The sequence below is a fragment of the Mustela nivalis genome (assembly GCF_964662115.1).
Source record: "Mustela nivalis genome assembly, chromosome: 17".
Taxonomy (NCBI): Eukaryota; Metazoa; Chordata; class Mammalia; order Carnivora; family Mustelidae; genus Mustela; species Mustela nivalis.
In genome coordinates, this window is record NC_139036.1 from 16,517,493 (window position 1) to 16,589,581 (window position 72,089).

At 37.9% G+C, this 72,089-nt stretch overlaps 2 protein-coding genes and 1 pseudogene across 3 annotated transcripts; all 3 read left to right on the plus strand.

Moving 5' to 3' along the window:
• Positions 1-23,681: 23,681 nt before the first annotated feature.
• On the plus strand, positions 23,682-24,610 carry LOC309852226 (olfactory receptor 1A1-like; annotated as a pseudogene). The gene has a single exon. The product of its transcript is annotated as an olfactory receptor 1A1-like (transcript).
• Positions 24,611-47,186: 22,576 nt separating this feature from the next.
• On the plus strand, positions 47,187-48,116 carry LOC309851637 (olfactory receptor 1A1; the record flags this gene model as incomplete). Its single annotated transcript, XM_082707224.1, has 1 exon — positions 47,187-48,116. The coding sequence occupies one exon, from the start codon at positions 47,187-47,189 to the stop codon at positions 48,114-48,116; it is 930 nt and encodes a 309-aa protein (XP_082563350.1).
• Positions 48,117-59,703: 11,587 nt separating this feature from the next.
• Positions 59,704-60,762, plus strand: LOC309852227 (olfactory receptor 1G1; the record flags this gene model as incomplete). The annotated part of the gene is made up of 1 exon (XM_082708525.1): positions 59,704-60,762. The coding sequence occupies one exon, from the start codon at positions 59,704-59,706 to the stop codon at positions 60,760-60,762; it is 1,059 nt and encodes a 352-aa protein (XP_082564651.1).
• Positions 60,763-72,089: the final 11,327 nt, after the last annotated feature.

Below are 72,089 nucleotides of genomic sequence, written 5' to 3' on the forward strand. Positions count from 1 at the left end.
CCTAGATGTCCATCCACAGATGAATGGATCAAGAAGATGTGGTATATATACACAATGGAATACTATGCAGCCATCAAAAGAAATGAAATCTTGCCATTTGCAACAACATGGATGGAACTAGAGCGAATCATGCTTAGCGAAATAAGTCAAGCAGAGAAAGACAACTATCATATGATCTCCCTGATATGAGGAAGTGGTGATGCAACATGGAGGCTTAAGTGGGTAGGAGAAGAATAAATGAAACAAGATGGGATTGGGAGGGAGACAAACCATAAGTGACTCTTAATCTCACAAAACAAACTGAGGGTTGCTGGGGGGAGGGGGTTTGGGAGAAGAGGGTGGGATTATGGACATTGGGGAGGGTATGTGCTTTGGTGAGTGCTGTGAAGTGTGTAAACCTGGTGATTCACAGACCTGTACCCCTGGGGATAAAAATATATGTTTATAAAAAATAAAAATTAAAAAAAAAAAAAGAAAGAAATATCTGTTCGTGTCTTCTGTCCATTTCTTGATCAGATTATTTGTTCTTTGGGTGTTGAGTTTGATAAGTTCTTTATAGTTTTTGGATACTAGTCCTTTATCTGTTATGTTGTTTGCAAATATCTTCTCCCATTTTGTCAGTTGTCTTTTGATTTTGTTAACTGTTTCCTTTGCTGTGCAAAACTTTTGATCTTGATGAAGTCCCAATAGTTCTTTTTTCCCTTGCTTCCCTTGCTTTTGGCAATGTTTCTAGGAAAAAGTTGCTGCAGCTATGGTCAAAATGGCTGCTGCCGGTGTTCTTCTCGAGGATTTTGATGGATTCCTTTCTCACATTGAGGTCCTTCATCCCTTTTGAGTCTATTTTAATGTGTAGTGTAAGGAAATGATCCAATTTCATTTTCCTGCATGTGGCTGTCCAATTTTCCCAACACCATTTGTTGAAGAGACTGTCTTTTTTCCATTGGATATTCTTTCCTGTTTTGTTGAAGATTACTTGACCATAGAGTTGAGGGTCCATTTCTGGGCTCTCTATTCTGTTCCATTGATCTATGTGTCTGTTTTTGTGCCAGTACCATACTGTCTTGAGGATGACAGCTTTGTAACAGAGCTTGAAGTCTGGAATTGTGATGCCACCAACTTTGGATTTCTTCCTCAAAATTCATCTGGCTATTAGAGGCCTTTTCTGGTTCCATATAAATTTTAGGGTTATTTGTTCCATTGCTTTGAAAAAAATGCATGGGATTTTGATAGGGATTGCATTAAACGTGTAGATTGCTTTACGTAGCATAGACATTTTCACAATATTTGTTCTTCCAATCCAGGAGCATGGAACATTTTTCCATTTCTTTATGTCTTCCTCAATTTCTTTCATGAGTACTTTATAGTTTTCTGAGTACAGATTCTTTGCCTCTTTGGTTAGGTTTATTCCTAAGCATCTTATGGTTTTGGGTAAATTGTAAATGGAATTAACTCCTTAATTTCTCTCTCTTCTGTCTTGTTGGTGAATAGAAATGCAACTGATTTCTATGCACTGATTTTATGTCCTGACACTTTACTGAATTCCTGTACAAGTTCTAGCAGATTTGGAGTGGAGTCTTTTGGGTTTTCCACAGGAAGTATCATATCATCTACAAAGAGTGATAGTGTGACTTCTTCTTTGCTGATTCAGATGCCTTTAATTTCTTTTTGTTGTCTGATTGCTGAGGCTAGGCCTTCTTCTACTATGTTGAATAGCAGTGGTGATAATAGCCATCCCTGCCATGTTCCTGACCTTAGGGTAAAAGCTCTCAGTTTTTCTGCATTGAGCATGATATTCGCTGTGGGTTTTTCATAGATGGCTTTGATGATATTGAGGTATGTACCCTCTATCCCTACACTTTGAAGAGTTTTGATCAAGAAAGGGTGCTGTACTTTGTCAAATGCTTTTTCAGCCTCTATTGAGAGTATCATATGGTTCTTGTTCTTTCTTTTAATAACGTATTGTATCATATTGATTGATTTTCAGAGGATGAACCAAACTTGCAGCCCTGGAATAAATCCCACTTGGTTGTGGAGAATAATTCTTTTAATGTTTTAATGATCCTATTGGCTAGTATTTTGGTGAGAATTTTCGCATCTGTGTTCATCAAGGATATTGGTCTGTAATTCTCTTTTTTGATGGGATCTTTGGTTTGGGGATCAAGGTAATGCTGACCTCACAGAACAAATTCAGATGTTTTCCTTCCATTTCTATATTTTGGAACAGTCTCAGAAGAATAGGAATTAATTATTCTTTAAACATTTTGTAGAATTCCCCTGGGAAGCCATCTGTCCCTGGGTTCTTGTTTCTTGGGAGATATTTGGTGACTGCTTCAATCTCCTTACTGGTTATGGGTCTGTTCAGGTTTTCTGTTTCTTACCAGTTCACTTTTGGTAGTTTATATGTCTCTAGGAATGCATCCATTTCTTTCAGATTGTCAAATTTGCTGGTGTATATTTGCTCATAACATGTTCTTAGAATTGTTTGTATTTTTTTTTTGGAGTTGGTTGTGATCTCTCCTTTTTCATTCATGATTTTATTAATTTGGCTCCTTTCTCTTTTCTTTTTGATAAGTTTGGCCAGGGGGTTATCAATCTTGTTAATTATTTCAAAGAAACAGCTCCTAGTTTTGTTGATTTGTTCTATTGCAGTTTTTTGGTGTTGTTGATGTTGTTGTTTTTGGCGTTTGTTTGTTTGTTTCTACCTCATTGATTTCTGCTCTGATCTTTATTATTTCTCCTCTCCTGCTGGGTTTAGGCCTTCTTTGTTGTTCTTTCTCCAGCTCCTTTAGGTGTAGGGTTAGGTTGTGTTTTTGAGACCTTTCTTGTTTCTTGAGAAAGTCTTGTATCACTATATATTTTCCTCGCAGGACTGCCTTTGCTGTGTCCCAAAGATTTTGAAACATTATGTTTTCATTATCATTTGTTTCCATGGATTTTTTTCAATTCTTTATTTCCTGGTTGACCCATTCATTCTTTAGAAGGATGCTCTTTAGCCTCCATGTATTTGGGTTCTTTCAAAACTTCCTCTTGTGATTGAGTTCTAGCTTCAGAGCATTCTGGTCTGAAAATATACAGGGAATGATCCCAATCTTTTGGTACTGGTTGAGACCTGATTTGTGACCCAGAATGTGATTTATTCTGGACAATGTTCCATGTTCACTAGTGAAGAATGTGTATTCTGTTTCTTTGGGATAGAATGTTCTGAATATATCTGCGATGTCCATCTGGCCCAGTGTGTTATTTAGGCCTTTATTTCCTTGTTGATCTTTTGCTTGGATGATCTGTCCATTTCAGTGAGGGGACTGTTAAAGTCCCCTACTATCATTGTATTATTGTTAACGTGTTTCTTGGGTTTTGTTATTAATTAATTTATATAGTTGGCTGCTCCCAGTTTAGGGGAATAGATATTTAAAATTGTTAGATCTTCTTGTTGGACAGAACTTTTGAGTATAATATAGTGTCCTTCCTCATCTCTTATAAGTCTTTGGCTTAAAATCTACTTTATCTGATATAAGGATTGCCATCCCAGCTTGCTTTTGATGTCCATTGGCATGGAAAATTGTTTTCCACCCCCTCACTTTACATCTGGAGGCATCTTTAGGTCTAAAATGAGTTTCTTATAGATGGTATATTGATAGTTTTTTTTTTTAATACATTCTGAAACCCTGTGTCTTTTGATTGGAGCATTTAGCCCATTTACTTTCAGGGTAACTATTGAGAGATATGAATTTATTGCCATTGTATTGCCTGTAAGGTGACTGTTACTGTATATGGTCTCTGTTGTTTTCTGATCTACCACTTGTAGGCTCTCTCTTTGCTTAGAGGACCCCTTTCAATATTTCCTGTAGAGCTGGTTTGGTGTTTACAAATTCTTTTAGTTTTTGTTTGCCCTGGAACGTTTTATCTCTCCTTCTGTTTTCAATGATAGCCTAGATGGATATAGTATTCTTGGCATCATATTTTTCTCATTTAGTACTCTGAATATATCTTGCCAGTTCTTTCTGGCTTGCCAGTTCTCTGTGGATAAGTCTGCTGTCAATCTAATATATATATTTTTTCAATCTAATATTTTTAACATTGCATGTTACAGACTTCTTGTCCTGGGCTGCTTTCGGGAATTTCTCTTTGTCACTAAGACTTGTAAGTTTTACTATTAGATGGTGGGGTGTCGACCTATTCTTATTTATTTTGGGGGGGGGGGTCTCTGCGCCTCCTGAATTTTGATGTTTGTTCCCTTTGCCCTATTAGGGAAATTCTCTACAATAATTTGCTCCAATATACCTTCTGCTCCCCTCTCTTTTTCTTTTTCTTCTGGAATCCCAATTATTCTAATGTCGTTTCGTCTTCTGGTATCACTTATCTTTTGAATTCTCCCCTCGTGGTCCAGTAGTTGTTTGTCTCTCTTTTGCTCAGCTTCTTTATTCTCCATCATTTGGTCTTCTATATCACTAATTCTTTGTTCTGCCTCATTCATCTTAGCAGTAAGAGCCGCCATTTTTTATTGCACCTCATTAATAGCTTTTTTAATTTCAGCTTGGTTAGATTTTAGTTCTTTATTTCTCCATAAAAGGATTTTTTTCTCCACACAGTTTTTCTCTAATATCTTCCATGCCTTTTTCAAGCCCAGCTAGCACCTTGAGAATCATCATTCTGAACTCTAGATCTGACATATTACCAAGAACCCTAGCGTTTGGTACTGCCTCTTGCTCTTTTTTTTTGTGGTGAGTTTTTCTGCCTTGTCATTTTATCCAGATAAGAATATATGAAGGAGAGAATAAAATACTAAAAGGGTGGCAAATGCCCCAGAAAAATGTGTGTTAACCAAATCAGAAGAGACCCCAAATCATGGGTGGAAGAAAGGGAGTAAAAAAAAGTTCAGTAAGTAAATAATAAATAGATAAATAAATAAATAAATAAATAAATAAGAAAAATATATATATTAGGCTGGTGAATAGAACAGAGCCACCGACTTAATTTTGGGAGTATTTTGGTCTCTTGGAGAAATTACCTCCCAAAATTTTAAATAGAGAAAATCTTTTATATATATTTTATATAACATATAAAATATATATAAATAATTTTATATATTTATATATAAATTTTATATATTTATATATAAAACACATATAAATATATATATATATAAATAAAGGTAAACACAATGAAGGGATGGAATATGACTGTAAAGATGAAATTTTTTTTAATCTAAAAAAGGAATTGATAAGATAAGTTGGTTGGGAAAAGAAAGAAAAAAAAAGTGGAGAGAATTTGCTTAGGCTGGAGACTAGAACAAAGTCTTGTGCTAGATTTAGGGTATATTTTGATCTATTAGAAGAAGTTGTATCCCAGAATTTTTTAGAAGAAAAAACCCAAGGAGGGGGGACAAGATGGCAGGGAAGTAAAATGAGGCACCTTTTCAGCCTGTATTCCAAAGTGAGCTGATTACCTACCAAAGAACTCCGATCACCCATGAAATCAGCCTGAGATCAGAATTATACATGTCTGGATCTCTACAGGGGCAGAAGATGCCAGTGGGCAGGTAAAGCAGAGTGGGAACAGCGACTGATATCGGACGATAAACAAAAGGGGGAGGGAGCCACCAGAGCGACTGCTGGAAAGTGATACCCGAATACAAGTGAGAGCGCCCTGCGACTGGGAGCATTAACTTGGAGACTGGTTGAAAGCACTCCAAAAGAGCAAAGGATTGGGGGGGGTGGAATTGTGGGAATCGGGGCGGCTAGGGACAGGGGCTTAAGTCCCTGGTCCCAGGACAGCTTCCTCTGGCGCTGAAGCAGAGAGAGTGCGGCGGAGAAACCAGCTCTTGGTCCCTAAGCCACCAGTGTGCCGAGAACGCATGGGGTCCATTTCCTGTGAGGGGATGGGAGCCACGCTGGGCAGCAGAATGCTCAAGCCCTGCTATAGAGCCTGAGATACTCCCCTGAGAGAGATACAAAGGCCCAGCTGGCGCCCTTTGATACCCGCCATTGTTTCAGACCCAGAGAGGTGCGAGGAAGGCCCAGCATGGTGCTTTCGGATCTGCGCCCCGTTCTCAGAGCCTGAGACCCACGCGCGACCCACAGTCTCCCCTGAAATTGGTGCGCACAAGCCGGGCGCTCTTAGATCCAGAAAGATCAGGCACTCCCAACCTGGGCCAGCAGGAAAATCTCAGTGTGCGATTGCTCCTTGGAACCTCTCTGGCAGTCTGGAGCTGCCCAGACAGCCACCACTGCCTTGGCTTTGAGTAGAAGCAAAAGATCCTGCATCCCCTGGGACCACGACTTGGAACCTGCTCTGCCAGAGGCCAAGGGGGAACTTATTTAGGCTCTGCAGTCAGACTGAGGCTTCTCTCTGAGAGGGAGATCAGGGTGCGGTTTGTTTTCCTCTAAAACTACAAAAACCATCAAAAGCGGACAAAGTGAAAGGGAAAAAAAAAGTGAACAAACATAAAAACTGCCAGAGAACAAAAGCCTGGAAAAAAACAGTTTCCTCAAAGCACACCCCCTTGAGGAAGGGTGGGAAGACTTAACTCAGGGAACAACATTGACTGAAAACCCACGTGGCAGGCCCCTCCCCCAGAAAACAAACCAAGAAAGAAAAAAAAAAGAGAGAAAAAAAAAAGGACTACAAGAGAACAACCATTATTTCTTAGGAAAACTTTTATTTTTCACTCGTTCCCACTATTCTGGTTCATTTTTTTTATACATAGGTAATTTTTTTAACCTATTTATCATCACAGCGAGCTGTACAGTACATCAAATTCCATAATAACCTTCCAACATGAACTTTTTGATACATACACCTATGTTTCTCTTTTGCATTTCTATTTTTTGAATTCCTTTTTTTTAATTTTAGTTTAGTTTAGTCTAGTTTATTCCTTTTTGTTTTTATCTCCTAATATTCATATAGAGTTAAACTTCAAAGTAATCCCCTTTCCCCAATCAATACCACCCCTATAGGTAAACCAATTTTTAATCCCGCTTTATCGTAGGAAAGTTAAGTCCTTTAACAAAGATATCAAAATACATCCAGGAAGAATCAAAACAACCTTCCTCGCACACACTGAGAATTATAACCACTCTCCCATCTTTTTCTTCCACCAGTGTTTCTGTGTTTTTGTGTTTGTCCTGATAGCATATAAATCTTACACTTGGGGTTCTTTTTGATGAGGTTCTTCCTTTATTTGCATATATATATATTTTTTTCTCTTGTTAAATACTTGTATCAGTCTTTTTGTTTGTCTATTTTTGTTTGTCTACTTCATAAATCTTACCTTGGGGCCCATTTGGGCTGAACCTTCTTTTTCATCTTCCCTTTCTTTCCCGTCTCTCTCTCCCTCTCTCTTTTTTTTTCTTTTTTTTTTTTCTTCTGTCTCTCTTTTGGGTGGGGAATCCTGATTGCTCAGAAGTGTTCCAGGGTGCACCTTGACTGCACCACGGTTCATACATCCAGCTACATCTGTTCAGTCATCTCCCACCGAAATGACTAGGAGAAGGAATGCTTAACAGAAGAAAAATACAGAGGACGGACCTTCTGCAACAGAGCTAACGGCTATCAACATAGACAATATGTCAGAAAGAGAATTCAGGCTAAATATTATCCAGGCAATAGCTAGGTTGGAGAAAGCCATGGATGACCAAACAGAATTGATTAGGGCCGAGCTGAAAGTGATGAGAGATGATGTTCACAATGTTAGGGCAGAGCTTTAAAGCTACCACGGAGGAGTTTCACAATGCTCTCAATGAGTTCCAATCTAATCTAAACTCTCTCAAAGCTAGGGTAACTGAGATAAAAGATAGAATTAGTGATCTGGAAGACAAACAGATAGAGAGAAAGTACTAGGAGGAAACCTGGAACAAATAGCTTAGAAACCACGAAAACAGAATCAGGGAAATAAATGATGCCATGAAGCATTCCAACGTCAGGATTATTGGAATCCCTGAAAGGGAGGAGAAAGAAGTCTAGAAGATATAGTGGAACAAGTCCTTCATGAAAATTTTCCCAATCTCACAAATGGAACCAGCATTCATGTACTAGAGGCTGAAAGTTCTCCACCCAAGATTATACACTCAAAAAAAAAAAAAAATCACGACACCTGATAGTCAAATTGAGGAATTATAATTGTAGGTATAATCTCTTGAAGGCCACTAAGGCCTCTACTTACAGAGGAAAGCCCATCAGAATAACGTCAGACCTGTCCACAGAGACCTGGCAAGCCAGAAACGGCTGGCAAGATATATTCAGCGCACTAAATGAGAATAACATGCAGCTGAGAAAACTTTATCCAGCAAGACTGACATTCAAAATGGATGGAGAGATAAAGAGTGTCCAAGACCAGCAAGGCTTAAAAGACTATGCAACCACCGAGCTGACACTGCAGGAAATATATAGGGAGGTTCTATAAAAGAGGAAAAATCCTAAGAATAGCATTGCACAATAATATAGAGACAATCTACAGAAAGAAAGACTTCAAAGGTAACTCGATGTCAATAAAAACGTATCTATCAATAATCACTCTCAATGTGAATGGCCTAAATGCGCCCATAAAATGGCACAGGGTTGCAGATTGGATAAAGTGACAGGATCTATCCATGTGTTGTCTACAAGAGACCCATTTTGAACCTAAAGATACACCCAGACTGAAAGTGAAGGGATGTCTTCAAAAATATTTAAATTTTTTAAATTTATTTTTTATTTTCAGCATAACAGTATTCATTATTTTTGCACCACACCCAGTGCTCCATGCAATCCGTGCCCTCTATAATACCCACCACCTGGTACCCCAACCTCCCACACCCCCGCCACATCAAACCCCTCAGATTGTTTTTTCAGAGTCCATAGTCTCTCATGATTCACCTCCCCTTCCAATTTACCCCAACTCCCTTCTCCTCTCTAACTCCCCATGTCCTCCATGCTTTTTGTTATGCTCCCCAAATAAGTGAAACCATATGATAATTGACTCTTCCTGCTTGACTTATTTCATTCCGCATAATCTCTTCCAGTCCCATCCATGTTGCTACAAAAGTTGGATATTCATCCTTTCTGATGGAGGCATAATACTCCATAGTATGTATGGACCACATCTTCCTTATCCATCAGTCTGATTGGCATCTTGAAGGACATCTTGGTTCTTTCCACAGTTTGGCGACCATGGCCATTGCTGCTCTAAACATTGGGGTACAGATGGCCCTTCTGTATCTTTGGGGTAAATACACAGGAGTGCAATGGCAGGGTCATAGGGTCTTATGTGTGGAGTTGGTTTGATTTGTTGTTGATTCTCCAGTTCTTCAAGGTGTAGAGGCAGCTTCTGTGTTCTGGATTTTTCCATTTTTTTGAGGGAGGCTTGGATGGCTATGTATTTCCCTTTGAGGACCCCCTTTGCTGTATCCCATAGGTTTTGGACCGAAGTGTCTTCATTCTCATTGATTTCCATGAATTGTTTCAGTTCTTCTTTGATCTCCTGGTTGATCCAAGCATTCTTAAGCAAGGTGGCCTTTAGCTTCTAAGTGTTTGAGTTCCTTTGAAACTTTTCCTTGTGATTGAGCTCCAGTTTCAAAGCATTGTGATCTGAGAATATGCAGGGAATAATCTCAGTCTTTTGGTATCGGTTGAGTGCTGATTTGTGACCCAGTATGTGGTCAATTCTGGAGAAGGTTCCATGTGCACTTGAGAAGAATGAATATTCTGTGGTTTTAGGGTGGAATGTTCTGTATATATGTATGAGGTCCATCTGGTCCAATGTGTCATTCAATGTTCTTGTTTCTTTATTGATTTTCTGCTTTGATGATCTGTCTATTTCTGAGAGGGGCATGTTAAGATCTCATACAATTAGTGTATTCATGTCAATATGACTCTTTATCTTGATTAACAGTTTTCTTAAGTAATTGGCTGCTCCCATATTGGGGGCATAGATATTTACAATTGTTAGATCATCTTGATGGATAGTCCTTTTAAGGATTATGTAGTGTCCTTCTGTATCTCTGACTACAGTCTTTAGTTTAAAATCTAATTTATCTGATATGAGAATCGCTACCCCAGCCTTTTTGAGGCCCACTGGCATTCAGCATAATCTCTTCCAGTCCCTTCCATGTTGCTACAGAAGTTGGGTATTCATCCTTTCTGATGGAGACATAATACTCCATAGTTTATATGGACCACATCTTCCTTATTCATTCGTCAATTCAAGGGCATCTTGGTTCTCTCCACAGTATGGCAACCATGGCCTTTGCTGCTATAAACATTGGGGTACAGATGGCCCTACAACATCTGTATCTTTGGGGTAAATACCCAGGAGTGCAATGGCAGGGTCATAGGAAAGTTCTAGTTTTAATTTCTTGAGGAATCTCCACACTGTTCTCCAAAGAGGCTGCACCAACTCGCATTCCCACCAACAGTGTAAGAGGGTTCCCCTTTATCCACATCCCCTCCAACACATGTTGTTTCCTGTCTTGCTAATTTTGGCCATTCTAACTGGTGTAAGGTAATATCTCAATGTGGTTTTAATTTGAATCTCCCTGAGGGCTAGTGATGATGAACATTTTTTCATGTGTCTGATAGCCATTTGTATGTCTTCATTGGAGAAGTGTCTGTTCATATCTTCTGTCCATTTTTTGATATGATTGTTTGTTTTGTGAGTGTTGAGTTTGAGGAGTTCATTATAGATCCTGGATATCAACCTTTTGTCTGTACTGTCATTTGCAAATATCTTCTCCCATTCCGTGGGTTGCCTCTTTGTTTTTTTGACTGTTTCCTTTGCTATGCAGAAGCTTTTGATTTTGATGAAGTCCCAAAAGTTTATTTTTGCTTTTGCTTCCTTTGCTTTTGGAGACATATCTTGAAAGAAGTTGCTGTGGCTGATATCGAATAGGTTAGTGCCTATGTTCTCCTCTAGGATTCTGATGGATTCCTGTCTCACGTTGAGGTCTTTCATCCATTTTGAGTTTATCTTTGTGTATGGTGTAAGAGAATGGTCGAGTTTCATTCTTCTACATACAGCTGTCCAGTTTTCCCTGCACCTTTTATTGAAGAGACTGTCTTTTTTCCACTGTATATTTTTTCCTGTTTTGTCTAAGATTAATTGACCATAGAGTTGAGGGTCCATATCTGGGCTCTCTACTCTGTTCCACTGGTCTATGTGTCTGTTTTTTTTTTTTTTAATTTTTTATTTTTTATAAACATATATTTTTATCCCCAGGGGTACAGGTCTGTGAATCACCAGGTTTACACACTTCACAGCACTCACCCAAGCACATACCCTCCCCAATGTCCATAACCCCACCCCCTTCTCCCAAATCCCCTCCTCCCAGCAACCCTCAGTTTGTTTTGTGAGATTAAGAGTCACTTATGGTTTGTCTCCCTCCCAATCCCATCTTGTTTCATTTATTCTTCTCCTACCCACTTAAGCCACCATGTTGCATCACCACTTCCTCATATCAAGAAGATCATATGATAGTTGTCTTTCTCTGCTTGACTTATTTCGCTAAACATGATACGCTCTAGTTCCATCCATGTTGTCGCAAATGGCAAGATTTCATTTCTTTTTATGTGTCTGTTTTTATGCCAGTACCATGCTGTCTTGGTGATCACAGCTTTGTAATAAAGCTTGAAATCAAGTAACATGATGCCCCCAGTTTTATTTTGGTTTTTCAACATTTCCTTAGCGATTCGGGGTCTCTTCTGATTCCATACCAATTTTTGGATTATTTGCTCCAGCTCTTTGAAGAATACTGGTGGAATTTTGATCAGAATGACGTTAAAAGTATAGATTGCTCTAGGCAGTATAGGCATTTTAACAATGTTTATTCTTCCGATCCAAGAGCATGGAATGGTCTTCCATCTTTTTGTGTCTTCTTCAATTTCTTTCATGAGTGTTCTGTAGTTCCTCGAGTACAGGTCCTTTACCTCTTTGGTTAAGTTTATTCCCAAGTATCTTATGGTTCTTGGTGCTATAGTAAATGGAATCGATTCTCTAATTTCCCTTTCTGTATTTTCATTATTAGTATATAAGAAAGCCACTGATTTCTGTACATTGACTTTGTATCCTGCCACGTTGCTGAATTGTTGTATGAGTTCTATTAGTTTGGGGGTGGAGTTTTTGGGTTTTCCATATAAAGAATCATGTCATCTGCAAAGAGAGAGAGTTTGACTTCTTCATTACCAGTTTGGATACCTTTTATTTCTCTCTGTTTTCTGATTGCTGTTGCTAGGACTTCTAATACTATGTTGAACAAGAGTGGTGAGAGTGGGCATCCTTGTTGTGTTCCTGATCTCAAAGGGAAGGATGCAAGCTTTTTCCCATTGAGGATGATATTTGCTGTGGGTCTTTCATAGATATATTTGATGAAGTTCAGGAATGTTCCCTCTATCCCTATACTTTGAAGTGTTTTAATCAGGAACGGATGCTGGATTTTTTTTTTTTTTACTTTAATTTCCAAGACATTTTGTGACTAATCATACGATCAATCCTGGAGAATTTTCCACAACCACTTGAGAAGAAAGAATGTGTATTCTGTTGCTATTGAAATGTTCTGTATATATCTGTTAGGTACACTTGGTCTAAACTGTGATTCAAGTCTAAAGTTTCTTTTTTAAATTCCAGTGTAGTTAAAAGACAGTGTTATACTGGTTTCAGGTATAAATTTTAGTGATTCAGCAATACTTTACATTACTCAGTGCTCATAATGATATGTGTACTCTTAATCCCCATCGTCTATTTAACCCATCCTCCCACTCACTTCCCCTCTTCTAACCATCACTTTGTTCTCTATAGTTAAGAGTCTGATTTTTGGTTTGTCCTTTTTTCTTTGTTTGTTTGCTTTGTTTCTTAAGTTCCACGTATGAGTGAAATCATATGGTATTTTCTTTCTGTCTCACTTATTTCACTTAGCATAATAACTTCTAGGTTCATCCATGTTTTCTCAAATGGCCCAATTTCTTCCTTTTCTGTGACTGTGTAAGATTCCATTATTATATTATGTATATGCTATATATATATATATAACATATATACATAATATATTATATATATATATATATATATATATATATATATATATATATTCTTCCTTATCCATTCATCTACAATGGACACCTGGCTTGTTTCCCTAATCTGGTTGTTGCAAATGATGATGTAATAAACATAGAGATACATATATCTTTTTTAATTTGTGTTTTTATATTCTTTCAGTAAATATTCAGTAGTGGAATTACTGGATCATATGGCATTTCTCTTTTTATTTTTTTGAGGAACCTCCATACTCTTCCAAAGTTGTTGCACTGTGTTACATTTCCACCAAAAGTGTACAAGAGTACCTTTGTCTTTGAATCCTCACCAACACTTGTTTCTTGTGTTTTTGATTTTAGCCATTCTGACAGGTGTGAGGTGATAGCCACTGTGGTTTTGATTTGCATTACCCTGATAATTAGTGATGTTGAGCATCTTTTCATGTGTCTATTGGCCATCTGTATGTCTTTTCAAGTTCAAAGTTTCTTTGTTGATTTTCTCTCTGGATGATCTCTCTGTTGTTGAAAGTGGGGTATTGAAATATCTTAATCATTAGTAAGTAGTCTATTTCTCCCTTCAGATCTGTTAGTATTTGCTTGACAAGTTTAGGAGCTTTCAAGCTGGTGCATATATATTTACATTTGCTCTATCTTTGTAAAGATCTTCCTTGTCATTATACAGTGAACTTTGTCTCTTCTTAGCATTTTTGGTTTTAAGTTTATATTTCTGTTTAAGTATAGCTACCCATGCATTTATTTGGTTTACACCTGCATAGAATATCTTTTCCATCCCTTCACTTTGAACCCATGTGTGTCCTTAAAACTGAAGTGAGTCTCTGAAGGCAGTATAAAGTTTTGTTTTGTTTTGTTTTTTTAATTTTTTAAAGATTTTATTTATTCACTTGACAGAGAGAGAGAGAGATCACAAATTGTCAGAGAGGCAGGCAGGTGGGGGGGGGGCAAGCCGACTCCCTGCTGAGCAGAGAGTCCAGTGTGGGGCTTGATCCCAGGACCCTGAGATCATGACCTGAGCCAAAGGCAGATGATTAACCCACTGAGCCACCCTGTTTTGTTTTGTTTTTAATCTTTCAATCACTCTATGCCTTTGGATTGGAGAATCCATTACCTTTAGAGTTGTTTTGATACTTAAGTATTACAAAGCCATTGTATTGACTGTATCATCACATTTCTTCTCATCTCCAAGGTCTCTGATGAGAAATCTAATAGCTTTGGGGGCATTACCTTTTATGAGGGAAATTTTTTTCCCTCTTACTTTGCTTATAAATTTAATTTTATGATATCAATCCACCTAAAGTGTCAATAAAAAATTTTTGTCTTTATTCATTTCTGTCTGCAATTTCAAGGTCAATTTCATTTTCATTTAAATTTGCTGTTGTTTTATATGTCTCCTCTCCTCTTGATGTATTAAAAAGATAGGGAAGGGGCGCCTGGGTGGCTCAGTGGGTTAAGCCGCTGCCTTTGGCTCAGGTCATGATCTCAGGGTCGTGGGATCGAGTCCCGCATCAGGCTCTCTGCTCAGCAGGGAGTCTGCTTCCCGCCCCCTCTCTCTCTGCCTGCCTCTCCATCTACTTGTGATTTCTCTCTGTCAAATGAATAAATAAAATTAAAAAAAAAAAAGATAGGGAAAAAAATGGTTCCTAAAAGTTTTTTTTCCAGGGTGCCTGGGTGGCTCAGTCAGTTAGGCTGTTAAGCATCCAACTTTTAGTTTCAGCTCAGGTCATGATCTTATGGGTCATGAGATTGAGACCCACATTGCTCTCCATGCTCAGTGGGGAATCTGCGGAAGATTCTCTTCCTCTGCCCTTCCACCAACTCGTGTTTGCCCTCTCTCTTGCTCTCTTTCTTTCTCTAAAATAAATAAGGAAATCTTTAAAAAAATTTCCTTCCCTTTCTTAAATTGCTTTCAAATATGATTTCTTCTTCTAAGTACTTATGATGCTGCTCCAGTTCTCTACTATGTAAATATATTACACAGAGTTTTGGTTTTTTTTTAAATAAGTCTTTAAACAAAAGGGATTTAATCAAGCCTGGAATTCACCAGGCTTGATCTTTTCACCACCCAGAAGTTTTTCCTTTAGGGGGAAAGGAAAAGATCAGACATGTCTTTGATAAGTGATGAAAGCTGTAGTCAATCTCTATCAAAAATATTTGCAAATGTTTGAGTGTTAAAGCATAATTTTCCTCATAAGTCTCACATATATCATTGCACAATTCCTTACCCCTAATGGACACTCAGTAAATAAAACTTGGATGCAGTAAGCAATTCTGAAAAGATGCCAAAAACAAATGTGATGACTAAGAAGAAAATATTTTCATGGGAAGTCATCTTATCCATGTCTGGTACCCCAAGTCCTGGACACTGGGGGAGTAAAGCAAATGGGATGTATAAGTGGAATCATATCTAGAAGAAAATTGAATCAAACAAGTGTTTAACATCTACTATGTGCATAGTCTAAAAGATGATTTTGTTGAGTTCTCCTACAATTACAAGAGTAGAAGAGGAGCTAATAAAATAATAGTTAACATTTACTAAGTACTATGTGCAAGGCTCTGTTTTAAGAACTTTTCAGATGTTAATTCATTTGATTCTCATAACAAGTTTATGAGACTGATATCATTATTTAAATTTCTATTTTAGAAACGAGTAAGTACATTAAACTACCCAAGGTTAGTTATAGCCAGTAAGAGAAAGAGCCTGGATGGACACCCAGCCAGAGCTTGCAGTCCTCACTATGGCTTTTTACAAAAAGAAAGTGACTTCTCAGCACAGAAAAGGCCATGTTGTAGGATAATGACCATTAATTGGAGCTGATATAAAGGTGACACACACAGAAAGGACACTATTTAACATCTAAGTCCATTCCATCTCTATGAATATAAAAATCTAAGAGACCTCCCAATACCATGCTAAATAAAGTATGATTTCTACCTTAACCCTCCATAAGTCAAATGCTAGAGGTAAAATAAAATATAGCTATTTTCCTCATCACACTTACACCAGAAAGGATTCAGCAAAGCCTGGAAGAATGACCAGGAGCTCAACCATAGTACAGTTCTTGTATCCCAAGGAGTGGTTCTCAAGCTTGTGCTGAACAGCAGAGGAGAGTGGCCTACATTCCAACAAAGAGGCTAGAATAGGGCAGCGCAGGACTTGGACCCTGAAGACATACTCTCCTAGAAACCTTCTCATCCATCTTTCCTTCTAGAGAACTCTGGGATCTATTACTCTTGAGAAACAGTGAGTGTCCTCAGGGCACAGCTATAAGAGTATGCTGACAAATTTGAACAATTTCTCTGACTTTGGCCTGAATAAATACAAGGGAAAGTCATATATCTGGACTTATAACCTCATGAATATGTCACAATTTTCTCTATGCTACAATGTGCTCTACTTCTTTGAGGAGGAAATAGGACTCCTTATCTTTAGGCCCCATCTGGAACAGCTCCTTCTGCCTCTGATGCTCCATGCTTAGGAAATTCAGGATTCCTCTTTCCAAACCATCCCAGTCCTGTCTCATCTGCCACAGGAACAGAGCACCAGAGACCCACTCTGCAGGACTACTACTGGAACTTGCTCCAGCATGCCAACCTCCAAAAGGGAATTCTAGCAGGTACTGATGCAGCTGGTTGTAAACTCCCCATTTGTGGAAGAGGAGTTAAAGCCACACAGACAGGACCTTTTTAAAACAGCATCTGAGCTGATTCTCCAGCCAGAGCTGTAGGTGTTAAAGAGCACTCTTTATGACAGCAACATCTAAGGATAGAGAGCCAGCAACTAAACTACCTGAATTATCTCCTTTACCCATTACAAAGCTCCCAGAGGTAAGAATTGTTTTTGTCACTTTATTAGAAGAAAAATTGCTGAATTGAATTGCCTAAAGTCACACAGAGAGGTAGTGCAAAATTTAAACTGATCTTGAACCCAGAAACCAAGTTCTCTAAATAAAGTAGGCAAAAAGGTTACAGAGAGAGAAGAGAGTTGGATAGAATGCACCCCTTCTGACAATAAATATCTGTGGACTCTTGTCTATGGAAATAGGAGTGGGAAGTTCTGATTTGGTTTTGCCAGGTCTGAGCCTTTTCGGACTCCTGAACATGTGTATGTGTCTGGGTGTGTATTTGCATGTGTGTGGACTTGCAGGAGTCCATCATCTCCTAGAAGAGCTACAGAGCCACCTTGTATTCCCACACTCAAGGGTGTTGGCAAAGAGGCCCCTTCAGAAAATTGTGTTACTTCACAGTCAAAGCACTGATGGCCTGAACTATCAGGGATACTCAAAGCACTTAGAGGACTTTTGTTGGCTTTGTCTGCTACCACTGATGCCAGAGAGGGGAGGCATTCTGTCTTGTGTATCCTGAAAGATGGTCCTCAGCACCATCATAGACTGGAATTTTCAGAGCACAAACCCTTCCAGGAAGTCATTAGTGGTCAGCATTGCATAGAAACCGGGTGTCTTTCCAGGAAACTCAAGGCTGTCACTGTCTCTGGGATTCATGTTGCTGCATGTCCTGCTTCTCTTCTGGGGAGGAAAAGATACTGTCTGTTACCCCTTCCTTCTGGGCTTATGCAAAAATCATCTCTCCTCATGATCATCTCCAACATCTTGCTCTGTGCTTCTACATCCTCAGTCCCTGATTGCTCGATACCCCTCTCTTTGGTTCCCTGTTTCTTTAGTTCCTGAAGTGATTATACTAATTTCACCCTTTTCTGGTGCTGTTTTTCTTACATTCTTTCACTTTCTAATTTTATCTCCTTGTGGTGGTCTCTGTGCACCAGATTGTCACTCCAAATGTTGCCCTATTGACCAGTCACTTTATTTATATGTCTGAATATAATTTATTTATATGTCCAAATATATTATATATTTACTGTATATATATATATATAGTCAGCATATATTATGTATTTATTATATATAATATATTATATATTTGGACATATAAATAAACAGATATATGATATATAAAATTTTTAATATTTATAATATATAACAAATATATAATATAATATATTTACATTAAACAAAAGATGCACAAGCCTATTATCACAAAGAGTTAATGTGAGGGAATGTACCCATATGGGTTCAAGTTTCTCACTGAAGTAAGACATGACATATAGATCTGGGAGAGTGCTGATGTTGGGTGCATGGTGAATTGGGGATAGTGTCAAAGGTTTGGATGGACTGTTATGAATAATGAGAGGAAATCTTGTTGAGGATCCAAATGGAATTGAGCACTATAAATTCTAGCCCCATGTTGTATGATTTGTTCAAGATGCCTCAACCATCCAGGAAGAAGGAAGTGAGCACATGAACAGATTGCCTTAGGATGAAGGTTTTGTTTTTGTTTTTTGTTTTTGCATGACCATGGGGTGTGGGTTGGGAAGGGATGAAAGTGCCAGAGCAAAGCTAGCTACCTGAGATGCAATATAGAGGTCAAGGGGCTTGAGATCTCCATTGGGTCAAAGAACAGGTGTACACAAAAGAAATGAGATGGAAGGAGTAGTACTGGATGATTAAATAACATGCGCCAAATGTGTTAAAAACAAAAACCTACTTGCTTCCACTTAGTACTTCACTTTCTCTAACCTGAATCTTCTTTTCCAATGCATCTTCTCTCTCAGCATGATATACTGCCCCAAAGGTCCCTCTTCCCACCATAAATAAACTTTCACTTTTTCTCAATTTCTTCACATACAACACTTTCTCAATCTCCCACCTTCAGTGAAATTGGACTTGGGTACCGAAGTCAATGGCCATACTCTGGACCCAGTAATCACCAAGCCTGCTAAATCCTTATGTTAAGTTTAAATTTTTTATTACAATGTTGTTAAAAATCAAAAGACAAAAAGAATAACATAACAAAAACTTATCACATGGATGTAACAAAATTATGAACAAATATAAACATTATGTCATATCTGCTCCAAATTTCTCAAAGAAATAAATAATACAGACTCAAAACTCTCTTTGCTCCCATCCAAAATCTTATTGTTCCACTCTTCCCTAGAGAGGCTGTTATTCTAGAATGAATAGTTTACTCCAGTTCAGGATGTGTGCTTTTACTACATACATGTATATTATTTTATGCAATAAAACTTACATATACTAAAAAAAAAACGCTTACATATACTGTGTTAATATGTCATATGTCTTCCAATAACTTGACTTTTACATCACACTATGGTTTTTTTTATTGTTATGTTAGTTTTATAAAAACATTCTACATAAATACATTCAGAATTGTTGTACAGAATTTATTAATAAGAAAATGGCACAAATAACATCCATTTGCAAGCTTTTCTATAACAATACACATTCTCTGAATGTCTTCTTGAACACAAGTGTTAAGAGTTTTTCTAGAGTCTAGTCAAGAACTGAAATTACTAAATCAACCAGAGATGTAAGAATTTCCTACATATGGGATAACCATTCTCCAAATGATAATACAGATTTTTCCATTTCCTCCCTAATACTTGGGATTGTCAGAATTTATACTTGCTTCAAGATGAAGAAGAATGAAAATTTCAATTTTGTTTTCATTTGATTGAACATCTTTTATTTTGGTTATTGTCCATTCCAGTTTCTCCTTCTGTGATTTGCTGATTCAAGCTTTCTCTGCCATTACTTCCTACTGGGTTTTTGCTCTTTTTTTTTTTTTTTTGGTGGTGGTGTGTAGGAGTATTCTGTGTTCTGAGCACTAATCCCTTATTGATGTGTGTTCAACATATACCTTTTCCAGTCCATGGCTTGTCTTTTCTCCTTCTTATATATTTTCTCTGATATAGTGTACATTTTGTGCCTGGATTAGGAAATCAGTTCCTACCCTGATATCATAAACATATTGTTTTCTAAGGCATTTTTCATGATACTTTTATGTATGGAGAGACAGCTGTCCCAGCATTCTTGACAATATGACAACAGTGAGTCTCCATTCACACTGTTTATTCCACATTTTTCAAGTATTTTGTTGTTCAGTAAAGTATTGTAATTTTTTAATCCAATCATGGACCTTGTTTGATAGAATTATTTCTGGGTTCCTTAAGCTTCTGTTGTTATTGGGAATGGCATATCATTTTTTAAATTATACTTTGCAATATGTTTTTACTGAAGAGTAAGATGTATATTGAGTTTTTTATTTTATTTTATTTATTTATTTGACAGAGGGAGATACAGCAAGAGAGGGAACAAAAGGAGGGAGAGGGAATATCAGGCTTCCCACTGAGCAAGGAGTCTGATGTGGGGCTCCATTCCAGGGCCTCAGGATCATGATCTGAGTAGAAAGCAGATGCTTAATGACTGACCACTCAGGCACCCCCTGTATTCAGTTTTAAATATTGTTTTATTAAACAAACCCTGAAACTTCTTAATTCATCTAGAGAGTCTTGTGGATTTATCTTGTAGATAATCATATTTTCTGTGAAGTCTATCCATTTTGCTCCTTCCTTCTATTTCTTCATACCAAAATGTGTTCTACTGCTCTTTTCACAAACAAGACATTGCTTCTGGCATTTCATACAAACGACACAAATTAAATTTTCTTCATATGGCTCTGTGGCCACATCTCTTGTACAAGGGACAAGGGACAGACCCCAGATTTTGGGCCCCACAGCTGGCTGAATCCCCATGGAGCCACCACTGCATCATCTCAGGCTTACTACTCCTGCTCTTCCTTTTGTGTCTCGTGCCTACATGCTGCCATTTCTTTCTCTTGGGTTTATATATGCAATTTTAAAGACTTATGATTTATCTATAATTTCTAGATGCTTTAATTGGAATGAGACCTGCTGACATCAGCTAAACCTACCATTATGCCAAGAGCTCCAACTCAAAAGATGACAATTCCTTTCCATATAAGCTAACCATAGTCTCTGAGCCCTCCAGTTTTACAGAATCCTCTCAACTTCCAGATACTATGTTTTCATGCAAACATATGGAAAACAATTTCAAGAGACAAAACCAAACTTATTTAGGTGCAGACCTGGAAAAAGCACATCATACTGGAGGGAATGATAATTTTAACTGCATTCCCTGTCTCTAGCATACAATGCACATGTACACTATAGGAGACACTGAGAAATGATAAATGAATTAATTATAGGTTTTTTTTTATTGAGTAAAATCTCTAGAAAAATTGGTGAATTACTTAGAATATCCTGGACTGAGGTAGTAAATACTGCAAAATACAATGTGGTAATGGTTTTAAAAGAATAAAAGTTTGTTTCTCTCCTATATACCCAGTGCCAATGTGTCTTCTTTTTTTTTTTTTAAAGATTTATTTATTTGACAGAGAGAAATCACAAGTAGACAGAGAGGCAGCCAGAGAGAGAGAGAGAGGGAAGCAAGCTCCCTGCTGAGCAGAGAGCCCGATGCGGGACTCGATCCCAGGACCTTGAGATCATGACCTGAGCCGAAGGCAGCGGCTTAATCCACTGAGCCACCCAGGCGCCCGCCAATGTGTCTTCTTGGTGGATGGCAGCTCTCCAACATGTTGAGAACATGGGACACAGATTCATTCCACTCTGTGACTCCACCATCCCATTTAGCTTCCTGTTCATCTGCATCCAGCTGACAATAGGGTAAAGAGAGTGTGGGGGAAAACCAGAAGTGGAACACATGAGTGGATTTCCTAGAATTCAGTCATATGTTCACACCTCAATGTAAGGGAATTTGGGAAATGTAGTCAAGCTGAGTGTCCAGGAAGAAGAAAACTTATATTTGGGTGAGCAGCTTAGTAGGCTCTACCACCATTGTATGCCTTAAGATGGATCAAAAGAAAAGAAAAATCATTAGTCAAGCAGTTAAGAGAGCATTATAAGATTTCATGCAGAAAATGATAGTGGTCAAGCTAAAGCGCTGAGACAATAAGTAGAAAAGTACTGTATAAATCATTTTAAATTGAAGAATCAACAGGATTGGATGTGAAGAGGTATAGGATAACCTTATAAAAGTCATGATGCCAAGTAGAATTCTGTATGTGGGAAACCCATGAAATACATTTTCACATAATTCAGGAACTATAAACTGCAAACTTATTGGTACATAAAATGAACAATATTCCACAATAATCTCACTAGAAGAGATAAAAATAGACAAGATAGGTTCTTCTGCTAAAAGCACTTGCAATCTACTTAGATTGAATGCACAGAATATAGGCGTGGCTCAGACAGATTAACAGGATGAGTGAACATGGAATTATGTGAAATCAAGCCTACAAATACAGAACTGAGATTCCCTTAAGCAGTAGTCAAAGCCATGATAGAGGTGGATGAGTTACCAAAGGAAATAACTAAAAAAGGTAAGAGAAGGTTGAAGAGAAAAAAACGCTTTGGTTATATATATATATATTTTAAATTTTATGTTATGTTAGTCACCATATAGTACGTCTTTAGTTTTTTTTTTTTTTATAAACATATATTTTTATCCCCAGGGGTACAGGTCTGTGAATCACCAGGTTTACACACTTCACAGCACTCACCAAAGCACATACCCTCCCCAATGTCCATAATCCCACCCCCTTCTCCCACGTCTTTAGTTTTTGATGTAGTGTTCCAAGATTCATTGTTTACATGTAACACCCAGTGCTCCATGCAAAACATGCCCTTCTTTATACCCATCACTGGGCCAACCTATCCATCCACCCTCCTCCCCTCTAAAACCCTGTTTATTTCTTGGAGTCCACAGTCTCTCGTGGTTTGTCTCCCCCTCTGATTTCCTCCCCTTCACTTTTCCTTCCTTCTGCTAATGTCCTTAATGCTATTCCTTATGTTCCACAAGTAAGTGAAACCATATGACAATTAATTTTCTCTGCTTGACTTATTTCACTGAGCAAAGCCTTTGGAATAGAGATGAAACCTATCAAAGGCAAATGTTTACTTTAAAAATGAACACGAGCAAGGTAAATTCACTTATCTCCTTTTACTATAACCTAACCCCAGTAGTCTTGTGATTTATAGTCTTCTCATGCAAGAGCAGACAATTGTTACCTCCTGGATCTGGGCTCATTCTCACTCTCATAAGTGGAAAAATTTCTAACTGCCCCAGATGCTCTTTACTGGCCATCCTTTGCACTGGATAGTTTTTTCAAAGACATCAAATTACTGTCCTTTCTCTTTTATGTGTAATAAAATTATTAAAATATAATTATATTTTATAATTATATTGATATATTAATAATTAAAATTTCATATGTTTATATAAATATATGTAAATAAAATTATGTGTAGTTTTGTCTTCCTGATTTTGTTGTATGGTCTTTCAAAGCAGAGACTATGTCATACATAACTAAATGGATGCATAAAATGTGTTTTCACATATTTGTGATTTCCACAAAGCCTAACACAATTCCTAGCCCACAGAATATGAATTATCTGCTAAATTATTAAACCTTAGTTGTATGGGTGATGATGTGGGCTTGGGTGGATGAGAACCTCTAACTCAAGCTTACTCACTTTGTAGACATGAGTGTCCAGGGCTAATTGTTAATTAGGCCCACTGAGCACAGGGACCTGCCCCTGCCACATATTGGCTATCTAGAAATTCAGTAAGTCCAGATAGAGACACCACAACCATGGAAACCAAATGTGGTGGTTAGGAAGATCATTATACACAGTAACTTTATTAATAATTCTGGATTCCTCTCCTCTTTCTGCTAAAGGATCCATGAGAGGAGACAACCAGTCTTTTACTCTTGGTTTCATTCCCCTGGGAGTCAGGGTTAACAGCAATGGGAAGACTTCTTCTTCATCCTCTCCCTGTTCATTTATCCCATCACACTGATTGGGAATCTGCTCATCATCTTGCCCATTCGCTCTGATACTCGCCTTCACAACCCCATGTATTTTTTCCTTGCTAATCTCTCCTTTGTTGACATCCTCTTCTCCTCTGTAACCATCCCTAAAATGCTAGCAAACCATGTCTTAGGCAGAAAAGCCATCTCCTTTAGGGGATGCCTAACACAGATGTGTTTCATGTTAGCCTTGGGTAACACAGATAGCTACATCCTGGCTGCAATGGCATGTGATCGTGCTGTGGTCATCAGCTGCCCACTTGATTACACAACAATTATGAGCCCTCGGACATGTGTCCTCCTAGTTGTTGGGTCTTGGGTGGTTGGAAATACCAATGCCTTCCCCCAAACTCTGCTCACAGCTGGTCTGTCTTTCTGTGGCAACAAGGAAGTGGCCAACTTATACTGTGACATTGCCTCTTTACTCAAGCTATCTTGCTCTGACATCCATTTTAATGTGAAGATGGTGTATCTAGGGGTTGGTGTTTTCTCTGTGCCATTACTATACAACATCATCTCCTATATTCATGTCTTTTCCACAGTCTTACAGGTTCCATCCACCAAGGGTGGGCTCAAAGCCTTCTCTACCTGTGGTTCTCACCTCAGAGTTGTCTCTCTGTATTATGGGACAGTCATGGGCATGTATTTCCGCCCTCTGTCTAGTTACAGCCTAAAGGATGCAGTGATAACTGTGATGTATATCGCAGTGATCCCAATGTTAAATCCTTTCATTTATAGTCTGAGAAACTGAGACATGAAGGCAGCCCTGGGGAAACTCTTCAGCAAAAAACTCTCCTTATAACCAATGTGAGGTCATATCGGAAAGTCAATTAGAGTCACCAATTAGGATGCACTTGAAGATTCAGTCCCAATGTCCTCCCCTTCCAAGGATCTACATTTGTGCTTTCCAGCCACTGAATTACACTTCTTGGAAATCTTGTAACAGTTTCATGAGACTTCCTATTGAGATTGTTGATATGTACATGTTATTATTCTTTTTACAGCAAAGAATTATTGGGATCATGTTCCAGCTATGCTACTGACTAGCTCTTTGATTCCATACCTAAATAATAAAAACAAAAATGTCTTCCTTGTCTGTCTTAGGGTGTGAGGGTCACAATACTTCATGCTTTGAAAGCTATAAGTCCCTATTCAAGTGCCAATTTTCTTGCACTACTACATTTCATCATTCCTACTTTGCTTGCAAACTTTGAGAGCAAGACCTGTGTTAACACATCACTCTATTCCCCCCAAAGCTGATCTTTAAACTGCAACCAATAACTGTGTGTGGAAGTGGAATGAAGAAATGCAATTAAAAAAATGTAATCTGATAATAATCAGACATAATCAGCTTTGACATTAATTCCCATCCATCACATACCTGGAATCTCAGAAAGTTACTTTTTTAAAAGAGACTGATTTATGTGAGAGAGAGAAGAGAGAAAGAGAGAGAGTGTGTGTGTGTGAGAGAGAGAGGGAGAGAGAGAGAGAGAGAAGTTGGGGGAGGGGCAGAAGAAAGGGAGAGAGAGAATCTCAGGCAAACTCTGTACTGAGTGCATGATCTCACAACCCTGAGATCATGATCTGAACTGAAACCAAGAGTCAGACACTTAACCTCCTGCCACCCAGGTTCCCCTCAAAAAGTAACTTTCAATCCACTTAAGAAAGAAAAATCATACCCATTACTTTTATTATTTTTAATTTTTTGAGTAGAGTTGATACACAAAGTTACATAGTTTCAAGTGTGCAACACAGTGACTTGACAGGTTTATACAGAATGCTATGATCACCACAAGAGTGCTACCTACCATCTGTTACCATACAATGCTAGTAAAATATCATTGACTATATTCTTCATGCTGTACATTTTATTCCTGTGACTTATTCACTTATAACTGGAAGCTGCTTCTTCTTCTTGTTGTTGTTCTTCTTCTTCAGATTTCATTTATTTATTTGACAGAGATCACAAGTAGGAAAAGAGGCAGGCAGGGGGTGGGGAAGGGGGTAAGCAGGCTCCCCACTGAGCAGAGAGCCAGATGTAGGGCTTGATCCCAGGACTTTCAGATCATGACCTGAGCCGAAGGTAGAGTCTCAACCCACTGAGCAACCCAGGTGCCCTCATAACTGGAAGCTTCTATTTCCTACTCACCTTCATACATTCTGCCCATCCTACTGATATACAAATGGATATGGAGCATGTAATACACACACACACACACACACACACACACACACACACACACACAGAGAGACAATATTAGACAATCATAAAAAAGAAGGAGATCATGCCATTTGCAAAATCATGGCTGGACCTAAAGGGTATTATGCTAAGTGAAATAAGTTAGATTAAGAAAGACAAAAACTAGAAGATTTCACTCATTTGTAGAATCTTTTAAAAAATGAATAAAAACCATATACATTAGTTTTCCAATAAAAATTATTTAAAACAAAGATTTAGATGCATGGATGTATTCTGAAAGTGACTAGAGGAAAGAAAAAAATGGATGCTGGTATAACCCCAAGGTTATTATATTAAGGGAAGAAGTTACTTCCACTAGAACTGAAGAATCTAAATGGAAATGGTAGTGTTACCAGAACCTTGGAGTTCAGAAGAGGGATGATCATATATCTGATGCTCAGGTCTTTGAAAGGAGCTGCCAAACTGCTGCCACTTGGTCCCCACCTGCTGAAGAAGTGACACCAACTTTCATTCCTGGGAGATCTGAGCCCTCAATAATACTTTCTTTCTTAGGAGAGGAGGGGAGTGTTGAGGTAGTTTCTATTCTATTTCTATTCATGGAAATATTAATACATCCCAGACAAGGCCATATGCATGGTCCTCCTGGCACCCCATTATGTAGTATCAAAACAATGTCCTTCTCATTGGGATCAATCACTTCAGGAAGTGGAGAAATCCTTTATTTTATGGAGGGCCCATAGAGTCTTGCTACAATTTGGTTAACCTTTCCATAATAATAGAAACTGAAAATACATAAATATCAAAATATTATTATTGATAACCTTTTCATATGGTTGTAAATAACTAAAGAACCAAAAATACACTTTGTGGCAATAGACACAGATGTAATAAAAATGCATGTAAAACAAAAGTATGAGAACAATGAGTATAGTATAGGATTCAGAATGAGAGCTTATTCAAGAGGAAGGACTCAAGGGAAGGGAAGTGGGTAGCAACTGATAGACATTATTACTAAAGTCCAATTTTCATGTTGGGTGGCAGATAAATGTGTGTTTACAACTTTTTCTTACTAAATTAATAAGTAGATAGGTCATGCAGGATAGATGTAGATATGTGAAGAAGAACAAGAATGAGGAGAAGGAGGAGGGGAAGAAATCTGTATGAAGCAATGATGGAAGTTTCTTCTTAATCAAGGATTAGAAAGAGAGAATAGTAAGGGAGATTAACTGGGCATCTCAAAGCAGTCTAGGAAGAGACAGACGGGGAGACAGTGAAGATACAGATGAAGAATCTAGATGCAAAAGTAATAAAGAAATAGAAAAAATACAAAACTTTTATGAACTTGAAAAAGAGAATAATTTTTTTTGTAATTATTCCTACTTGAGGAAGATTTTAGAGGGTCCTGTGGGACACTCTTGTGGAAGTACTTATACTTTGACAGAGCATGAATTGTGCTCTGTACATTAACAATGCACATTGTACATTGTACAACAAATTGTACAATGAAGATATGAAACATTGCAGCAAAAATTAACAGGGCATGAATTGTGCAGTTGATGCACAACTGCAAGAGTGCAGTTGATACAAGGAAAGTTTGGAAATAGATGAAGTCATCTAAGAGATTCTTGTAGAACGTCTAAATTTTTACAAAGGGCTCCATGCTGGAAAATAAGGAAGTGGAAGAAGGAAGAGACTTGTACAATCTCACCGATGTTCCTGCAAGTTGGGCTATTTGTCAGGCTCTATGCAAGCCCAGAGCCCAGTGTATATTCAATGTAATGTTATTATCCTATTGAGTGGGCACACAAATATTTGTTTTGGAAAAAATAAATACTAGGTGACTATCAGTACTGATTATACTGAGGTCAATCATTCAATTAAGCAGTACATTTAATTTGAAAAATTATAAACATAGTCTTCTATTTTCAAATTTTACTTTGTCAGAAATGAGTCAGTAATGTCCTAGTACTCATCACACCAAGAAATTTTTTGTTAGTTATAAGGGTGAGCTGATTTTAATAACAGCAACAACAACAAAATATATATGTAATTAATCCATGTATTGAAGCAGCAAAGAATTAAATCATTCTTAGTTTGCTTTACTCATTCAGAAACCATTCAAATCTATAGATTTATAATATTTTGCCATCTACAGAACTAGAGAATGGGAAAAAAGTGATTTATAGATTCTATAGATTCTATAGATTTATAATATTTTGCCATCTACAGAACTAGAGAATGGGAAAAAAAGTGATTCTGCACAATCAGCCATAATATTTACAAAGATTACTAATGCCTCCAGTTATTTTTGAAAAACTTAAAACAATACCTAGTACAATACCTAGTTGCTTTGGCAGTCATTAAGATTTTAGTTCTGTTCCTTGAATTATCTTCTGGAAAAAATGAAACAGTACCCATCACAAGGACAGAGATGAGTGCTAAAAAGGTAGTTCCACATGCCATGTAGTTTCAGAAAAAGCAAGCAGTTCATTAAATATCAAAAAAAAAGTATGTTCATATGTACTATATATCACATATATGATAGTCTCTTTTAAGTCTCAAAACAGTCCTGCAGCTAGACAATAAGAGCCTTCTTTTACAGAGGATAAAATCAAATCTGAAAAGTAATGTGTTATGGGCTGTCCTTCAATTAGAAAGAGGCAGATGAAGATTTGAGCCCTACTTTCCAGATGCCCAGTGTTCTCCTGACTCAACAGGTGGCCTACAGAGAAGATATAAAATAATGAGAGATATCTAAGGAGGTAAGGCTGTGTGCAGGAGACATAACTAGGATTTTGACAAGTAGAGGGTACACTCCAGCCATGGCAATATCTGAGCTATAGGGCAGAGGTGAGAAACATGGACTTACATCGAAGTTATCAAACTTTATTATTCTTTGGCATTAAAAAACAACATTTACTATTACTTTTCTTTAATTATAAAGATGACAAATTCTTATCTATAATTTGTTGAGCAATTTTATATGTCTGGCTATGTGCGAAGCTCTATACATGAAGCTCTACCTCATTTAACCTTCTGGACTTTTTTTATTTGTTTATTTGACAGACAAAGATCATAACTAGGCAGAGAGGCAGGCAGGGGTGGGGGGAGAGAAGGTTCCCTGCTGAGCACAGAGCCTGATGCAGGACTCAATGCCAGGACCCTGAGATGATGACATAGACCAAAGGCAGGGGCTTAACCTACTGAGCCACCCAGGCACCCCAACATTCAGGACTTTAAAACAGGAAAGAGAAGTGATCATTCTAGTCTCAGTTCCCATTCTCATTACTATCATTCAGTCTATCCTAATGTATCCAAGACCACTACAAAAAATGCCAGAGAATTCACAGGAGAGGTGATGATAACATAAGTCACAGCTATCACATTCCATTTATGCCTCTGGTTTCCCAGGAGGTCATATAGATATTGTTATATGGTGTGGCACTGTGCCATGGGCTTGGGTAAGAGGCAATGCAAAAGAAGAATTTCTACTCTAAAATCATGCCATTCCTATCCTAGGCAAAGAGATAGCAACATGAGTGTCCTCTGAAGACAGTTACTCAGTCAATATATAGAAGGGAAAGAAAATCTTTCAAACCATTTTTAAAGCAAGGATTATTGATTTTAAAACCTGACAAATATTGCACAGAACCAAAACCACAGATGAACCTGACTTGGAAATACTGATGCAAAAATTCTAAAAAAAAATATATATATATATGAGAAGGGGCCAATAAAACATTAAAAGAATAATATCTTCACCACATGGGGGTTATTCTAGGAATGCAATGAATAATACTTATTAGGAAAAGTTAACCAGAAAGCTACATATAAAGAAAAATAATGTTATCATTCATGGGAATGCTTCAAACATTTAATAATATTCAAAACCCATTTATCATTAAAAATAAACATTAATTGGGAAATTAATTGATGTTTCAGTTACATGATATAATATTATGTGTCTTTATAAAAAAGCTACTTTTAGGGGTGCCTGGGTGGTTCAGTCTGTTAAGGGTCTGACTCTTGATTTTGACTCAGATCATGATCTCAAGGTTGTGAGATTGAGCCCTGCATCAGAGTCTGCACCGGGCATGGAGTCTATCTTTCTCTCTCCCTCTCTCTCTGTCTCCCTCTTTCCCTCTCCAAAAAAACAAAAAACCAAAACAACAAAAACAACTGACATCATTATGGGGAGAAAGGAAGCATTTATACCAAAATGATGAGTAAGATGAGGATATTCATTGTTAAAGTTCATATTTAAAGTTGTATTGGAGATATACCTAATGCAATTAGATATGATATTCAATTAGAACCATAAAAATTGGGGCACCTGGGTGGCTCAGTGGGTTAAAGCCTCTGCCTTCGACTCAGGTCATGATCTCAGGGTCTTGGAATCAAGCCCCACATCCGGCTCTCTGCTGCGTGGGGAGCCTGCTTCCTCCTCTCTCTCTCTCTGCTTGCCTCTCTGCCTGCTTGTGCTTTCTAATAAATAAATAAATAAATATTTTAAAAAATTAGAAAGGAAGAGAAACAATTATCTCTACAGATGAAAATATTTCTGGTGAACTCAAAAAACTCAACTGCGAAGCAATAAAACAATGCAGAAGAATAAATAATATAGAAAAAAGAGATACATATAAAGAATATTCATATACACAAACAAAACTAACAGAAGATGTGATTAAAGAAATGATTTGCAATAACAACCAACAATAACTAAAGATAAAATAGGTACAATGAATAAAAAGGAGTGGTCAGGATCTATACAAGAAACACTCTAAAAACCTAAAGCATCAACTCAGGCAGTCGTAAAAAAAAATATCAAACAGTGTTAAAGCCATTTAATGAATGGTTAAGAGAAAACCATACAAATCATTGTATGATGCCAAGTTAACACTGCAAAGATTCCTTCCTGGTCACAAGAAGGCATATGTGAACTTTACAATTGATGAATTCATTATCATTTCACAAATCCAGTGATGAATCTTACCAGCAATCAATCATGGCACACGTTATAACGTGATGCTGTTTAGCCAAAAACAGCTCAATTAAATGTAATCAGACTGCTAGCAATAACTTCCAGTCACAGGAATGTAGGAGCATACTAGCTCCAAAAAAGAAAAATCAGCTTGTAAATTGTAAAGATGGGACACTCTACAACAGTGCCTTCTAAGCTTTTATGTGCACATGAGTCACCATGGACACACAAGTCAATGCAGATTTGCATTCAGTGGGTCTGGGGTGGGGGCCTGAAGAGTCTGCATTTCTAACAAGCTTCATGTGTCATATGATGCTGATGCTGCTCTCAGTGAATATCATTGGGACAATCTTTTAGGTCATTCACTGTTGTGAAAAATGAAATGTTGGAGACAAAAAAGAAACTTGACTCATAACAATCAGTTTCCATGTAAATTGGTTCTTTTGGGATGTACTGTCATGATGTACTTAAAAATATTTCAGCACAAAATTGTGAATACAAAAGTAATATGGAGATTCAGTTTTACCAGTCAGAATTACAAATGGGTGGTAGTGATGGTTGCACAGTGTAATGAATGTATTTAAAACTGCTGCAATGTTCACTTAAAATGCTTATGATGGTAAATTTTATGTTTTGTGTATTTTACACAACAAAAAAATTTTGAAAAAATAAAATAAGATGAAATCAGTGAGGGAGACAAACCATAAAGTGACTCTTAACTATAGGAAACAAAATGAGGGTTGCTGGAGGGGAGGTGGGTGGGGGACAAGGAAAATGTATGAGGGGCATTAAGGAGTGCTCTTGGGTGGGAGGTCGGGGTCACAGGTGGTGGGTATTATAGAGGGCACGGATTGCATGGAGCACTGGGTGTGGTGAAAAAATAATGATACTGCTATGCTGAAAATAAATAAATTTTTAAAAAATTTATATTAAAACAAAAGAGTGCTCTTGATGTAATGAGTTCTGGAAACTGATGAATCACTAAACTCTACCTCTGAAACTAACGATACACTATATGTTAACTAACTGAATTAGAGATATAAAATTTTTTTAAATTTTATTTATTTGACAGAGAGAAAGAGATCACAAGTAGGCAGAGAGGCAGGCAGAGAGAGAGGGGGGAGGAAGCAGGTTCCCTGCGGAGCAGAGAACCCAACGCAGGGCTTGATCCCAGGACCCCGGGATTATGACCTGAGCTGAAGGCAGAGGCTTTAACCCACTGAGCCAGCCAGGTGCCCCAAGATATAAAAATTTTTTTGAAAAAAATTTACATAGCATGCAGATATTAATGTGGAGAGTCCAAAAAATATATGTTTTGTAGAGTACTAACAAAGTTCTCAAAACATTCAGAGGGAAAATAAAGAGGTAAAAACAATGGGAAAAGAAATAGTACTTATAAGAATTAGAGACCCCAAATCCAATCCATAAATTTTAGAAACCCTTACATAACATAGCAAATATTAAAACCTAATGCAGATTTTGCTAAAATGGGAAGAATCTTGCATTTGAAAATCTAAATGGTTCTCAGAGTTCTGTAGATTCTACTGAAAGATAAAAGACACACATTTTCATATACAGGAATTTTTTAATTTCAAAAATAAATGTTTATCAAATGATTTAAATTTTAATCAATATATTTAAGAACTTACTCTCCAGGACACTTTCTAAAGTTCTTCACTTGTGTTATTTTATATATTCTTTACATTGTCCTACTAAATTACATCAGTATCTCCATTTAAGAATGAGGAAATTGGTATTCAGAAAAATCAAGAAAAATAGCTTACCTAGTTCATGCTAGGCAAGGTTTTAAGTGGTAGAATCAAGATTAAAGCCCTCTTGGAAAAACAAACATTGTTAAAATGTCTATATTACCCAAAGCAATCTATACTTTCTGTGTAATCACTGTCAAAATAACACCAGGATTTTGGAGCTAGAACAAACAATCCTAAAATTTGTCTGGAACTAGAAAAGACCTCAAGTAGCCAAAAGAATTTTGAAAAAGTAAACCAAAGTGAGAGGCATCACAATCCCAGACTTCAAGCTGTATTACAAAGTAGTAATCATCAAGACAACATGGTACTAGGACAAAAAAAAAAAAATGACACATAGATCAATGGAACAGAATGAAGAACACAGAAATGGATCCACAGCTCTATGGTCAACTAATCTTCAACAAAGCAGGAAAGAATATCCAATGGGCAAAAAAAGTCTCTTCAACAAGTGGTTTTGGAAAAACTGGACAGCAACATGGAGAAGAATAAAATTGGACCACCTTCTTACACTATACACAAAAACAAATTCAAAATGGATGAAAAACCTAAATGTAAGACAGGAAACCATCAAAATCCTAGAGGATAAAACAGAAAGCAACCTCTTTGACTTCAGCTGGAATGACTTCTTACTGGGCACCTCTCCAGAGGCAAGGAAAACAGAAGCAAAAATGAACTATTGGGACATCAAGATAAAATGTTTCTGCACAGAGAAGGAAATAGTCAACAAAACCAAAAGGCAACAGACAGAATGAGAGAAGATATTCACAAATGACATATCAGATAAAGGACTAGTATCCAAAATCTATAAAGAATTTCTCAAACTGAATACCACAAAAATAAATAATCCAGTTAAGAAATGGACAGAAGATATGAACAGACATTTATCCAAAAAAAAAAATAACATACAAATGGCTATAACAGACACGTGAAAAAAATGCTCAGCATCACTCATCATAAGGGAAATATAAATCAAAAGCACAATGAGATATCACCTTACACCTATTAGAATGGCTAAAATGATCAACTCATGAAATGACAGATATTAGCAAGAACATAGAGGAAGGGGAACCCTCTTACACTATTGGTGGGAATGACAAATGGTGTAGCACTCTGGAAAACAGTATGGAGGTTCCTCAAAAAGTTAAAAATAGAACTACCCAGGAATTGCACTATTAGTATTTACCCAAAGGATACAAACATAGTGATTTGAAGGGGCACCTGCACCCCAATGTTTATAGTAGCACTATCAACAATAGCCAAATTATGGAAAGATCCCAAATGTCCATCAACTGATCAATAGGTAAAGAAGATGTGGTATTATATACAATGGAATATTACTCAGCCATCAACAAGAATAAAATCTTGCTATTTGCAATGACATGGCTGGATCTAAAGTGTATTACATTAAGTGAAATAAGTCAGTAAGAGGAAGACACATCTCATATGATTTCACTTATATGTGGAATTAAGAAACAAAACAGATGAACACAGGGGAAGGAAAAGAAAAATAAAATAAGATAAAAACAGAGAGGGAGGCAAACCATTAAAGACTCTTAACCACAAAGAACAAACTAAGTGTTGCTGGAAGAGAGGTGGGTGGGAGAATGGGATAACTGGGTGATGGGCATTAAGGAGAACATTTTTGTGATAAGCACTGCATGTTATATGTAACTAATGAATCACTAAATCTTACTCCTGAAAACAATACTACATTATATGTTAATTATTGAATTTAAATAAAAACTTGAAAGTAAAAAAAGTCCTCTTTTCTTGAACTCCAAAATCTCACATCATGTCATCCACCAACCACATCAATCTGATTCCTCCTTCTCACTTCCTGGGTGAGTGCAAACCTTCTTTCTAAACCCCCATAGAGAAGCTTTGCCATGAGGAAGAACAGATCCCATTACCAGTATTTATACTAAGACGTTCATTCTTTCAGCCAATATACTGTGAACTAAGTACCAGGAATGCTATAAATATCTGGGGAAACAAAGATTATTTATAAAAAGAAGGAAAGATACAAGAGATGTAAGTAAAAATGGATTTTCTTCATTCTATCAAGAACAAGCTAGAAGTAAAAGTATAAAAGCCAAGCAGCAACAGCAATAGCAAAACTGTAAAATACTTAAGAATATATGCAACAAGTCAAGTATAAAACCAGTATGAAAAAAACATTAAGTTTTTATTCAAGAAAATCAATCAAGATATGAAAATGTAAAGACATACCAAGTTCTTAGCTGGGAAAAATTTATTTCATAAACATTCTATCCCTCCAAAAACTAAAAATATATACAATGCAATTTCCACAAAATTACTAGAAGTCTCAGTTTTAAGTCTTGGCTCTAACATCTTCTCAGCAAAGAGTTTTATCTTAATGTCTCTATTTGAAGAAGCCATTACTCTCTATAATATTGTCATGCTGGTTAACCTCATGGCACTACTTACATGTTAAGATTATCTTGCCTACTTATTTATTCATTGTAATTTTTATTCCATGGAAGTATATTTTATAACTCTTAACCATTATATCTTTGTTGCTTCAAAGGGTAGTAGAGGCAGACTAAAAATTAAATATATATTTGTAATCTCTTTTAGAATAAAAATAAGATGCCACGGAAGTCATTTGAAGATGTATTTAATTCAGTTTTGTTGGTTGGGGCAGCTTAAATCTCATGTTACATCTGAGCTAAATCAAAGGAAAGCATGGTATCTTCAGGGCACGGAGAGTGGCTCAGAGTGACTAAAGAGTACAATAGGGAATGGTAAAGGGGTGTCTGCCTTAACAAAAGGAAGAGAAAACCATGCATCATTATAATCATGTTTGAAGAACATTTAGTAACAGGAAAATGTATACAATATAATATTCATAGTCTCTCATGATTCACCTCCACAAATAAGTGAAACCATATGATAATTGACTCTCTCTGCTTGACTTATTTCACTCAGCATAATCTCCTCCAGTCCCGTCCATGTTGCTACAAAAGTTGGGTAGTCATCCTTTCTGATGGAGGCATAATACTCCAGAGTGTATACGGACCACATTTTCCTTATCCATTCGTCTGTTGAAGGGCATCTTGGTTCTTTCCATACTTTGGCGACCATGGCCATTGCTGCTATAAACATTGGGGTACAGATGGCCCTTCTTTTCACGACATCTGTATTTTGGGGGTAAATACCCAGGAGTGCAATGGCAGGGTCATAGGGAAGTTCTATTTTTAATTTCTTGAGGAATCTCCACACTGTTCTCCAAAGAGATTGCACCAACTTGCATTCCCACCAACAGGTTTCCCTTTCTCCACATCCCCTCCAACACATGTTGTTTCCTGACTTGCTAATTTTGGCCATTCTAACTGGTGTAAGGTAATATCTCAATGTGGTTTTAATTTGAATCTCCCTGAGGGCTAGTGATGATGAACATTTTTTCATGTGTCTGATAGCCATTTGTATGTCTTCATTGGAGAAGTGTCTGTTCATATCTTCTGCCCATTTTTTGATATGCTTGTTTGTTTTGTGTGTGTTAAGTTTGAGGAGTTCATTATAGATCCTGGATATCAACCTTTTGTCTGTACTGTCATTTGCAAATATCTTCTCCCATTCCGTGGGTTGCCTCTTTGTTTTTTTGACTGTTTCCTTTGCTATGCAGAAGCTTTTGATTTTGATGAAGTCCCAAAAGTTTATTTTTGCTTCTGCTTCCTTTGCTTTTGGAGACATATCTTGAAAGAAGTTGCTGTGGCTGATATCGAATAGGTTACTGCCTATGTTCTCCTCTAGGATTCTGATGGATTCCTGTCTCACGTTGAGGTCTTTCATCCATTTTGAGTTTATCTTTGTGTATGGTGTTAGAGAATGGTTGAGTTTCAATCTTCTACATATAGCTGTCCAGTTTTCCCTGCATCATTTATTGAAGAGACTGTCTTTTTTCCACTGTATATTTTTTCCTGTTTTGTCGAAGATTAATTGACCATAGAGTTGAGGGACCATATGTGGGCTCTCTCTACTCTGTTCCACTGGTCTATGTGTCTTTTTTATGCCAGTACCATGCTGCCTTCATAACCACAGCTTTGTAAAAAGCTTGAAATCAGGTAACGTGATTCCCCTTAGCGATTTTTCAACATTTCCTTAGCGATTCAGGGTCTCTTCTGATTCCATACAAATTTCTGGATTATTTGCTCCAGCTCTTTGAAGAATACTGGTGTAATTTTGATCAGAATGACATTAAAAGTATAGATTGCTCTAGGCAGTATAGGCATTTTAACAATGTTTATTCTTCCGATCCAAGTGCATGGAATGGCTTTCCATCTTTTTGTGTCTTCTTCAATTTCTTTCATGAGTATTCTGTAGTTCCTCAACTACAGATCCTTTACCTCTTTGGTTAGGTTTATTCCCAGATATCTTATGGTTCTTGGTGCTATAGTAAATGGAATCGATTCTCTAATTTTCCTTTCTGTATTTTCATTGTTAGTGTATAAGAAAGCCACTGATTTCTGCACATTGACTTTGTATCCTGCCACGTTGACTATGGACTCTGAAAAACAGTCTGAGGGGTTGGAAGTGGTGGGGGGAGGTGGGAGGTTGGGGTACCAGGTGGTGGGTATTATAGAGGGCACTGATTGCATGGAGGACTGGGTGTGGGGGAAAAATAATGAATACTGTTATGCTGAAAATAAATAAATTTAATTTAAAAAAATGAAATCTGGTCATTCGCAACAACATGGATGGATCTAGAGGGTATCATGCTAAGTGAAATAAGTCAGCTAGAAAAAGACAAATAACATTATTTCATTTATATGTGGAATCTAAAAAACAAAATAAATAAATAGACTCATAGGGAGCAAACTGGTGGTTGCCTGAGGGGAAGGTCTGGGCGGATATATATAGTAGATAAAGGGGATTAAGAGGTACAAGCTTTCAGTTATAAAATAAGTCATGGGGACAAAAACTAAAACATGAAGAATATATTCAATAATATGTAATTAAAAAAACAATATAATATTCAATGAAAGATGTTTTTAAAACTTGTGTGAGAGGAGGCCACCTGGGTGGATCATTTGGTTAAGCATCTGATTTCGGCCCAGGTCACATTCTTGGGGTCCTGAGATCCTCATGAGATTCCCTGCATAGGGCTCCTCACTCAGTGGGGAGTCTGCTGGTTCTATTCCCTTCCCCCTGCCCCTCCCACTGCTCATGCTCCCTCTGTCTCTCTATCTCTCTCTCAAACAAATAAATTTTATAAACCTTAAAACAGGGGGAGGGGCTTGTGTGAGGGAAGGTGGTGGAGTAGGATGCACCAGGAATTTGACTCCCCACATAAACAAAAATTACCCTGTCAGAATCTTTCTGATATAACTATTTTAGAACTCTGCAATCTGTTGAAGGCTGCAAATTTGGAGAAGATTTGGACAATAACTATGGTCAATCTCAGATCTTAGCTCTTAGCAGAGTCCTATCCCTTACCTTCAACAATATGTGCATGACAAACAGCTGTGCATGCATTCCTGGAGCAGTTTACACATAGCTCGTGAAAGACAGCATAGGGGAAAAAAAAAAAAAAAAAAAAACCCTGTCCTCAAGATATTGAGGATCTGTGATCACAGCTGATTTTAGCTTCTGATCACAGAGGTGCAGACAAAGAAACAGGTAGCCATTATTAGCAAGTCCCCCTATTGTTGATAGACCCTTCCCCTCTGACTGATGTGACTTCCAGGGAATTTTAAAGAGCTAGTGCCCTTTTTTTCTCCCATTCAGTTCTTGGTTTTACCTTTTCAGAAGGCAGACATTAAAGACTAGGACACTCAAAAACTACGGTATATACAGAAGAAATTAGAAAACTATTGTGCATTTTGAAGGAAAGTTTAGAAAAAAATAAGAAAATATTGTTTATATCTCAGGCTGATTCTTGGTAAATAGATAGCCTTAACAACAACAAAAAAATGAAAACAACAAACAAAAACAATTGCAAAAGGCAGCAAATCTTGAAGAAGGGGAACAATCCAATTTATAGAGTTACTGCATGATTAGATTCAAATGTCTAACATAGAACAAAAAAAGAAATCAAAAAGAATACAAAAAATGGAAAAACAGCTCATTTGAAAGAAAAAAAAATAATTGAACAGAAGCTATCTCTGTAAAAGACATGGCAGGTATATATTTTTTAAAACTTCAAAACAATGATCTCAAAAATGATCAAATAATTTAAGGAAAGTGTGGATAAAGTCAAGAAAATGGCATCTAAATAATGTAAATATGAATAAAGAGACAGAAAACCTGAAAAGAAAATAAAAAAACATCCTGGAGCTGAAAAAGTACAATAACTGAAACTAAAAACTCACTAGAAGGATACTAAGCAGGCAGAAGAAATATTTAAGCAGGCAGAAGAAAGACTCAGTGAAGTTAAATACAGGACAATGGAAATTATTGAAGCTGAGGAGCAGAAAGAAAAAGGATTGAAAAACAGCAAGCAGAGGCTAACGAACCTATGGAATACTAACAAATGAACAAATATTCACATTATGGAAGTCCCACAAAAAGAAAAGAAAGGTATAGGGCAGAAAGGATATTGAAGAAATAATGGCAGACAACTTCCCAAATTGGATGAAATCCATGAATAAAAACATCCAAGAAGCTCAATGAACCTTGAGTAAGATGAGCTCAGAGATCCATAGGAAGACACCTTGTAATCAAACTTTCAAAAGACAAAGAGTGAATCTCACAAGCAGCAAGAGAGAAGCAAATCATCACATACAATAGATCTGTAATAACCTTATCAGAAGATTTCTCATTAAAAATTTTGGAGGCCAGGAGACAGTAGGCCTGTACATTCAAAATACTCAAAGAAAGTAATTGTCCTCCATGTTACACGGAGGACATGAGGAAGATGGAGGGAAGGGAGTTGGGGGAAACTGGAGTGGGAGATGAACTATGAGAGACTGTGGACTCTGAGAAACAAACTGAGGGTTTTGGAGGGGAGTGGGGTGACAGGTTGGCTGAGCCTGGTGATGGGTATTATGGAGGGCACATATTTCATGGATCACTGGGTGTGGTAAACAATGAATTCTGCAAAACTGAAAAGAAATAAACTAAAACAAAATTTTTAATGTAAATAAATAAATAAATAAATTTAAACATGGAAAGAAAAAAAAAGGAAAAGAAAGTAATTGTCAACCAAGTATTCAATATCCAGCAAAGTCATCCTTCAAACAGAGAAAGCAAGTTATACCCAGATAAACTAAAGCTGAGAAAGTTTGTGACCACAGATCTACCCTGCCAATAATACCTAGGGAGTCCTACAAATTGAAATAAAAGGATACTAGACAATACCTCAAACCTGGATAGAGAAATAAAGATCTCAATAAAAGTAAGTGCACGGGCAATTAGAAAAGCAAGTGTTATTATAAGAATGGTTTGTAACTACACTTTTTGCTTTGTATATGATTTAAAGGACTAATGTATTTAAAGAAAAAAACAATTCATTTAAAAGCTGACATTATTGTAATTTTTGTTTATAAATCCAAATACTGTAATCTACATAATTTAGGAGACTAATGGATTTTTAAAAATTTTCAGTTTATGTTCTTGAGCACACATGTACAAAGATGTAATTTCGTGTCATCAACAACTGAAAAAGAATGGAGATCCAGTTGTAAAAGAGCAGAGTACTTTGTTATGAAGTTAAGCTGCCATAAATTCAAATGAGAATGTTAAAGCATTAGGATGTTAAACATAATCCCCATGATAATTATAAAGAAAATAGCTATAAAGGGGTGCCTGGGTAGCTCAATCAGTTAATCATTTGCCTCTTGGTTCCAACTCAGTTCAAACTGTCATAGGTCATAAGACTAACTCCTGTGTCAGGTTACATGTTCAGCAGGGAGTCTGCTTGACGATTCTCTACCTATGACCTTCCCCCCAACCTCTCTCTCTCTCTCTGTCTCTCAAAAAATAAATAAATAAATATTTTAAAAAATAAAGTAGCTATATTTAAAAAAAATAAAATAAATAAAAATATCAACGTTTTGTCTGTACTGTCATTTGCAAATATTTTCTCCCATTCCATGGGTTGCCTCTTTGTTTTCTTCACTGTTTCCTTTGCTGTGCAGGAGCTTTTGATTTTGATGAAGTCCCCAAAGTTCATTTTTGTTTTTGTTTCCTTTGCCTTTGGAGACATTTCTTGAAAGAAGTTGCTGTGGCTGATATCAAAGAGATTACTGCCTATGTTCTCCTTTAGGATTCTGATGGATTTCTGTCTCACGTTGAGGTCTTTTATCCATTTTGAGTTTATCTTTGTTTACGGTGTAAGAGAATGGTCCAGTTTCGTTCTTCTACATATAGCTGTCCAGTTTTCCCAGCACCATTTATTGAAGAGACTGTCTTTTTTCCACTGTATATTTTTTCCTGTTTTGTCGAAGATTAATTGACCATAGAGTTGAGGGTCCATATCTGGGCTCTCTACTCTGTTCCACTGGTCTATGTGTCTGTTTTTATGCCAGTACCATGCTGTCTTGGTGATCACAGCTTTTTAGTAAAGCTTGAAATCAGGTAACGTGATGCCCCCCATTTTATTTTTGTTTTTCGACATTTCCTTAGTGATTCAGGGTCTCTTCTGATTCCATACAAATTTCTGAATTATTTGCTCCAGCTCTTTGAAGAATACCGGTGGAATTTTGATTGGAATAGCATTAAAAGTATAGATTGCTCTAGGCAGTATAGACATTTTAACAATGCTTATTCTTCCGATCCAAGAGCATGGAATGGCTTTCCATCTTTTTGTGTCTTCTTCAATTTCTTTCATGAGTATTCTGTAGTTCCTCAAGTACAAATCCTTTACCTCTTTGGTTAAGTTTATTCCCAGGTATCTTATACAGATGTAGTGAAAAGAAGGGTCATCTGTACCCCAATGTTTATAGCAGCAATGGCCATGGTCGCCAAACTGTGGAGAGAACCAAGATGCCCTTCAACGGACGAATGGATAAGGAAGATGTGGTCCATATACACTATGGAGTATTATGCCTCCATCAGAAAGGATGAATACCCAACTTTTGTAGCAACATGGACAGGACTGGAAGAGATTATGCTGAGTGAAATAAGTCAAGCAGAGAGAGTCAATTATCATATGGTTTCACTTATTTGTGGAGCATAACAAAAAGCATGGAGGACATGGGGAGATAGAGAGGAGAAGGGAGTTGGGGGAAATTGGAAGGGGAGGTGAACCATGAGAGACTATGGACTCTGAAAAACAATCTGAGGGTTTTAAAGGTGCAGGGGGTGGGAAGTTGGGGTACCAGGTGGTGGGTATTATAGAGGGCACGGATTGCATGGAGCACTGGGTGTGGTACAAAAACAATAAATACTGTTATGCTGAAAATAAATTTAAAAAATTATAAATAAATAAATAAATAAATAAAAATAAAAATAAAATAAAATAAAGTAGCTATAGAATATACACAAAGAAAATTAAGGAGGAATTTGAACCTTTTTACTACAAAAAAGCCAAATAAACACAGAAGAAGGTAGGAATGCAAGAAATGACAGACAAAAATGCTATTGGAAATAATCAAATAAATAGCACAAAGCAAGTCCCTCCTTATCAATAATTACTTTAAATGTAAGTGGATAAAATTATCCAGTCAAAAGAGACTGGAAGAATGGACAAGAACACATGATCCAACTATATGCTAACTAAAAGAGACTTGCTTGAGGTCTAAAGATATAAACAAGTTGAAAGTAAGAAGATGGAAAAAATTATTCCAAGCAAATAGTAACAAAAGAGAGTAGGAGAAGCCATACTAACATCAGAGAAAATTGACTTGAAATAAAAAATGTTACAAGTGACAAAAATGGACATTATATATCAATAAAAGATTTAATACAAGATAAAACTATTATAAATATTTATGTAGCACTGACAGACCATCAAAATATATGCTAACCATAAGTGACAGAAAGGAAAGGAGTATTAAACAGTACTACAATAGTACTTGGAGATTCCATACTCATTCACAATAATGAATAGAGCAGTCAGACTAAAGATGAGTAAGAAAAGAGATAAGTTAATGCAATAACCAACTAGATCTAACAGACATATACTGAATACTCCACTCAACAACAAAAACATACACATTCTTCTCAAGATCCCATGGGCCATTTTCCAGAATAGACTATACTTTGGGCTACAAATAAGTCTCAATATATTTTTTAAATAGATATACAAACTATCTTTCTGGATCACAATGAGAAAAAATTAGAAAACAATCACATAACAAAAACTGGAAACTTCACAAAATTGTAGAAATTTTAAACCAGACTTTTAAACAACCATGGATCAAAGAACAAATCACAAGGAAAATTAGAAAATACTTAGAGACGAATGAAAGAAAAAACACAACATATCAAAACTTATGGGATGCAGCAAAAGCAGTGCTAAAGGGGAAATGAATACCCCAAATGATTACATTAAAAAATAGGAATGGGGGCGCCTGGGTGGCTCAGTGGGTTAAGCTGCTGCCTTTGGCTCAGGTCATGATCTCAGGGTCCTGGGATGGAGTCCCACATCGGGCTCTCTGCTCAGCAGGGAGCCAGCTTCCTCCTCTCTCTCTCTGCTTGCCTCTCTGCCTACTTGTGATCTCTCTCTCTGTCAAATAAATAAATAAATAAAATCTTTAAAAAAAAAATAGGAATGGGCTCACATCAAAACCCAAAGTTAGCAAAAGAGGGAAATATAAAAGTTAGAAAAGAGAAAAATGAAACAGAAAATAGAAAAACAATAGAAAAAATCAATAAGACCTAAAGTTGGTTATTCAAAAAGGTCATCCAACTTGACAAAAAATTGGTTGGATGCACTAAGGAGGAAAAGAAGCCTCAAATTACTATAATCACAAATGAAAGTGGAGACATTACAACCAATTCTACAGAAATAAAAAAAATAATAGAAGAGCATTATCAACAATTAATATGCACAATTCCTAGAAACACACCACCTACCAAGACTAAATCATGAAGAAACAATCTAAATAGACCTGCACTAGTAAGGAGAATACATTGGTAATCAAAAATTGCCCAACAAAGAAAATCCCTGGACCTGAGAGCTTCACTGGTGAATTTTAACAAACATTTAAAGAACCCAAATATATGGTCTACAAGCATTTTGGATATTAACTCCTTGCCAAATATATGGTTTGCAATATGAAATACATTGTTGTTTCATTTTGTTGACTATTTTTTCCCTCAGTTGTACCACAGTCTGTGCAGCACCCAAGGAGACATTCCAATCTGTGCTGAAACAAAGGACAAGGGCCCAGATTCCAACAAAGTACCTAGAAGAGGTCAGCTCAGGGCTTGGACCCTGGAGACACACTCTCTGGGAAACACTCTTCCATCCTTTCTTCTAGAAAAGAACTCTGGGAAAGATTACTCTTGAGGACCATTGTCTCCTCAGGGCACAGCTGTAAGAGTGTGTAATGAGTCTCAACAATTACTCTGACTATGGCCAGGATGAAGACCTGAGGGAGACATGTTTAAAGAGATCTTATAATCTGGCAAATAGCTCCTAATTTTCTCTATTCTATGACCACCTTCTTCCCGAGGAGGAAACTAGAGGCCTCATCTTCCTGTCCCACCCTTTCGGCTCCATGATTAGGAAACTCAGGGATCTTCTTTCCAAACCATCCCAGTCCTAGCTCCTTCACCTCAGGTCCAGAGGATCAGAGACCTCCTCTCCAGACCTACTCATGGCCCTTTCTGTAGCATGCCTGCCCCCCAGGGGGACTGTTAACAAGTGCTACAGCAGCTGGCTGCGAACTTCCCATTCATAGAAGAGGGGGGAAGGCCACAGGACCAAAACTCTTTTTGACAGCATTTGTGCTGACACCTCAGTAGGAGCTGTGAATGTTGGAGAAGCTGAGTCTTTATACAGTGACAAATCAAGGATAGATAGCCAGCAACTGTACTACCTGAATTATTTCCTTTGACCCTCCGCAAAACCTCCAAAAGGTAAGTAGAATTATTTTTGTCATTTTTTCAGACCAAGAATGATGAACTGAATTGCCTAAAGTCACAAATAGACATAGTAATATTAGGACTCAAATCTTGGTTCCAGAACACAAGTTCTCAAGATCAACATCAGCTATGGCTTACGACACTTGTTCTGAGTTTTGTTTTGTTTTGTTAAAGAGGATTTTTTAAAAGATTTTATTTATTTATTTGATAGATGTCACAGCATGAGAGGGAATACCAGCAGAGGAGTGGGAGAGGGAGAAACAGGCTTCACACTGAGCAGGGAGCCTCATGTGGGGCTTAATCTCAGGATCCTGAGATCATGACCTGAGCCAAAAACAGGCTTAACCTACTCAGTCACCCAAGTGGCCCTCTATGTCTTTTAATTTAAGGGACTTCTTAACATTAGCTAATCCTCCATATTGCCAAAAGCCCCACCTCTGAAATATTACAGACCACATGAACTGTTCATAGTCTCTTAGCCCTTTAACATTATCGAACCCTCCAAACCCTTATATATTATGTGTAACGATAGGGAAAGGTATTTCAAAAGAGAAAACCAAATTCCTTTGGCACAGAATTTTTTTTAAGTACATCATATTTGGAGAAAATATAATGAGAACTGCATCTCTCTGTCCGGCATATAATTCACACAGGCACCACAGGAGACACAGGGAATTTGTGGTTGAATTAAATATAGATTGAATTAGTTATTGAGTAGAGTGCTCCTTGGAAAAATTAATGAATTACTTGGGATATCCTGAACTACAAAAACAAATAGATCACAAAATGTATAACAACTTAAACAGAATAAAGTCTATTTCTGTCCTATGTAATAGTCCCTGTGGGTATCCTGGTGATTCATGGCTCCACTAGATATGGAGAACTAGGGACACAGGCTCATTCTCCCATGGGACTCCCCCAACCCATTCAGCCTCCTGGACATTTCCATCTATTTGGAGGAAGTCCAGAACTGGAACACATGGGTTGGGATGGACCAGCCAAAACTCAGGCACATGAACACACATCAGTGCAAGGGAGGCTGGGAAATGTAATTTAATTGTGTGTCCAGGAAGAAGAGACAACAGGGATTTGGATGACAGCTAGCAGTCTCTGTCATCGCTAGTATGCTGCAGAATGCAAGTGAGTCAAAGAGGAGAGAATCTGTTCATAAGCAGTTATGGGAGCATTACAATATTTCAAGCAGGAAATGATGGAGTTCCAAAACCATAAGTAGAAAGGTTGAGTTATGTAAGCATTATTTTAAATGAACAATCAAGATCATACTCGATATTTACTGTAAATCGAGTACATACTCGATATTTACTGTCTGTACGTATTTCTCGATACGTACTCTATATGTACTGCCTGTGCATATTACTGACTGTCCACAACAGTCTCTCTGGGGTTATTAAAATAAACAAACTATGGTTTTCATTTTCAAATAAGCTTGCAAACACTTAGGTTGGAGTGTAGAGTACAGTGTATGGACAGACATGTTGGCAAGTAGAAATATGGGATGCATGTAGAAATGCATGTAGAAATATGGGAAAGGGAGCTCAAGCCTACAGATATAGACCTGAGAGTTTATTAAGCACTAATTGAAATCACCAGGGAGTTGGGTGACTCTACAAAAGAAATAATAAAGAGAGGAGAAAGCTGTGTGATTATTGATATTAGAGAGTTCTCCAAAGTGGTACACCCTATCAAAAGAGGTGGTGAAATTCTTAGAAAAAGGGACATTTGGGGAGGAAATTCCCTAGGCTTGTTATTACTAGGACATAAATCCAGTGATCCTAGTGTCTTACAATCATCCAGTGTCACTGTAGACACCTGCTATTTCCTGGGCCTGGGGTCACTATTAGTTTGGTCATTTGGACAACTCCCAAGTTGATGGTTTGTCCTTGCAATAACATATCCTTTGCACGGGCGTATTTTGTCAGATATTCCAAAATGCTACCCTTTCCTTGTCAAGTGTAATAAAATTGGCATCATGATGTTTGGTTTTTCCATTACATTGTAAAGTCCCTGAGAGCAAAGACTGTCTAACATGTTGAATCAGTGGACTAAAAATTGTATTTTACACATATTTTTTCCATAAGCCTAGCAAAGTATCTAGCACATACAATAAAAAAAAAAATATTGCTTAATTGACTAAATCCTAGGTGTTTGAGGGATGGTTCTGGGATGGAGGAGGGTGGACATCTTTGATTCACAGATTGCTCACTTCTTAGACATTTTGTCAAGTGCTAATTGTTGATCAGACCCACTGATGAGCAAGGATAATTGCCCAAAATGTTGGCTATCCCTGGATTCAGTAAAAGCTTCATAGAGATTGCTGGTCACTTGAACCAAAACCGACGGATAAGGAAGATCATCACAGTAACTTCGCTAATATTTCTGGATTCCTCTCCCCTTTCTTAACAAAGGAGCCATGAGAGAAGACAACCAATCCTCTACCTTGGAATTCATCCTCCTGGGAGTTACTGGTCAGCAGGACCAGGAAGACTTCTTCTTCATCCTCTTCCTGTTCATTTATCCCATCACATTGATTGGAAACCTGCTCATCATCTTGGCCATTCACTCTGACATTCGCCTTCACAACCCCATGTATTTTTTCCTTGCCAATCTCTCCTTTGTTGACATCCTCTTCTCCTCTGTAACCATCCCTAAAATGCTAGCCAACCATGTCTTAGGCAGCAAAGCCATCTCCTTTGGAGGATGCCTAACACAGTTGTATTTTATGATTGCCTTGGGTAACACAGATAGCTATATCCTGGCTGCAATGGCATATGATCGTGCTGTGGCCATCAGCCGCCCACTTCATTACACAACAATTATGAGCCCTCGGACATGTGTCTTCCTAGTTGTTGGGTCTTGGGTGGTTGGAAATGCCAATGCCCTCCCCCACACTCTGCTCACAGCTGGTCTGTCTTTCTGTGGCAACAAGGAAGTAGCCAACTTCTACTGTGACATTACCCCTCTGCTTAAGCTATCCTGTTCTGACATCCACTTTAATGTGCTAATGATGTACCTAGGGGTTGGAGTCTTCTCCATGCCATTACTGTGCATCATCATCTCCTATATTCATGTCTTTTCCACAGTTTTACGGGTTCCATCCACCAAGGGTGTGCTCAAGGCCTTCTCTACCTGCGGTTCCCACCTCACAGTTGTTTCTCTGTATTATGGGACAGTCATGGGCATGTATTTCCGCCCTCTAACTAGTTACAGCCTCAAGGATGCAATCATAACTGTAATGTACATGGCAGTGACCCCAATGTTAAATCCTTTCATTTATAGTCTGAGAAACCGAGACATGAAGGCTGCCTTGGGGATACTATTCAGCAAGAGAATCTCCTCATAACCAATGTGTTATTGGAGAATATAGTCACTAATTGGGTGCACTTTGAAATCTAGCCCTAATATTCATCTCCTCCACGAAGCTGCCTTTGATCTTTTCAGCTACAAAGTCCTCTTCTTTGAAATCTAGAAACAGTTTATAATAGATCTTATTTAATTTATCACCTTGTACAGATTATTACCCTTTCAGCAGCACAGAAATATTGGGTTCATGTCCCAGTTAAGCTATTCAAATCAGAGTGAAGTTGAAAAGGTCTGATGTTCTGCTTCCACATCAACATATCTGCCCAGCATGGCCACAGGATGTGAGGATCACAATAGCCCATGATTTAAAGGCTATAAATCACTATTCAAATTTCTGATTATTACTATTATGTTAATTACCCCTATTATGCTTATAAACCTCTGAGGGTAAAAACTGTCTTAAGACTTTACTGTACCTCTCATGGTCTTGGTCATATAAAGTGTATCCATGATTCTTGTTGGAAAATGGGATGAACAAATGAAAATATCACTCTGAACTCTAATTTCATATGATAGACATAATCAGACTAGACTTTCTATACCCACCCAGTAAAATCTTTAAAGGAAATTACCTAGGCAGAGATTTTTGTTCTTACTATATCATTGCTTAAACTAGACTGTTTCTAAAGAGTATAAGATTCTGCCTATAATCTTAACAAAATGACACTCATTAACTGAGTTACTGCATTCTCAAGTAAAAAATATTCTGACTTACTTAATTACATAATGAAATAAAATTACAGTGACAAAAAATTGGGGTGCCAAATAAATGCAGAAAAAAAGAGCAGTATTGAAAATTATGTGACCTCATTTCTCCAGCCCAGGGAAGATGAGACTTTGATTCTGAATAATCAGTCCTGACATTTAAGTGATAGTTCCTAAACAGAAATTGTTAATCCAGTGGATCACTATCCACCAAGGAACCCCAAAACCTATGATTTGATTCAATTCATGAGGAAATTATAAAACTTTCTCAAAATGTTAATAATATATAAGTGATTGTCCCTAAGTATCATATTTCCAAACAGGGTAACATCAGGAAGAAAGGAGTTGAGTGTATCTTAGAAAAGTATTGTTAGTTGTTTTGTTATCTACTATTTTTAACTACCAGTGGAAATACAAAATTATTTTTTTCTGTAGATAATTCATATTGTCAACTAGTTGTTCATGTTGGAAGAATTTGGATGCTGGAAGGTGACATCATTCACCGTTTAATGCTTTCTGGTATCTAGATCACTGAGGATGAGAACTATCCCAATTATCTCCTTTTCAACCAAAAAGGATTTGATTACATATGCATATGAATCTGTGTAAATGATTGGCCAAAATGGAGGAAATGGAGGTATTTCATGTAGGGAATTTTCAATGTTGGCCAATAAAAATGTTCTATAAATGTATTGCCTGTCTCCCCCCATGAGAGTATGAAGATTTGGGGTCTGTTTTGTTCCCTGTAGTGTATTCAGTACTGAGACAGTGCTGACATATAGTAATTATTTAATAAATTTGTATGAAATGAATATTTGAATCCCACAATAATATGTTTATTAAATGACAATAGTATGACAAATGCAACAAGATTAATTTTGTTGTTGTGGGTAAGCTTAAGAAGGCCAAATGGTATGAGATGTTTCAAATATTTCCCATAGTGAAATATTAAGTGCCAAGGAAGAGTGTATAAAAGAAGACCTGACAATGTAGGTTCTTAGGAGAACTCCATACCACATAGCTACTCTATATCAGTCTCACATTATTCTTCTGTTTAATTTGGGGAAGGAAAGTTAACCTCCTCTACTGTATCCTGCAGTAATCATAAGAAACTGCATGTATATATACAAGGCAAAAAAAAATCACTGTACCTGTATGTCAAATCATTGTCTCACCCATTTCCCTTTGACTCTGTCCTGGAATAATTTAAACACTACAATTTAAATTATTTTACATGCCAATGCCCAGGGATTGACTAAGTCTGGAAAAGGCTGGTATGTCAGGTTGGGTCAGTTCAGGCCCATTTAGAAAACATAAATCACATCTAGTATTTAAGAAGATTTAATACAGGGAAGTAGAAACACAAGAAACAACAGATGCTGGTGAGGATACAGAGAAAAAGGAATCCTCTTGCACTTTTGGTGGGAAAGCAAACTGGTGCCCTCAGGAAAACTGTATGGAGATTCCTCAAAAAGTTTAAAATAAAACTACCCTACAATGCAGCAATTGCTCTACTAGGTATTTTTCCAAAGGATACAAAAGTACTGATTTGAAGGGGTACATGCACCCCAATGTTTACAGCAGCATTATTACCATTAGCTAAACTATAAAAGGAGTGCAAGTGTCCATTAACTGATAAATGGATAAAGAAGGTATTGTATAAATATATATTCAGCCATCAAACAGAATGTAATCTTGCCATTATATATACCACATTCAGATGTGGTATTCAGCCACCAAACAGAATGTAATCTTGCCATTTACAATGAGGTGGATGGAAGTAATAGAGGCTATTATGCTAAGTGAAATAAGTCAGTAAGAGAAAGACAAATACCATACGATTTCACACATATGTGAATTTAAGAAACAAAACAGATGAACATGGAGAAGGGAAGGAAAAATAAAATAAGATTTAAAAAATAGAAGAGAAAAACCATAAGAGACTCTTAACTACAGCAAACAAACCAGGGGTTTCTGCAGGGGGGGTGCGTGGGAGGATAGGCTAAATGGGTGACAGGCATTAAGGAGAGCACTTGTGATGAGCACTGGGTGTTATATGTAAGTGATGAATCACTAAGTTCTACTCCTGAAACCAATACTACACTATATGTTAACTAAATTGATCTTAAATGAAACTTGGAGGGGCTCCTGGGTGGCTCAGTGGGTTAAAGCCTCTGCCTTCGGCTCAGGTCATCATCCCAGGATCTTGGGTCAAGGCCCGCATCCGGCTCTCTGCTCAGTGGGTAGCCTGCTTCCCCTTCCCAAACCCCCACCTTTCTGCCAACTTGTGATCTCTGTCAAATAAATAAAATATTAAATAAATAAATAAAGGGAAGTAGATACATAGGTTTGTCCTGAAAAAGATCATAGGAGAAAGAGATGGATGTGAAGGTCCAGAGACTATTAACTGCAAGAAGAAGTCATTTACTCCCCATAGGTACAAAAGGGAAAGGTGGTGTTACCAGAAACTGGCAGCTCAGAATAGGGATGATCACATGCCTGATGCTCATGTCTCTGAGTAGAGCTGTCAAAATAGATGCCACTTGGTTTTCACCTGCAGAGATGACCCAAAACTTCACTCCTGAGGGATCTCAGTCCACAATAATACTGCCTTTATTGTTGTTGTTGTTGTTGTTGTTTGGTTGCTGTAGTTCCTGTTAATCTCTATTATTGGACATGGAAATACAAAAGTCACCTCAGTGGGGCACCTGGGTGGCTCAGTCAGCTAAGCCACTGTCTTCGCCTCAGGTCATGATCCCAGGGTTCTGGGATCAAGCCCCACATTGTGCTCCTTGCTCAGGGGAGAGCTTGCTTCTCCCTCTCCCTCTGCTACTCCCCTTGCTTGTGCACTCTCCCCCAACCCCATCAAATACATAAATAAAATCTTTAAAAAAAATTTCACCTCAGGCATAGTTCTAGACCTGGTCCTCCTTGCCCCTCATTGTGTGAAGGCAACAACATGTCCTTGGTAATTGGGTTATCTCTCCAGCCAGTAGAGGAATTCCTTTTTCTGAATGTCCTGCAGAGACATGCTACAATTTTACCAAATCTAAGCAACATAATAGTAACATTTTAAAATGTAAATCCCCAAAGATTGTTATTGATACCCCTTGTTAAGGCTATAAATAGCTAAACCAACAACAACAACAACAAAAACTTTCTGTGAATAGATATATATGCAATAACAGTGTACTATAAACAAAAGAAAGGCAAAGATAGCACAGGATTCAGTATGAGAGGAAATTCAAGAGTGGAGAGTCAGGAGAATGCACCTGGGTATACCATGTAGTTAGATACGAGTTACTAAAGACCTAATTTTCAAGTTGCATGGTGGGTCTAGGGGTATTTGTGGTATTATTCACATACATAGATGATTGACTGATTGATAATAAAAGCTCTGCATGAGACAATAATGAGGGTTTGTGTTGAACTAAAATTGGGTAGACCAAGAACAGTATAGGAGCATAAGATTGGTGAGACCAGGAGTTTAATTATACAGCTTAGAGAAATCTAAAGAAATAATGAAGATAGAGAAAGAGGATCCACAGTTGACTCTTGAACAAACATAGTTTTCAACTGCACAGGTCCACTTATGCATAAAATTTTTGCAGAACAGTAATATATCTGTATATCTTCCTTATGATTCCTGTATATCTTCCTTATAATATCTTCCTTATGATTCTCTTAATAAACATTTTATATTCTCTAGCTTATTGTAAGAATACAATATATAATACAACATACAAAATACGTGTTAATAGACTTTTTGTGTTGTCAGTAAGGCTTCCAATCAGCAGTAGGCTATTAGCAGCTAAGATTTGGGGGAATCAAAAGCTACTAGCAGTTTTTTTTTTTGTTTGTTTGTTTGTTTTGTTTTTTTACTGTGTAAGGGTTGGTGTCTCTAACCCCCAGTTGTTAAAAGGTCAACTGTAAATACAAAAGTAATGGAAATAGAAACTATATAATACAATAATTATTATGAAAGTAGTAAGTAAGAGCTTAAGGATTCACTAAAAATTCAATGATGCACTTAATGAAAATTGTAAGCAAGAAAGTCATTTAAGAAAAATTAATTCCATGTTTTCAAGAGTTCTTATGGAAAATTTTCATGGAGGTATTCAATAAAATAGTAAAATGAAAGATATGAAATTTTGAAGTAAAATTAATAGCACATGGACCATAGTGTAGTGATAAGTAAAGTTATAGAAATAGATAAAAATCATCTAAGAGTAAAGCAACAAAATTTCAAGCAAAGGAGCCATGATGCAGAATGAGGATTCTAGTGGGGGAAGTAAGACACTTGGAATTGATGTCAAGCTACACATCTGTCTCCTCTTTGTAACAGCTAAAGCACATAGCAGTGTATTGTCACAGTAATGTTGAGGAGGCACTCAACTCAAAACAATGAAACAATTGCCAACAGAAGGAAAAGAACGATATATAAGTGCTACAAAAGAAATTTAAAACATGCCATGCAGGCTTAGAAAAAGTAAATAACTTCACTAAATATCAAATATACATTTGTATGCAGTTGTATGTATTTACTGTAATATACATATTATTGTGTCTTTTAATTTTCCTTTTTTTAGGATTTTATTTATTTATTTGAAGGAGAGAGAGAGTGTGTGTGTGAGCATGAGCCAGGTGGGTGGAGGGGCAGAAGGAGAGAGAGAAGACTCCCTCCACAGGGAACCTGATGTGGGGCTTGACCCCAGTACCCCAGGATCATGACCTGAGCCAAAGGCAGACACTTAATAGACTTGAGACACCCAGGCCCCCCTGTGTCTTTTAACCTTCAAAATAGCCCTATGGCATAGAAGAAATTAGTCTTCCTTTACAGATAAGAAAGTTGTATCTCCAAAAGGTAAAATGACTTATTCAATGTCTTTTAATTAGTAAGATGCAGGTCCAGTAAGATGGAATTTGAGCCCAATTTCCTCATGAGGAATGCTCTTCCCTCAACTCCACCACTGACCCACTGAAAAGATACAAAATTCTAAGGGATATCTAAGTATATCAGGATGCATGCACTAGCAGAGCCATGGCTAACACTTTGACAAGCAGAGTGAACTCTCAGCCCTTAGTAGAGCATGAGTTATAGTTCAGAGATAGGAAACATGAGCTCATAGAAGTTAGCAAATTTTGATACAAATGAGAGAAATTATCCTTCTCTGTTTCTGTCTTCAATCTGTCAATCCAAATTTATCTAGTGCAGACTGAAGTAGATGCTGAAGAATTCCACAAATAGCTTGATCTTGTTCCAAAAAAAAGAGTCCAAAATGGTGTCAGAGTTCCCAAACTGATGCTTAATATATAATCTAATTGCAGTTTCAACTTCTCCTAGAAATGTAGTCTTAATTGGTCAGTCAGAAATTTTTCAATCTGCCCTAATGAGATTGCCACATGGGCCCTCATCATCTCCCAAAGAAAGAAGAGGTCATCTACATGGTAGGACCCCTTGCTTTTCCCCCAAGCAAACAGCCCCTTCTAGAACAATCTTTTTTTTTTTTTTTTTTTGCTAGTAACTTTCTAGATCTGCACCCCCTCACCATGAAAACCTTCCATTTTGTAAAACTCCTTGTAGTGCCTCTCTACTTGCTACTTGGGGGGGCTGCCTGATTCATGGGTCATTTAATAAAGCCAATTATATCTTCAAATTTACTTGGTTGAATTTTGTTATTTAACACTAGTAACATAAATCACAGCTATCATATTCCATTCCTCCTCTGGTTTTCCAGGAAGCCATGCGAAAATTTAAAATATGTGGCATTGGACCATGGGTTTAGGCAAAAATCAAAGCAGGAAAAGTATTCCTTTTATAAAATTACACCTCTTTATTTCTGAAGAAAGGAATAATATAGGAACTATGTGTCCTCTGAGGACAATTGCTCACTGTCTAGAGTTAATGAGAAGCACTGGGGCTATAATCTCTGATGGTTGCAGCAAGCCTTGAAAGATGTCCCTGTGTTGCTGGTGAATAAAATGCTAGGATCCTACCCAGACCACAGAGGTGTGATGGCAGGTCCTTAAAGTGTCCCCCAGACCAGCCTACAACAGAGACACAACATTGGATTCTCAGTCCTTTTGGGTTTTGTTATTTCACAGAATTAATTATCTTTAATTTAATGGATCTTGAGATTGGTCCTACCTATAGCTAAGAATAGCAGAAACTTACTTCCAAAGATGCTGATGAAATTACTAGAACACATTTTCCATGGGTCCTATGAACAAGTAAAAGGCATAGACATTAGCAAAATTCTGAAGTAAATAGGAAAGGGGTGTTTCATGGTGGTTATCAAGCTCCATGTGGTATTCCTTGAATGCTGCATCCCAGTATGACATACGTTGGCATGGTCATAATCAACCTGGAAATCTTGTACCTTTTTCACAGAATGGACCAAAATTAAAAGCCTCTAATAAAGTGAGACAAAAAGGATAAATTTGAACAGATGCAGTAATGGCAAAAATCATTCAACACATCCACAACATGAAGCAAATTTCCTTTTGGTGCTTCTAAAAGATGCTTCTGTCCACTTCCTCTGACCATCCACAGTTGGAGAGAGGTATGTGAAGCAGATGAAAGCCTGCCAGTTACACCCTTAGTGACTGGCAAGAACAACCAGGTAAGAGCTAGAAAGGAAGATACATGACTCCGTTCTGCCTCTTTTCTCCCCCCTTCTCCTGTGTCCATCCCACACTGTAGTCATCTGGTTGCCCATCTCTCATGAACAGCTATGTGACAACAATGATGATACTGCACTGCTTTAGAGCAGAGACCCAGGTTCTTTAACTCTTTTAGACAGTGAGAGTCATTGTGTTTTAAGGAGAACAGAGCACAGGAATCACCAGTGACTTCTCTCCAAATAATTCCATGATGATCCTTTTCACTCAACCTCTAGCCTTAGAAGGACACACAAATGCACACACATACCACGCACATGTACAAACACACAACATACACAATCATGCCCACACACCACATTAAGGCATTAAAAGGATATGGCTCCAGCTAAAGAAATTTATCTGCTATTTACAGCATCTTCAGTAAAGAGAGGCTATATTATACTGCATTGTCTTTCACTTTATACATTTTATGAGCCTTTGGTTTGGTTTTGGAGAATGGTTTCCTCAATTAATTTATTCTTTAATAAGTACTACTTTCATGTAGTTCAAACTTCAAAATGACGTAAAAGATATGTATGAAAATCTCTCTCCCTCTCCTGTGTCTCATCCACCCAATTCCCATACCTCTAACAAGTAATCCCTTGTTAGATTATTAGATTATTGGTTTCCTGTTTATTCTTCCAGAGATTTTTAATAAACATACAAAATATTATTTTGGGAGGTGGGAATAAATTGTTATATATAGAACCAATGTAGGAACAGGATTTGGAAATATTCCTGATCATTCAGTCCCCAACTACCACATTATTCCTTATTTCTAACATAGTAACTTTTACTTTTTTCCTCCCTGGATGTTCTTTTCCTCACCTATGGGGAGCAAGGCTTCTCTAAATTTCATTTCTGTTTTCAAATGTGAACCTGAGTTCAGAGGGCTCCCAAGTTTTCACTAAAAATTATAATCAATCAACCACAAAAATTGTACGTTAAAAAAGCATGCAGCCATATAGAATATGAGAACAAATTTGAGTCTCAGGAGTTATATTTTACAGCAAGCCTGGGGAAAACCCCAATGTGAAAAAACAATGCTCTGAATGAGTTTTATGTTTGTGTGAAGTGCTGAGTATTTTTACAAGAGATGGCCTCAAAGTTGGAAGCAAACATGAAAAGAAAGGACAGCGCATGGTTTCTGGTCTGTGACTTCGAGAGCTAAGAGGAAAGCTAGTGGGGGAGTTAGGGTTTCTGTCTGCTGAGCCAGAAATAGTCAAAAGACAAGACTGACAAGAGTGAAGATGCTGAGACCCTTTTGATCTACCTTGAGCCAATAAGCCACTTCTGTCCTGATGGAGGGACAGAGGAGGGTCAGCTCCAGGCAGTGGAAAAAGCAACAGCTCTGGAGGTGAAGGAGCCACAGAAGTTAACTGTGGTTAGAAAGGGCATAGGGAAAGTCAGCTGATGCAGCTGTGTACAAACACGCATCTAGTCCCACTACTCCCCCACTACACAGAGAGCTCTAAGGGTTTGGAGATTATAGAATCTAGTATTGTGGCGACTCCTAGAAGAGAGTGGGAGAAAGACCACATATCATGATCACATTTCAGCCAATGACACACAGCAGGTGACCTTGCAGGCATCACCTGCTAACAGACAAATTGTGGTGACTTAAGGACACCAGGAGTGGGGTGGAAGGAATAGGTCTTGCAATTAAACACTGAGGCTGGGTTCAGGTTTTACACTTGCTGGATGTGACTTAAGAGTTAGTGGTTACTTATTCATTTTTCTATAGGGGTAGGTTTTCTTTTCTTTTACCAATTCATTAAAATTATTGATTACTCTTTTAAGAATATTAATTCTAGAAAGAATATATATTTTAATATACATTAAAAATAGCCCCCCACTTTTTTGCTTATTTTTTCGCTTTGTGTGTGATCTTTTTCTTTAAAAGGATAATTTTTAAATTTAATCTGATTAAACAAATTCTCTTTTCCTTTTCTTTTCAATGCTTCCATTGTTTTTTACTTAGGCCATCCTTGTTCCAAGATCAAATAACTATTATGTGGTATTTTTTTTCTGGTTACTTTATAGCTGTGTGTGCGTGTGTGTGTGTGTATGTGTGTGTGTATATATATATATATATTTTTTTTTTTTTTAAACCACCTGAAATTTATTCAGTAAACACTGTGAGGACCAATGTAGGAATAAGAGATGGGAATGTTCCTGATCATTCAGTCTAAATTCATTTTCCCCACAGAGTCAACCAGCTTGTCCCAATACCATCTGTTCAATCTCCCTTTCCTTTCCTACCACTTGGCACTACCATCTTCAGCAGAGTTTACTTATGTTTACTGTGCTGTTTCTGTGCTTTCTATTTTTTCCTTTGATACATTTTTTAATAAGGAGGGGGAGCAGTGTGCAACATGCCATGCAGTATCTACATACAAGAGAAAGATAGTTTGGTGAGAAATATATATGGTCAGGGAGAGAATAAGATACCACTATTGCCTGGTGAACAGTAATTCCAGTGGGTGCATAGGACATGCTTAAGTTTGGAGGGGAAAAGGAGCAAGGTGGAAAACATTCTGTGAATTAATTCCTCAGATGAAAGAGTGCTCCATTCCCAGAATTTTATGTAGTATATTTGTTTTTTTTTACATCTTTGTGTCTCTGTCACCATAATGTTTTCTGCAAATTCCTATGGCCAGGACATTATGAAATCAAAGCTATGTGTAACTACTAATCAAAGGTGCAGGCTGTTCCCTCTGCCTGATATTACTTCTATCCAATCTCCTTTTAAATTCTTTCTATTCTTTGAAGTTTATTTATTAACATGACAGATACTTGCTGAGAACCTATGTTATATCAGGCTCAGGGCTAATGCTAGATTTCAAAGATGAACAAGATAGACATTTTCTTAAGCTGCTCTCAAAAATACAATAGAATGGAGGACACGGACAAGTAAATAGGTGGTCACAATCCGGAGTGACACATGCTGTAATGGGAGACATGCAGGACCAGAAGGGGCATGAACCTGAGTTAGTTATAAAGAGGATAAGTCAGGGAAGACTTCCTCAAAGAAATGACATCTAAGCTGAGACATGAGGGAAGACTATTCTAGCACAAGAAAATAAGATGGAAAAAAGCCCAAAGGTGAAAAAGTATCTAGATCTTCTAAATAATTGAAAGTATAATTGTTCTTAGGGTATAGAATGGAGAAGGAATTCATGAGTCAATGGAGACATCTATAATAAGCGCCAGTATGATCAAAGGTCTTCATGCCATATAAAGAAGTTTAGGGCTTATCCTGAGAGTAATGAAAAACCCCGAAGAATTTTTCAGGTGGAGTGACAAAATCAGATATGATTTGTAGAAAGCCCACTTTCTCTTTGGTGAGACCAGATGACAGATGGGTATGCCTACAGGCAAGAAGAATGACTGCCTTAATCTAAGTGACAAATGAGTATCCTGAACAAAGGTAGTGACAACTGGGACCAAGGGCAGTGGATGAATTTTTTAAATGGGTAAATTTTCACTATGTTGAGAAAATAAAATCACCAGGATTTGGTAGTATTTGGATACAGATGAGGAGGAAGAAAAAAAGGTCTATAATGGCATCCAGGTTTCTCATCAGTCCAGCTGTATAGATAGTGGTGATGATGATTTCTGCATTAGATATGCTTTTCACCAATTCCAAACCTTTTTTCCAATAGCCATGCTTTTCAAAATATTGGGAAAATATGCTAAAGATTTATTTGACCTGTGAAGTCTTTGGATGGGTTAATGTCACAATGTCCACATGAGTACCACAGAAGTTATGCAAACAACTCCAACGTAGCTTTAAAGTACATGCATTGAATTAATGCTTATATAATTTTTTTAAAAAAATAAACTTCTTTGGGTGCCTGGGTGGCTCAGTGGGTTAAAGCCTCCACCTTCAGTTCAGGTCATGATCCCACGGTCCTGGGATCGAGCCTGGCAGCGGGCTCTCTGCTCAGCAGGGAGCCTTCTTCCCTTCCTCTCTCTCTGCCTGCCTCTCTGTCTACTTGTAATCTCTGTCTGTCAAATAAATAAATAAAATCTTTTTAAAAAAAAAAAAAAGGAAGAAAGAAACAAACCTCTTTCCTATTGCAAACAAACCTTTGGTTACCCATGGCAGAAAGCACAGGTATTTACAAATACTCAATTGAACTATATGAAACTGCCGTTTTTGTAGGTCCTAAGCAGTGAAATATTGGCTATTTCATATGATTCCATCTCACACTAGAAGATTAACATTGGAATACTGCATAATTTTCAGAGTTAACAAACCAAGGCTTACCAATTTCATTCTATTAACCCAACTTTCTGTTTACAGGCAAATGGGGTGGGAAAACCTGACCAGCATCTCAGAATTTTACCTCCTGGGGCTTTCTGAGCAACCAGAACAACAGGAAGTCCTCTTTGGGCTGTTTCTGTCCATGTACCTGGTCACAGTGGCAGGCAACCTCCTCATCATTCTGGCCATCATTGCTGATGCTCACCTCCACACACCCATGTACTTCTTCCTGGCCAACCTTTCTCTTGCTGATGCCTGCTTCATGTCAACCACAGTTCCCAAAATGCTGGCAAACATATGGATCCAGAATCATGTCATTTCATATGCAGGGTGTCTATCACAACTGTATTTTTTCATGTTGTTTGTGATGTTGGAGGCATTCCTCTTGGCCGTCATGGCCTATGACCGCTATGTGGCCATATGTCACCCGCTCCATTACATCATGGTCATGAGCCCTGGGCTCTGTGTCCTTCTAGTTTCTGCATCCTGGATCATGAATGCCCTCCACTCTCTCCTACACACACTCTTGATGAACAGCCTGTCCTTTTGTGCAGACCATAAGATCCCACACTTCTTCTGTGACATCAACCCACTTCTGAGTCTGTCCTGCACAGACCCCTTCATTAACGAGCTGGTAATTTTCACCATTGGGGGTCTCGCAGGCCTGGTTTGTGTACTTTGCCTGATTATCTCTTACACACATATTTTCTCGACAATCCTGAAGATCCCCTCAACTCAGGGGAAGCAGAAAGCTTTTTCCACTTGTAGCTCTCATCTCTCTGTAGTTTCTCTATTCTTTGGGACTTCCTTCTGTGTTTATTTCAGTCCTCCTTCAACCCGCTCAGCACAGAAGGGCACAGTTGCATCAGTCATGTACACAGTGGTAACCCCAGTGCTGAATCCTTTTATCTATAGTTTGAGGAACAGAGACATCAAGTCTTCCTTAAGAAAGCTAATTTGGGTTAAAAAAATCCACTCCCCTTTGTGATACTGACTTCATATCCAATATGGGGGTCTCCACTTAATTGTATTCACCATAATTAAGAAGTGAAAAATGAGAGAAGGATAAAAAGTGAAGACCTCACTTCCAGGATCTGTAATATGAAATATTCATGCCTTAGCTCTAGGACTATATCAAAACATACCTATCATCAGGCCAATATCATTAGCTTAATTTCTTCTAGTTATAATGTTCTAAAATCACAGTCATTCAGATTTAAAATTTAATAAAGGATATACCTGAATACTTTCAAAATGATATGGAACAGCTCCTGACCAAAATAAGGGAATATCTGATTGTGCTATTGTATGTAGCCAAAAATAAACTACAGGGAAAGATCAATTTCCCCAACATGTTATGACACTGGTGACTTGGATCCCTACCAATATTGTTTTTGACACTGGGAATCTCCATATCTATGAAGTCCCCATGCTGAGAGAATAGAAACTGGAACTGGGAAGGAAGTGTTTGCTTGAGATGGAATCATTAGGTAGACCTGATATAACATTTTACCAGGCTACCAAGACTTCCATCCCTTTTAACATCTTAATTTTCACAAGAAATTTTAATTTTTATCTTTGGGGAAAGTTTTTCCAAGTCAATTTCATCTTTGCAACACCAATTCTTACAATTTGGCATAACGCCTGGCACCATTAATATGTGCTGAGCCCCACTGGCATGGTTGCATTCATACAGTTAGGTGCCAGGAAAGAATGATTTAATTGACAGTTCATAGTCTCTTAGCTAAATGATTGAAACCCCCACTGAAATGTTCCTCGGTCCTCAATCTTTTCCCACTCCATCCATTCTGCACACCACAATCAGATTAATCTTCACTGAATATGATTATCACCCTATTAGAAATATCCAGTGACCTTACACTGCCTACAGAATAAAGTTCAAATTTATTTATTATAGCATTGAGGAACCATATCACCAGCTCATAATATATATGGTTCACAGCTCACACTGTTCTGCATTGCTCCCAAGATCAACTCAGGCCAATATTTTCATAACATGCTGATTATTGTTGAAGTTTTCCAAAAAGGACTTGGAAAGCTAGGTCAGTAAAATGTTTTGGCAAGTAAATGTACAATATGGAACACCATAACTAATTATATTCCATAAGAAAATAAGCAGCTACTCTGGGGTGTTATTTTTTATTCTTGCCTATTTCCCTTTAAGTATCTGGTTGCATGCTTAATGACTTAGGTTGTGATTACTGTAGAAAACATGCTCTCCAGTAGAAGTCAATTGTTGATAGCCAGCTCCCTTGCTGGGTGATGTTATGATGGTCATATCACCCTCAATGGGCAAAAACTGAGAGCTTTTCTCCTAAGGTAAGGAACATGACAGCAATGTCCACCCTCACTACTGTTATTCAATATAGTACTAAAAGCCCTAGCCTCAACAGAAAACAAAAAGAAATAAAATGTATCCAAATTGGCAAAGAAGAAGTCAAGCTTTCATTCTTCACAGATGACATAATAATTTATGTAGAAAACCTGAAAGGCTCCACCAAAATATTGCTAGAACTGATTCATTAATTCAGCAAAGTCACTGGATGCAAAATCAATATACAGAAATCTGTTACATTTCAATACACCAATAATGATGCAGCAGAAAGAAAAATTGAGAAATCAATTCCACTTACAATTGCACCTAAAACCTTAAGATACTTAGGAGGTAAAGGATCTGTGCTCTAGAAACTACAGAACACTTAGAAAAGAAATTGAGGAAGACACAAAGAGATGGAAAAATATTCCATGCTCATGGATTGGAAGAAAAAACATTGTTAAAATGTCTATGCCGTGGCTGATATCAAAGAGATTACTGCCTATGTTCTCCTCTAGGATTCTGATGGATTCCTGTCTCACGTTGAGGTCTTTTATCCATTTTGAGTTTATCTTTGTGTACAGTGTAAGAGAATGGTCAAGTTTGATTCTTCTACATATAGCTGTCCAGTTTTCCCAGCACCATTTATTGAAGAGACTGTCTTTTTTCCACTGTATGTTTTTTCCTGTTATGTCAAAGATTAATTGACCATAGAGTTGAGGGTCCATATCTGGGCTCTCTACTCTGTTCCACTGGTCTATGTGTCTGTTTTTATGCTAGTACCATGCTGTCTTGGTGATCACAGGTCTGTAGTAAAGCTTGAAATGAGGTAATGTGATGCCCCCAGTTTTATTTTTGTTTTTCAACATTTCTTTAGCAATTCAGGGTCTCTTCTGATTCCATATCAATTTCTGGATTATTTGCTCCAGCTCTTTGAAGAATACTGGTGGAATTTTGATCAGAATGGCATTAAAAGTATAGATTGCTCTAGGCAATATAGACACTTTAACAATGTTAATTCTTCCGACCCAAGAGCATGGAATGGTCTTTTTGTGTCCATCTTTTTGTGACTTCTTCAATTTCTTTCATGAGTGTTCTATAGTTCCTTGAGTACAGATCCTTTACCTCTTTGGTTAGGTTTATTCCCAGGTATCTTATGGTTCTTGGTGCTATAGTAAATGAAATCGATTCTCTAATTTCACTTTCAGTATTTTCATTGTTAGTGTATAAGAGAGCCACTGATTTCTGTACATTGGCTTTGTATCCTGCCACGTTGCTGAACTGCTGTATGAGTTCTAGTAGTTTGGGGGTGGAGTTTTTGGGTTTTCCATATAAAGAATCATGTCATCTGTGAAGAGAGAGAGTTTGATTTCTTCATTGCCAATTTGGATACCTTTTATTTCTCTTTGTTGTCTGATTGCTGTTGCTAGGACTTCTAATACTATGTTGAACAAGAGTGGTGAGAGTGGGAATCCTTGTCTTGTTCCTGATCTCAACTGGAAGGCTGAAAGCTTTTTCCCATTGAGGATGATATTTGCTGTGGGTATTTCATAGATAGATTTTATGAAGTTCAGGAATGTTCCCTCTATCCCTATACTTTGAAGCGTTTTAATCAGGAACAGATGCTGGATTTTGTCAAATGCTTTTTCTGCATCAGTTGAGAGGACCATGTGGTTGTTCTCTCTTCTCATTTTAATTTGGTGTATTATATTGATTGATTTGCCAATGTTGAACCATCCTTGTAGCCGAGGGATGAACCCCACCTGATCATGGTGGATAACCATTTTAATGTGCTGTTGGATCCTGTTTGCTAGGATCTTGTTGAGAATCTTAGCATCCATATTCATCAGTGATATTGGTCTGAAATTCTCCTTTTTGGTAGGGTCTTTGCCTGGTTTGGGGATCAGGGTAATATGTCTTTGGAGACATATCTTGAAAGAAGTTGCTGTGGCTGATATCGAAGAGATTCCTGCCTATGTTCTCCTCTAGGATTCTGATGGATTCCTGTCTCACGTTGAGGTCTTTTAGTCATTTTGAGTTTATCTTTGTGTATGGTGTAAGAGAATGGTCGAGTTTCATTCTTCTACTTATAGCTGTCCAGTTTTCCCAGCACCATTTATTGAAGAGACTGTCTTTTTTCCACTGTATGTTTTTTCCTGTTTTGTCGAAGATTAATTGACCATAGAGTTGAGGGTCCATATCTGGGCTCTCTACTCTTTCAAGATATGTCTCCAAAGGCAAAGGAAACAAAAGTGAAAATAAACTTTTGGGACTTCATTAAAATCAAAAGCTTCTGCACAGCAAAGGAAACAGTCAACAAAACAAAGAGGCAACCCATGGAATGGGAGAAGATATTTGCAAATGACAGTACAGACAAAAGGTTGATATCCAGGATCTACATGGAGGCTTAAGTGGGTAGGAGAAGAATAAATGAAACAAGATGGGATTGGGAGGGAGACAAACCATAAGTGACTCTTAATCTCACAAAACAAACTGAGGGTTGCTGGGGGGAGGGGGTTTGGGAGAAGACGTTGGGATTATGGACATTGGGGAGGGTATGTGCTTTGGTGAGTGCTGTGAAGTGTGTAAACCTGGTGATTCACAGACCTGTACCCCTGGGGATAAAAATATATGTTTATAAAAAAAAAAAAAAAAAAAAAGAAAGGACAAATACCCAACTTTTGTAGCAACATGGACGGGACTGGAAGAGATTATTATGCTGAGTGAAATAAGTCAAGCAGAGAGAGTCAATTATCATATGGTTTCACTTATTTGTGGAGCATAACAAATAGCATGGAGGACATGGGGAGTTAGAGAGGAGAAGGGAGTTGGGGGAAATTGGAAGGGGAGGTGAACCATGAGAGACTATGGACTCTGAAAAACAATCTGAGGGTTTTGAAGGGGTGGGGGGTGGGAGGTTGGGGTACTAGGTGGTGGGTATTATAAAGGGCACGAATTGCATGGAGCACTGGGTGTGGTGAAAAATAATGAATACTGTTATGCTGAAAATAAAAAATAAATTGGAAAAAAAAAATTTATATCAGAAAAAAAAAAAAAAAAAAAAGGTTGATATCCAGGATCTAAAATGAACTCCTCCAACTCAACACACACAAAACAGACAAGCATATCAAAAAATGGGCAGAAGATATGAACAGACACTTCTCCAATGAAGACGTACAAAATGGCTATCAGACACATGAAAAAATGTTCATCATCACTAGCCATCAGGGAGATTCAAATTAAAACCACATTGAGATACCACCTTATACCAGTTAGAATGGCCAAAATTAACAAAACAGGAAACAACATGTGTTGGAGGGAATGTGGAGAAAGGGGAACCCTCTTACACTGTTGGTGGGAATGCAAGTTGGTGTAGCCTCTTTGGAGAGCAGTGAGGAGCTTCCTCAAGAAATTAAAAATAGAGCTTCCCTGTGACCCCGCCATTGCACTCCTGGGTATTTACCCCAAAGATACAGATATCGTAAAAGGAAGGGCCATCTGTACCCCAATGTTTATAGCAGCAATGGCCAAGGTCACCAAACTGTGGAGAGAACCAGGATGCCCTTCAACGGATGAATGAATAAGGAAGATGTGGTCCATATACACTATGGAGTATTATGCCTCCATCAGAAAGGATGAATACCCAACTTTTGTAGCAACATGGATGGGACTGGAAGAGATTATGCTGAGTGAAATAAGTCAAGCAGAGAGAGTCAGTTATCATATGGTCTCACTTATTTGTGGAGCATAACAAATAGCATGGAGGACATGGGGAGTTAGAGAGGAGAAGGGAGTTGGGGTAAATTGGAAGGGGAGGTGAACCATGAGAGACTATGGACTCCGAAAAACAATCTGAGGGGTTTGAAGTGGCGGGGGGGGGGGTGGGGTGGGAGGTTGGGGTACCAGGTATTATAGAGGGCATGAATTGCATGAAGCACTGGGGTGGTGAAAAAATAATGAATTCTGTTATGCTAAAATAAATACAAAATAAATTTTAAAAAATGTCTATACTGCCCAGAGTAATGTACACATTCAATGCAATCCTAATCAAAATAACACCAACATTTTTCACAGAGCTGGATACAAATAATCTTATAATTTGTATGGAACCAGAAAAGACTCCCAATTGGCCAAACTTATACTGAAAAACGGAAGTAAAGTGGGAGGCATCACCATTCTAGACTTCTAGCCGTTTTACAAAGCTGTAATCATCATGACAGTATGGTACTGTCACAGGAGCGCCTGTTTGACTCAGTTAGTTAAGCATCTTCTTTTGGCTCATGTCATGATCCCACATCCTGGGATAGAGCCCCATGTCGGGCTCACTGCTCAGTGGGGGTCCTGCTTCTCCCTCTCTCTCTGCCTGCCAGTCCCCCTGCTTGTTCTCTCTCTCTCTCTCTCTGTCAAATAAATAGATAAAATCTTTTAAAAAAAATAAATAAAAATATGGTACTGGCACAAAAATAGTCACATAGATCAATGGAACAGAATAGAGAACCCAGAAATGGACCCACAGCTATATGGTTAACTAATATTCAACATAGCAGGAAAGAGTACCCAAGGTTTAGAAAAAAAGACAGTCTCTTCAACAAATGGTGTTGGGAAAACTGGACAGTGACATGGAGAGGAATAAAAACGGACTACTTTCTTACACCATACAAAAAGACCTAAATGTGAGACTGAATCCATCAAAATCCTAGAGAAGGAAACAAGTAGCAACATTTTTTACCTTAGCTGCAGCAACTTCTTACTAAATGTGTCTTCAGAGACAAGGCAAAAATAAACTAGTGGGGCCTCTTCGGGATAAAAAGCCTCTGCACAATGAAAGAAACAAAACTAAAAGGCAATAGACAGAATGGGAGAAGATATTTGCAAATGATGTATCAGATAAAAGGCAAGTATCCAGAGTCTGTTAATAGCTTATCAAAATCAGCACCCAGAATGTAAATAATCCAGTTAAATGGGCAGAAGACATGAAGAAACATTTCTCCAAAGAAGACATACAAATGGTTAATAGACACAAGGAAAAATGCTGAACATCACTCATCATCAGGTAAATACAAATCAAAACCACAATAAGATACCACCTCACACCTGCCAGAATGGCTCAAATGAACAACTCAGGAAACAACAGATGTGGGCAAGGATGCAGAGAAAGGTAAACCCTCTTATACTTTTGGTAGGAATGCAAACTGGTGCAGTCACTCTGGAAAATAGTATAGAGGTTCCTCAAAAACTTAATAGAACTACCCTATGACCCTGTAATTGCATTACTAGGTATTTATCCAAAGGATACAAAAATAGTGATTTGAGGGACACATGCACCCCAATGTTTATAGCAGCATTATCAACAACAGCCAATTATGAAAAGAGCCCAAATGTTCACCACCTGATGAAGGGGTAAAGAAAAAGTGGTGTGTATATGTGTGTCGTGGAATATTATAATGGGGAACAGGCTAAATGGGTGATGGCTATTAAAGAGTACACTTGTTGGAGGGAGGAGTAAGATGGCAGAGACATAGGACACCTAAATTTTGTTGGGTCCCAGGAATTCAGCTAGATAGCTATCAAATTATTCTGAACACCTACAAAGTTAACAGGAGATTAAGGAGAATAGCCACGATTCTAGGAACAGAAAAGTGACCACTTTCTGGAAGGTAAGTCATGCAGAGAAGTGAATCTGAGGCGATATACAGGAAGAGAGTATGTGGGGGGAGAGGCCAGCTCCCGGCAAGTAGTGGAGCAGTGGAGCACAAAATCAGAACTTTTAGAGAAGCCTGCTCCACTGAGGGACATCACTCCAGAGGCTAAGTGGGTTAGAGCCCTTACAGGGACAGTGTGGTCTCAGGACCTGAATGGTCACAGAAAGACCAGGAGTGTCTCAGTGTGCCAGAGTTCCCAGGTATAGCTTTGGGAAAGCCAGCTGCAAAGACAGAGCCAAGGAGGGGCTCTCAGCTAGGGGTTACCTTAATCTGTGATCCAAGGCACAATCAGGCCACTGCTCTTTGTGCAGGCACCCCCACAAGTGGCAGATCTGGGGAGACTCACTTTCCTTCCCTGGGGGAGTGGCATGGGAATATCCTGCAGGAATCTTCTGGGTTTGGAGACTCCAAATAGGGCTCTGTACCAGGGATAGACATGCTCAGTCACAGGCCGGATGAGCATGGAGTGCGGGCAGAGACCAGGGAGATGGGAGGAATTGACTGTTTTTCTCTGAGGGTGCACTGGGGAGCAGGACCTTGAGCTCTCAGCTCCTCTGGCTAGAGATTGGGAGGCTGCCATTTTCATTCCTGTCCTCCAAAGCGATTCAGAAAGCATTCAGAGGGGAAAGCTCCTGAGAGCAAAACTGAGTAGATTACTTAGCCTGGCCCCTGGCAAGGGCAGTGCAATTCCATCTCAGGCAAAGACATTTGAGAATCACTGCAACAAGCCCCTCTCCCAGGAGATTAGCAAGAACATCCAGCCAAGACCAAGTTCTCCTATCAATGACAACTATGGAAAACTCCAAAGCTAGGGGAAAGCAACACATAGACTTCATGGCTCTTTTCCCATGATTATTTAGTCTTTCAAAGTTAAATTTTTTAAGTTTTATTTTTTTCTTATTCTATTTTTTAAAATTTTTCCTCTTTCCTATTTTAACCTTTTAAACTATTTTATCTTATGGATACCATTTTTTAAAACTCCATTTTAATTTTCATTTTTATAGTCATATTCATTGTATTTAACCTTTTTTTTTTTGTATACATATGGGTTTTTCTTTAAAATTTTGGGATACTGGGGCTCCTGGGTGGCTCAGTGGGTTAAGTCTCTGCCTTTGGCTCAGGTCATGATCCCGGGGTCCTTGGATCAAGCCCCGCATTGGGCTCTCTGCCCTGCAGGGAGCCTATTTCCTCCTCTCTCTCTCTCTGCCTGCCTCTCTGTGTACTTGTGATCTCTGTCTGTCAAATAAATAAATAAAACCTTTAAAAAAAACTGGGGGATACAGTTTCTTCTAACAAATCAAAATATATCCTAAACCTAGCACATGTTCTAGTCTCCAGCCTGATCACATTCTCTCCTTTTTTCTTTTTTCAATCAATTTCTTATCTTATCAATTACTTTTTTAGAATCTTTTTTCATTTTCATCTTGCAGCCATTTTCCATCCCTTCATCATGTTTACCCTTATTTTGTATATATATAAGTTTTTCTTTCTTTTTTTCTTTAAAATTTTGAGAGGCAGTTTATTCTAACAGACCAAAATACACCCAAAATCAAGGTGTCTTATTCACCTGTCTAATGTGTGTGTGTGTGTGTGTGTGTGTGTAGATATATAGATATATATATCTATATATATATTCCCCCTCCTTTCTTCTCCCCCTGGTTTTGGGTGTCTTCTGATTTGGTTAGAGTATGTTTTTATGGGGTCATTGATACTCTTTTAGTATATTGTTCTCTCATTCATCTATTCTTATCTGGATAAAATAACAAGGAAGGAAAACTCACCTAAAAAAAAAAAAAAAAAGAACAAGAGACAGCACCAATGGCTAGGGATCTAATCAATATGGACATTAGTAAGATGTCAAAACTAGTTCAGAATGACAATTATCAAGGTGTTAACTGGGCTCAAAAAAGGCATGGAAAATAGTAGAGAATCCCTTTTTGGATAAATAAGATCTCTTTCTGGAAAAATAAAAGTACTAAAATCTAACCAAGTTGAAATCAAAAAAAGCTATTAATGGGGTGTAATCAAAATGGGAGGCTCTTACTGCTAGGATAAATGAGGCAGAAGAGAGAATTAGTGATATAGAAGACCAAATGATGGATAATAAAGAAGCTGAGAAAAAGAGAGATAAACAACTACTGGACCAAGAGGGGAAAATTTGAGAGATAAGTGATACCATAAGATGAAATAATATTAGAATAATTGGGATCCCAGAAGAAGAAGAGAGGGGGCAGGGCAGAACATATATTGAAGCAAATTATTGTAGAGAATTTCCCTAACTTGGTTAGGAGAACAAGAATCAAAATCCAGAAGGCACAGAGAACCCCTTCAAAAATCAATAAAAATAGGTCGCCCTAGAGTCAAGAAGGCGGAGAAGTAGCAAGCTGAGACTGCTTCAGCTAGCCGGAGATCAGCTAGATAGCTTATCTAAAGATTGCAAACACCTGAAAATCCATCGGCAGATGGAAGAGAAGAAGAACAGCAATTCTGGAAATAGAAAAACAACCACTTTCTGAAAGGTAGGACCGGCGGAGAAGTGAATCCAAAGCGACGGGAAGATAGACCCCGGGGGGAGGGGCCGGCTCCCGGCAAGCAGCGGAGCAACCGCGCACAAAATCAGGACTTTTAAAAGTTTGTTCCGCTGAGGGACATCGCTCCAGAGGCTAAACAGGGGCGAAGCCCACGCGGGGTCAGCGTGGCCTCAGGTCCTGCAGGGTCACAGAAGGATCGGGGGTGTCTGAGTGTCGCAGAGCTTGCGGGTATTGGAACAGGAAAGCCGGCTGCAGAGACAGAGCCGACAGCTCACAGCTCGGTGTTGCCTTGAACCGGTCGCAGGCTCGGTGCGCTCGGAGTGCGGCCGGGGGTCAGGCGGACGGGAGTGACTGGGCGCTGTTCTCTGAGGGCGCACTGGGGAGTGGGGCCCTGGGCTCTCGGCTCCCCCGGGCCGGAGACCAGGAGGCCGCCATTTCTATTCCCGTCCTCCGGAACTCTACGGAAAGCGCTCAGGGAACAAAAGCTCCTGAAAGCAAACCCAAGCGGATTACTCACCCCGGCCCCGGGTAAGGGCGGTGTAATTCTGCCTGGGGCAAAGACACTTGAGAATCACTACAACAGGCCCCGCCCCCAGAAGATCAACAAGAAATCCAGCCGAGACCAAGTTCACCTACCAAGGAGTGCGGTTTCAATACCAAGGAGAGCAGCAGAATTCCAGAGGAGGAGAAAGCCAAGCACGGAACTCATGGCTTTTTTCCTGTGATTTTTTTTTTTTTTTTTTTTTTTTTTTTTTTAGTCTTGCAGTTGATTTAATGTTTTCTTTTTCATTTTTTGTTTTTTATTTTTTTGTTTTTTGTTTTTTTTCTTCTTGCCTTCGGGTAAAATTTTTTTTTTTTTAACTGTTACCTTTTTCTTTTTTAACGATTTTTTACTAGTTTATCTAATATATATATTTTTTCTTTTTTACATTTTTCTCAGGTGTTTTCTTTTTTAAAAAAATTTTTTTCTTTTCCTTTTTTTCTTTTCTTTGTTCTTTTTTTTTTCCCCATTCTTCCTTTTTGAACCTCCTGTTATCCCCTTTCTCCCCACTCACGATTTTGGATCTCTTCTAATTTGGTTAAAGCATATTTTCCTGGGGTTGTTGCCACCCTTTTAGTATTTTACTTGCCCCTTCATTTACTCTTATCTGGCCAAAATGACAAGACGTAAAAATTCAACACAAAAAAAAGAACAAGAGGCAGTACCGAAGGCTAGGGACCTAATCAATACAGACATCGGTAATATGTCAGATCTAGAGTTCAGAATGACAATTCTCAAGGTTCTAGCCGGGCTCGAAAAAGGTGTGGAAGATATTAGAGAAACCCTCTCGAGAGATATAAAAGCCCTTTCTGGAGAAATAAAAGAACTAAAATCTAACCAAGTTGAAATCAAAAAAGCTATTAATGAGGTGCAATCAAAAATGGAGGCTCTCACTGCTAGGATAAATGAGGCAGAAGAAAGAATTAGTGATATAGAAGACCAAATGACAAAGAATAAAGAAGCTGAGCAAAAGAGGGACAAACAGCTACTGGACCACGAGGGGAGAATTCGAGAGATAAGTGACACCATAAGACGAAACAACATTAGAATAATTGGGATTCCAGAAGAAGAAGAAAGAGAGAGGGGAGCAGAAGGTATACTGGAAAGAATTATTGGGGAGAATTTCCCCAATATGGCAAAGGGAACGAGCATCAAAATTCAGGAGGTTCAGAGAATGCCCCTCAAAATCAATAAGAATAGGCCCAC